The sequence below is a fragment of the Lolium rigidum genome, chromosome 5, assembly GCF_022539505.1.
Source record: "Lolium rigidum isolate FL_2022 chromosome 5, APGP_CSIRO_Lrig_0.1, whole genome shotgun sequence".
Lineage (NCBI taxonomy): Eukaryota > Viridiplantae > Streptophyta > Magnoliopsida > Poales > Poaceae > Lolium > Lolium rigidum.
The window spans coordinates 190,088,132-190,160,220 of record NC_061512.1 but is presented as its reverse complement, the minus strand read 5'-3'; the positions used below and the strand labels follow the sequence as shown (position 1 = coordinate 190,160,220).

Here is a 72,089-nt window from a genome sequence, read left to right as displayed (position 1 = left end):
GGCTCGCAAGGGAGCGCCTCTCGAAATACTCAAGTGGCAGGAAAGCACCGGTCGAGGCTATCCAGGCTCTCGGAAGATGACGCCAGAGATATCACGTCAAACCTGACCAAGTCCTTTATGACTACGGACACCGCATGCATGCCACGACCGAAAACCGTTGCAGGAACAACTGCCAACCTTGCTGCGTACCTCATCAACCAGTGCCCTGAAGGATCCATGGCTCAAGCTCATCGAGGCGCCCTGGAAAGTCTCGCGATACTAGGAAATAATCTAGTTCCGCAAAAGGAGAAGACCACGCTGCAGGTTAATGGCTCAAAGCATCATGCGAGAGACGCTCGGGATGAAATCACCCAGAGCAGGATCGACAAAGCAAGGCGACGACGCGCCGCTAGGAAGGAGAATGACAGTGATTCTTCGGACGAGGATCAGGAGTACGACGGCGAGCTCAGGGGAGCCGACTGTCTAAGTTACAAAATCCGCGAGGCAATGCCGCCTAAAAAGTTCAAGCCCACTCCTACCGATGCTGCCAAATACGATGGGCAGCAGGAGCCAAGATCGTGGATAGACGACTACCTGCAGACCGTGATTCTGCATAAGGGGAACCAGATAGCAGCAATGCAGTGCCTGCAGCTCTACCTCAAAGATTCAGCGCGAGCCTGGCTAAGGGGGCTGCCGAAGGGTTCCATTAAATCGTGGGACGACCTAGTAGACGCCTTCGTTGCCATATTCCAAGCAACATACAAGAGGCCCGTCGGAATTGAAGAGTTACGGAAGGCAGAAGGAGTCGATGCGCTCATACATCGGGAGATTCACCAAACTCCTAAACGCTGCCGAAGATGTATCTGTCGACAGAGCAATCGACGCTTTCAGCGATGGCGTCCGGCGTGAGAGTTACATAGAAGAACTCGGACGAAAAAGCCAAAAACCATAACTAAGTTAATGGAAATCGCCAACAGCTGGGCTGATGGCGAGGACAACGTGCGAAGGCCACGACAGCGCAGCGACGACGAAGACGATGACCAGCCGAAGCACGACTCGGGTGGCCGAAGGGATCGTCACAAGAGAAGAAAGAACCGCAACTATGATGACAACAACCTGGTAGCCGCAGGGTACTCTGATCGGCAGGATGATCGATATGATGACAGAAGAGACGATCGACAGGACGGTAATCGGAACAACTCCGGGAACCGTGGCAATTATAACCCGCGGCAGCAGAGGACTCCCGAACTGCCTTACGCTGAGCAGATCAACGCACCCTGTTACCTGCACTCGTATGTCGATTCTAAGGACGGAAAAACGAAGTCGAGTCACCTGCTCAGGGACTGTCGGCAGTTCATTGACATGCACAAACTCATCCAGCAGGCAGGCCGACAACCGCTACCACCACCACCTCCACCTCCACCGCAGCATCAAGTCCATCAGGCTCAACCTCATCAACCCAACGAGGCGTTTCCACCACCACGGGGGCAGATGAGCATGATCCATAGGACAGGTGTCTCAAGAAGAGAGATGAAGAAGCTCACCCGAGAGATTAACCTGGCAGAAAGCATCATGGCGAACATCCCCGAGTACGTCGAGTGGTCCTCTCAGAACATTACGTTCAGTCGAGCAGATCACCCGATAACCATACCAAAACCAGGACACGCTGCCTTAGTAGTCGAAGCACAAATCGGGGGGTTCAAGATGAGCAAAGTTTTCATGGATGGTGGAAGCGGGCTAAACCTGATATTCGTCGACACAATCAAAAGTATGGGGATTACCATGAGGATGCTAGAAGAAACAGACACTTGCTTCCATGGGATCCTTCCAACTTCACCGGGTTACTCTCTTGGCAAAGTTTACCTGAACGTCGTCTTCGGCAAAACCGACAATTTCAGGAAGGAAAAGATCGAGTTTGAAGTAGTGAACTGGGAGTCACAGTATCACGATATACTCGGGAGACCAGCTTATGCCAAGTTCATGGCTGTGCCGCATTATGCATACCTCAAGCTGAAAATGCTTGGGAACAACGGGACAAACATCACAGTCTATGGAAGTTTTTCACGCTCGGACAATTGTGATCGCGACTTTCAAAGGATTGCTGCGAAGTTTGGGTCACAACGAGAAATTGTCGACCCTCTGCCCAAGCTGTCGATACGTGAAATCAAGGAGGAAAAACATGTCAGGGAAACCAAGAAGAAGCCAGCCGACCTTGCTCTTGAAGCTTCGGCAGCGGAAGCTTCGGTAGCGAAAGCTTCGGCACCAAAAGTTTCGGCAGCTGATGGCATAGAAGGCATAGGAGACAGCAAGATGCTGGCAACCACTGACCAGACCCCTGGTGAAATCAGCAACGCTGCAGCAACCACTAACGTGGTGAAAAAGATAGAAGATGAGAAGAACCCTTTCCTTCCTTAAGCAGTTTATTAGCGTTTAATTTTTTCCCCTTTATATAAACAGGGCCTTCCTTTTTTTCGCCCTCTAGTCTCGTACTTACCTTATTAATGAGAACTTAAGTTTCGATCCTTTGTTAAGCATTGCAGTATTTCAAAAACATCTAAGCCGCATCACTATGCAAACATAGTACGAGGCAGAAGATCGTGCTCCAAAAGAAAAGCCTCTACGAGTTCTAAAAGATACAAAGCAAACAAAGGTGTTAACCTTTCCCTCTGCTATAGATGCCTCTACGAGTGCCGTAAATAGCAAGAGTTCAGAAATACATGAAAATACAACCCACGTTCGATATTTTACTTATGGAAATGTCAAAGGACAACCGGCTCATCGGCAGAATCACTGCACCCGAAATATTCGGGAGTGACTGTTGAAACATACATCGGTTGAAAGCAAAGTTGCGCATACAACAGGTTTAGCAAAACCTGCAACACGAGCTGATCACTCAAATGATTTGCTAACCAACCAGTACACATACATTTAAACGAGCAATTCAGATTTGCTCAGTCAAAATTTGCCAACGGCATTAGCACGGTAAAAGTACATATACATGTATCTACCGAATAAAAGGGCTCCATTACATAATCCAAACACTTGGATGAAGTAGCCAAAATACTTATTTACAAAACGACCTTAATCTATGAAATCACCCTTGCGGAGCTTCTCTTTCCTCAGGTACCTTCGAATACTCCTCAAGCTTGTCGACAATTATATTGGCAGGAAGCAATACCTTCGGATATAAAGTATCGAAGTCACCAACAACGTTGGCGATAGCAAGCAGATTCGCCGAGGGGTAACGTGCAAGCACAAGGGCAAGCGTAAACCTCGGCCCTCGCGAAAACCCGAGCTCGCACCAAGTCTCGAATCTTCTTGGCATTCCCAAACTCAGACATCAAAGTCAGCAGCGTAGGGGGAATCGCGTTTAAAGGGAACATCGTCTTCCAAACTACCTTCATGGCTTTGTAGCACTTGTCGAAGAAGTGGTGGACTTGCTGAACCCGATCCTGAAATTGTGCGACAGCCGAAGCCTTCGAGTGCTCCCGCCAGAAAATCTCTTCGGCTGATGACAACTGGGTCAAAGCATGTACACGCTCGTGAATTCGCTTGTTTTCTTCCGCACGGTTCAAAGCTATGACTGGCAAAGGAAGCGATAAAGGATCAGACAAGGCGTTGCTGACAAAAGGGCGCAGGAATCAAGAAGCTTACAGTTCAAACTCTCGATAGCTTTATGCAGCTCAGTAAGAGCGTACAACTCCACTTCGGCTGCAATCTCGCTCTTCTTACTGACAATAGCAACTAAGGCATAAGTGCTGCGCAGGTCCTTTTCCATCTGAGTGATCCGATCCTTCATACGCTGGATTCGATCACCTTCAGGAAGAGCACCCGAAGAATCGTCAACAAATGAGGGCACCGGGAAAACTCGCGAGAAACAAGCGTTAAAAAGAACGACGGATATGGTCAAACTGAGCATCCGAAGTAACTCCCATCGGGAGAAGTGCAAGAAAAAATATCATAATAAAGGTGTACTAGCAACATTGCCAGCACGGAATTTATTACAAACATAAGTTTTGCAACAGAACAATGTTTCACATCAGCTCGAAGATAAGTTTGTTACAAAAATCAAGGGGCTTGGGTCTGAGTCGATAAACTAGGTCCAGCCGACGACTTCCTTGATGAAACTAGTTCAAGGAGCTGGCGAGCACAAGTAAGGGCAGACGTTTTAAAGGCGCTTAAGTCAACGAATTGCCTATCTTGCGTCTTCGGCAGCTCCTTAGTCATTTCTTCAATGTCGGCCTTAAAGCCGTAACCCATCATAAGTTGGAAGGCAAGAAGGGCACCATAGGTACGCGAAGTACGCTTGAATACCTCGATAACCTCCTTGGTGTCAACCGCGAAGGCATCGATCAACTGCCCCAGAGTTTTGTCCTGCTTGATCTTGGGGAAAATCATCAAGTGCATCCGCGCCGTGGCACCTTTTCCCTTTTCAAGAAGCTCCCGCGTAAGCTGGTGGGAGGCAAGAGCCATCGACACACCATTTGCCGGTGAATTGTTTGGAACTTTGTCCAAGGCAGAGGCAGGGATGTTGGCGGCTTCTGCATGAGAAAGGAAGGAAAAAGATCATTAACAAAAGATCGAATTCGTAAAGAACGATAATCGACAGAAAAGTATAGAAAGGATTACCAAGCAAAGCTAGCGAAGATTGGCGAAGGAGTTCATCCTTTTCAGCTGCCTGACCTTCGGCAGCCAGCCTTGACGCCTCCTCCTCCTTCAACTTTTCCTTCAGCTTGCTCAGTTCCTCCTTCAGGGAGTCGATTTCTTGGTGAGCCTTGGCAGCTATCTTGACTGCGTCGTCCAGCTTCGAGGAAGAGGATTCAACTTCCTTCTGCAGTCGAACCTTGTCTGCCTCCAGAGAAGTAAACTGGGAAGCGAAGGCCTCCAAAGAGGAAATAACACCTCGTAGATCCTTAAGGGATAAAGGATGTTTTACAAAGAATCGTTAGACAAGGCACATTTCAAGAAATTTGCGTTGTATTCGAAAGGGACTTACGGTAAGGAGGAGTCGTGGTAATAGCAGGAACATCTTTCCCCTTGGAAAGGGAAGAAGCGACCGATGCCCGGGCCGCGGGGGCTGCCTTAGGAGCCGAAGCTTCGGAAGCCGCAGCAACTGGCGGAGCAGCGCCAGATTTGGCCTTCTTAGACGGAGGCTCAGTGAAACCTTCGTCACTACAAAAATGAAATCATCGACAGGAGTTATGAAAAGAATGCGAGGAATAAAGGGACAAGCTATGGCATCGGGGAAGAAGGTGCTTACATGTCGAAGAGATCGTCTTCGTCGGCAAAGCCGCCAATTGATCTCTTCGCAGGCGAAGCCCTGGTCGCCTCCACAGCTGCATTCACAAAGGCATCACGATCAGCGTCATCATTACGCATTGATCCCTCTGTGTCGCAAGCGTCGTCGGCTGAAGGAGGAAGATCGGTGTGAACAGTTTCAGAATCTATCAGATCGTCGTGTTCGCTCTCTGGGCCTGCGTGCTCAACAGTGGGAAAATCAACAGGAACTGAGGAGCCTCTTCCCTCAGAAGTATCATTTGGCGAATCATGCAAGTTTCCAGAGACTATGGGGGCCTGTCGAAAAGAAAAACGAATAAGAATAATAGTGATCATATTGGCTAAGTGGAAATAGCATAGTGAGAACATCAAAAGGAAAGTTACCTCTGGTGGCGAATGATCAGCATCAAGAGGAGTGTAAGAAGATATCAATGGGATCGAGTCTTCCTGGCTGAAGGAAGTAAGGCGATGGACTTCATCAAGCAACTCCTTTTCCGACAGTTCGGCAGCATTAATCCTGGTTTCATCCTTTGGACCTGAATACAACCACATCGGGCGAACTCTGGCCATGACTGGTTGGACTCGACATTTCAGGAACACCGCTGCCACCTCTGTGCCGACCATAGTTTGGCCGTCGGCCTCTTTGATTCGAAGACATTTGGCAAATAATTCATCGGCTGCTACTCTTTCGTCGAGTGAGAGGATGTTCTTCCAGGAATTCTTGGGCTTAGCTTCGAAGACGTCGGCAAAGCAAGGAAGCTGGGATTCGGGTGACAGGGAATCCTTGACGTAAAACCATTTCAGTCTCCACCGATACGTCCCAAACGTATCTATAATTTCTTATGTTCCATGCTACTTTTATGATGATACTCACATGTTTTATACACATTATATGTCATTATTATGCATTTTCCGGCACTAACCTATTGACGAGATGCCGAAGAGCCGCTTGTCTGTTTTCTCGCTGTTTTTGGTTTCGTAAATCCTAGTAAGGAAATATTCTCGGAATTGGACGAAATCAACGCCCAGGGTCCTATTTTTCCACGAAGCTTCCAGAAGACCGAAGAGGATACGAAGTGGGGCCACGAGGTGGCCACACACTAGGGCGGCGCGGCCCAAGCCCTGGCCGCGCCGGCCTATCGTGTGGGCCCCTCGTGACGCCCCTTGACCTGCCCTTCCGCCTACTTAAAGCCTTCGTCGCGAAAACCCCAGTACCGAGAGCCACGATACGGAAAACCTTCCGTAGACGCCGCCGCCGCCAATCCTATCTCGGGGGATTCAGGAGATCGCCTCCGGCACCCTCGCCGGAGAGGGGAATCATCTCCCGGAGGTCTCTTCATCGCCATGATCGCCTCCGGATCGATGTGTGAGTAGTCCACCCCTGGACTATGGGTCCATAGCAGTAGCTAGATGGTTGTCTTCTCCTCATTGTGCTATCATGTTAGATCTTGTGAGCTGCATATCATGATCAAGATCATCTATTTGTAATGCTACATGTTGTGTTTGTTGGGATCCGATGAATATTGAATACTATGTCAAGTTGATTATCAATCTATCATATATGTTATTTATGTTCTTGCATGCTCTCCGTTTCTAGTAGAGGCTCTGGCCAAGTTGATACTTGTAACTCCAAGAGGGAGTATTTATGCCCGATAGTGGGTTCATGCCTCCATTAAATCTGGGACAGTGATGTAAAGTTCTAAGGTTGTGGATGTGTCGTTGCTACTAGGGATAAAACATCGATGCTTTGTCTAAGGATATTTGTGTTGATTACATTACGCACCATACTTAATGCAATTGTCTCGTTGTTTACAACTTAATACTTGGAGGGGTTCGGATGATAACTCGAAGGTGGACTTTTTAGGCATAGATGCATGCCGGATAGCGGTCTATGTACTTTGTCGTAATGCCCCGATTAAATCTCATAGTACTCATCGTGATATATGTATGTGCATTGTTATGCCTTCTTTATTTGTCAATTGCCCAACTCGTAATTTGTTCACCCAACATCTCGTTATCTTATGGGAGAGACACCACTAGTGAACTCGTGGACCCCGGTCCTATTCTTTACATCTGAAATACAATCTACTCGCAATTGTTCTTTATCGTTCTTCGCAAACAATCATCATCATCCACACTATACATCTAATCCTTTGTTTACAGAGCAAGCCGGTGAGATTGACAACCTCACCGTTACGTTGGGGCAAAGTATTTTGATTGTGTTGTGCGAGTTCCACGTTGGCGCCGGAATCCCTGGTGTTGCGCCGCACTACACTCCGCCACCATCAACCTTCAACGTGCTTCTTGGCTCCTACTGGTTCGATAACCTTGGTTTCTTACGGAGGGAAAACTTGCTGCTGTGCACATCACACCTTCCTCTTGGGGTTCCCAACAGACGTGTGTCTCACGCGCATCAAGACTGTTTTCTGGCGCCGTTGCCGGGGAACTGAAGAAAAGTTACACCACAAAGATTTCTAACTCCCACGTCAACTACACGCCAGCACCACCCTTGCACAGATTCTCTCATTGGGAAATTGAAGTAATTAACCTCCGAACGAGCTACAAACCCCACCCCTCCAGTGACAAAGGATCCATTACTACTGCTGTATCTCTTCACGTAGAAGATCTTTTTCCACAGCCCAAAATGAGGTTTGATGCCCAGAAATGCCTCGCAAAGGGTGATGAACACAGCAACGTGGAGGATTGAGTTGGGAGTGAGTTGCCATAATTGGATCTCGTAAGTTCGCAAGAGATGGAGGAGGAATTCATGAGCGGGGAGCGAAAGACCCCGATATAGGAACGATAAGAACATCACGGTAAAGCCAGCAGGGGGATTAGGCCGAGAAATCGCACCTGGAAAGATCACATTCCCCTCGTCGGAGGAGATTAATCCCAGGATTCGGGATCTTTTTCGTCACGCTTGGTGACGGTTGACGCTATCCAATCTCCGGGCTTGGCTACCGAACTTGGCGGCGCTGGCGGCGTCGGAGCTGGGGGAGGAGCGTTCGGGGCGCTCCCCTTCAAAAGATTCGAGGAAGATTTGGCGGCGGCGCCTCCGCTAGTAGAACTGGCGGTGGCAGTAAGGCTCTTCTTCTTCACCATTGTGAGATCTGGGGAAGGTTGGAAAAGCAGTGGTGGCGGCGCAGCAGTAGCGAAGGGAGGAAGAAGGAGGAGAACGAGAAGATGCTACGGAAAATGTGGAAGAGGATTAGGGATTTTTCGCCCTTTGGTGATTTTAAGGACAACTTGAGAACTGTGTGGGCACGTGTCATTGCTACCGGTTCATTCAGTGGATCTTTTCTATTAAAGATTGCAGAAATCGAGGAGATGCCTTGGTGACTATGCGAAAAGGGCCAGACAAAGAAAGAATAGGCCCAGCAGGTTACGTCCTGTCGGTCAGAATCAAGATATCAGTAAAGCGTCATCAATGACGTCATGAAAAATGCTCAAAGCATTCGAAGGAATGAAAAGGTATCGGATGGTCAACTTGAGTCTACGCACGGATTGCTAGCATCCGCACCTAGACTCGGGGGCTACTCCCATCGGGAGCGCTGGACGCGCACCCGAAAGAATGAAGACTCGAAGAAAAAAGGCCTTGAAGGAAAGGATAATTACTCGACTCGAGTCTGCACCCGGTTACAAGCACCTGTGCCCAGACTCGGGGGCTACTCCCATCGGGAGCACTGGACGCGCACCCGACAGAACTTTTTTGCACTCCAGGATCATGCCCGGGGACTTGATTCTGTGTAGGGTAACATTGTTTTGCCATCGGCAGTTAACCAGCAAAAGTTGGGCATGTTACTCATTATCCCTTGCATGAGGAAAATATATCGGATGAATTTCGAAGACTTATGAGGAAACTTCGGCATAGCAAAATGTTCGAGTGGTACAACTTGAGTCTACGCACGGATTCCAGCATCCGCACCTAGACTCGGGGGCTACTCCCATTGGGAGCGCTGACGCGCACCCGATAGAAGAATAAGACACGGACAGAAGGAAAGTAGGAGCAATCAAGGAGAAGAACATCCTTAAAAGACATGCTTCAGTCTCTACCCGAACTATGTTCGGCTAGACACTCGGGGGCTACTGACGTGGGTACTACCCTTCGGGTAACCAATGTTGCCCTACCCTACGTGGTCTAGCTGGAGGCCCATGAAGGCACTCGATGGCAAGATGGGCCACTAGGACGGTGCAACGGAAGATTCCTTGAAGTACAAGACACGGGAGGAGTCGAACAAGGAAAGTTTTAGAGATAGATCTGTTGTAAACCTAGTCGTACTCGATCAAACCTCTTGAGACCTGGCCTCCTATATAAAGGCCAGGATAGGGGCTGTCGGGGGACACAATCAATCTTAGCGATCTTAGCCAACAGAAGCTTAAAGCTAGGTCACCTTAGCGCTTAGCCATCTCGACGAGATCTCAGCCGAACTATTCGGCACCCCATTGTAACCCATTATAATCATAATCAAGAACAGACAGGCAGGACGTAAGGGTTTTACCTCATCGAGGGCCCCGAACCTGGGTAAATCGCTCTCCCCGCTTGTCTGTAAACCGATGTCCCGTGTCAGCTTGCAGGATTCCATCAACCCTAAGCCCCTATCGGAGGGCATTGCCGAGGAGCACCCTCGACAAACACGCTCTCGACCAGCCCCTGGACCGCCGCCGCCGGAGACGACGAAGCAGATCCCGTAGACGCCGCCCGCAGACACGGAAGGAATGCGAGAGCTCCAGACGCCGCCCGACCGTGCTGTCGCCACCTCTAGCTTCGCCTGGACGAGAAGAACACTGCTGCACCCTCGCCTAGCCCCAACACCCGCCGGAATCGCCGCGAGCGTGTCGACCTTGCCACTGCCGCGCAGCACACCTGCGTCTCTATAAATAGAGGCTTCCCCTGAGCAATCTGAGCACCACACCTTCCTCTCCTCCCATCCCTGACTCTCCACCACCACTCCACCCATCGAATTGTCGCCGGAGCAAGCTCAATCGAGCGATCGGAGCCGCGGAAGCCCTGGTGCAATCGCCGTCGACTGGAGCCTCCTCGAGCGACGCCACTGCTACAGGCTGCTTCCTCTTCATCAACAACCTCGCCTCGACCACCGCCGCCCCTCGCCGGACCTACGGTTAGCCCCCCGACCCCCTAGGCTCGCCGCGCCAGTAGCCCCTCTCGTCGGAGAAGAAGATGAAACTCGCCCGTTAGATCTAGTTCTAATCCTACGCCCCAGAGTAATCCATACCGATTCGGGTTTTTAACTCGCTGATGAGTGGCCCCCACTCTGTCAGGCGGCCCACTCACACGAGCTGCGTTGCTGGGCCGTTTCTCTCTTTTTCAAACTGATTCGGCCCAGTTTCGTTTCCCGCCGGCCCTTTAATTCAAATTCCGTTTAAATCTTTTCCATTCAATTTCAATACTGGCTCCCACTTTGAAAATCCATAGAATCTGTTTGGCTTGGCCAAATTTAACAAATTTCATATTGTTGTAAAGCTATGGAAAAGTTCTACAGCATGCCACTGGTCTCATCTTGATATCTGTTGTAGAAATAATGTTACAGAAAGAACAAGCCAGGGACTTTTGCACATTCAATTAAATCTTAAAAATCAACCAAAATAGATATTGAGTTAATTCCAACTCCAATAGCTCACATTTGACTTACACTAATTGTTTCTGCAAGAAAATGGTGTGGTCACTTTGCATGATCATGCCCTAGTTTAATTAATGGACAATATGGCTAGTTTATTTAAGTGATATTGTCCAAAACTATTATGCAAATCATATGAAGTATTTTACTTCATTTAAATCTTGTCCCAAGGGAATTCATGTGATGTTTGAACCCCTGGTCAAACACTCTTATATGAAATACTTGGAGATTTAAATCATTTGTTGAATTATTAAATGGTATGAGGTGGTCTACCTCATTTAAATCATTTTCTCAAATGATGATAATGAATGGTTGACTTAGGTCAATATAAATTCATGTATGATTGTTTGAGAAATTAAATCTTAAGAAGATTTCAATGAGAGGAAATTATTTTTCCTCAAGCAACACAACCAATGCACCCTAATTGAATTAATTGTGTGCTTAGAATAGTTTGTGTGAATATATGTGATGTTTAGAATAGCCATTGAGTTAGTGAGTAATTATACTCGTATTCAAATTTAGACGCTAGCACCGGAGAATGCCAGGAAGAGGAAGGTTGCTACCAAGAGGAGGAAGAGGAGAACTTTGAGAACTACCAAGGCAAGCTAATATTCTTGCAAAGTGCAAAGCCCCTTGGGGAAAGGCACCATGATTCTTACCTTTCTTACCACAAGCCTATCCCAAGTTTCTACCTTACAAGTTTTTACTTGTTTATTCAAAGAGTTACTTTTATAGTTAACTTTGGTCACAGTTAAAGAAGGTTACTAGAGTAGTTAATTTAGTCTCAAGCTAGCCAAGCAAGATTAGCACCCCTCATGATTAGTGCTAGTGCTAAATACTAAAACTTGACTACTCTAGATGGGAACATGTGACTTTGAAATGAATTTGAAACCTTGGAATGATGAGTCATTCCATTGAATGATTTTTGAAGGTGAATATGACCAAGAGAAGATGGTGATTTTTGATACAAAAATTGATATTGGTTTGAATGCGATACCTTTTCAATATTGAGTACCCCCACAATACCTGATTATGGGTAGGGCTTAACTGGAAATTTATGCATCTTAGTATGGGTTCCCTCTGAACACACATCATAGGGGTTATGCCGAGGCTGCCTCCGTTGTTGAGAAATGATGTGAATTGAGGTGAATTGTACGGCCAAGCCTCGTGCGGTTCCCGAGTTGACAGATTGGTCTTCACTCTGGGAGGCCAAGCTCATGGGGAGAGGTGCTCATACTAGGATTTGTAAGTGAAAGGTTATGGTTGATGATCCGCGTCATCGTGTTACGATGATTCGGGGTAATCCCGACGGATGAAATCAAATGTTGTGGCACAAGTGTGCAACCTCTGCAGAGTGTAAATCTATTCGAATAGCCGTGTCCACGGTTACGGACGGTTGGAAAGGCCATACGGTTTCCAGTGTCAGAGTCTTGAAAAATGTTGGTGAAATGAAAGGTGAATTTGTGACTTGATTTTTGAATCACAACAATCTTGTGGGAATGACACTAATGTTCCCACTTGAGTTAGTCCGAGCACATGAATAAGGTTTTCTCAAATACTTGTGAACTAAAATTGGCTTTATGCAAATAAACTAGAGCTTAGCACCCTTACTAGAAATGTCTAGCACTTACACTAGTATTAGTTTGCGAGTACTTGAAGTACTCACGGCTTTGTCCCCGGCTATTCAAATGGCCGAGTATGAAGATGAACAGAACTACCAAGGAGATGACCAGCAGGACGCCTACGACAACTAGGAGTCTTCCGACGTCAAGCGTTGGCCTCGTGGACTAGAGAGTCCTTGTATCTTACGCTTCCGCTATGAACTTGTGTTTGTTCGTTGATCAATAGATCAACTATTTGTGTAATATGGATCATGTGATTCAAGTTGTAAGACAATATGGTTTGTAATGAATGATGACTATGATATTCAACTATTATGCCTCGCAACAACAATATTCCCGGGATTGCGATGAATGACATAATAGGCATCTGGACTTAAAAATCCGGGTGTTGACAAGTTGGTATCAGAGCCATTGTTTGACCTTAGAAGACCCTAGTTAGAATGGACGTTCAGAAAAACTTAACTTTGAAATCAAATGAAGTGAATATTTATGAAAAATATACTCATACTCTTGTCTTTGAGACTTTTGCAAAATTGATGAATCATGCTCTTTCTTGTTTGAATCTACTTAAAACTTGGCCACACTTGTTCACTCTCTAATTTACTCATCCATTTCGCTTTCAGATGGAGCCGAATGAACCCATCAACGCCAAGTTTTACCAGCTCGGAAACGGCGGGAGTCTGATCTTCGAGCACGACCTCGACGCCGTCTCGGACTTTCTTGGACGCCCCCACCCCGAGTTCCACGAGATCCAGGTGGACGACCAGGCTGGAGGGGAGTTGCAGTGGATCATCACCGCTGACTTGAGGGGCAAGATGGAGCCTCCCACCTCGGAGAGGATCCTCTTCTCCTTCCGCGAGAGCAACTGGCTCGACGGACTCGCACGTGGCCTTCAGGAGGCACTTGCGCGTCTCTGTGGACAGAACGTGGTGCGCCTACTTGCGTCCCGCTTCGCGCATCTCGTGAGGCGTGATGCTATGGGAGTGTCCATGGAGCTGCAGCCGCACCCTGAGTTGAGGCACCATGCTGAGCATCTGGATTTCATGTTGTACCACACTCAGCAGGATCTGGACAACGCCCGTGCTTACGCCAACCAGACTCACCTTGCATTGGCAACTCATGCCGATGCCATCAAGATGCTTGCCCATGAACGCAAGAATCTCAGCCTGCAGCGTGCCAAGAAGGACGCTACTATTGTGCGTCTTCGCGCCAAGATAGCATCTCTTGAGGCCACTGTCAAGGCCCAGGAGGACCAGCTGAGAGAGATGGAGGAAGACGACGGAGGTATCGACCTTCAGGGAGGAGGAGCCTTCCTGAGTGACGACGACGACTTTGAGGAGGACGAGTTCACCGAGGAGGAGGACTACGATTTCCTGGAGGCAGGACCTGATGAATTCGTCCCCATCGACGTCGATGATGAGAAGTAGTTGCACTTGAGCACTTATGTAGGTGTGAGTTGTATCCCGTCCCTTGTATCGTAGCATGATGAATGGTTCTTAAAACCATGGGAAGTGTTAAGTGTTAGTTTGTAATGTGTGTTGAATGAATGAATGAATGTTGTGTTTGTCATGAAAAGACTTTAAGTTTCAAATTTTATGAACTTACTCAAAATAAACCATAGAAATTTCCCTCTTATCTCATGATCTTCTCTATGTTCAGATGGCCCCTCCCAATCGCAACAACAACGATGCGATGATGCAACTGCTGCAAACCCTGCTTGCCGACAGGGAGACAGAAAGGGCTGAACGCCAAGCCAACATCGCAGCTTTGCAGAACCTTGCCAACCAGGGCCATGGAAATCATGACCACCCCGGTTCGAAGCTCAAAAACTTCCAGAACACCAACCCTCCGGTGTTTAGCAAGACTGAAGAACCCCTCGACGCCGACGACTGGCTCCAGACTATGGAGAACAACTTGGAAGTAGCCGGAGTAGAAGCCAACGAGATGGTCCTGTTTGCAACCCATTATCTCGCTGGACCAGCCCGAGCCTGGTGGACTAGCACCCGTGCCATGAACGGAGGTCAATTCATGACTTGGGCAGATTTCAAGCTCAAGTTCAGCAAGTACCATGTGCCCCCGGGTCTTATCAAGAAGATGAGGGATGAGTTCCGTGAACTGAAGCAAGGTCGCATGACGGTGGTAGAATACCGCGACAGGTTCCTTACACTGTCAAGGTACGCCCCCGACGAGACCGACACCACCGAGAAGAGGCAGGAGAGATTCCTGAACGGACTGCATGATGAGATGCAGACTGTCCTTGTCAACATCCCCTTCGCCGACCTTGAAGCCTTAGTGGATTCTGCCATCCAGATGGAGGGCAAGCTGAACCAAGCCAATGAGAACCGCAAAAGCCGCATGATGCACCAGAGTGGGCCTAGCAATGCCCCGAAGTATCGCCCCAGCTCAAGCGGAGGTTTCACTCCGAGAAACAACAACAAGCCCCCGATGCAGAACTCGCGCCCCGGTTATCAGAACCGGAGTGGAGGAAACTCCCGGCCCGGAGGCCACAACAACAACAACAACTACAACAACAACAACTACTACAACCGCGCTCCGCCCAGAGCCCCCAACAACAACAACAACAACACCAACACCGCCCCCAGAACCGGAAGCAACGCCATCCCCATTGCGACCAAGGACAAGGCCACCATCACTTGTTATGAGTGTGGTGTAGTGGGGCACTACTCCAACGAGTGTCCCAAGAGACTCGCCAAGCTCGCAGGCAACACCGCTGCACCTGCTCAGCAGCAACGCCGTGTCTCCACCGGCAAGAAGTTCGCCCCCAACAACCCCAATAACCGCAATGGCCGTCTCTACCACATGAACGCCGAAGAAGCCCAGGAAGCACCAGATGTTGTACTGGGTATGTTTTCTGTCAACCACACCCCTCCCAGAGTGTTGTTTGATTCCGGAGCATCTCATTCTTTTGTCACCGAAGACTTTGCATCAACATGTAAAATTCAACCTATCAGTTTGAAGCATGTTATGATAGTTCAAATTCCCGGATCAACCACCAAAGCCAGAAAATTTTGCAAAAATGTACCCATCAGAATTCATGAAGTAGATTTCTATGCCAATCTCATCATTCTGGGAACCAAAGGTTTGGAAGTCGTACTAGGAATGGACTGGATGTCAAAACACCATGGATTGATAGACCGTGCCAAGAAAGCCATCACCATGACTAGCAAGCACCGGTATCCTAGTAGAACATGTCTACGAAAGACTACCCGAAAAATTCACCCGCAACCAAAGTGTAGCCAAGCCAACTCTGGATCAAATCAGGGTCGTTTGTCGATACCCTGATGTGTTTCTGAATGATCTACCCGGTATGCCCCCGGATCGGGATATCGAGTTCATCATCGAGTTAATCCCCGGAACTGGACCTATAGCCCAGAGAGCCTATAGCATGAACCCAACAGAGCTTGTGGAGCTGAAGAAACAGATAGATGATATGTTAGCCAAAGGTCTGATTCGACCTAGTGCATCCCCCTGGAGATCACCTGTTTTGTTTGTGGACAAGAAGGATGGTGCCACTCGTTTATGTACGGACTACCGTAAGCTTAACGATGTCACCATCAAGAACAAATACCCCTACCCAAGATAGAAGACTTGTTTGATCAGTTAACCGGAGCCAAAGTTTTCTCCAAGATAGATCTTAGAACTGGTTATCATCAGCTGAAGATTCGCGCCACCGATATTCCCAAGACTGCCTTTACCACCAGATATGGGTTGTATGAGTACAACGTCATGTCGTTTGGATTAACCAATGCCCCAGCTTATTTCATGAACCTCATGAATAAGATCTTCATGAACTTTTTGGACAAGTTCATCGTTGTCTTCATCGACGACATTCTTATCTACTCCAAGTCCGAAGAGGAACATGAACAACATTTGGAAACTGTCCTAGAAACCCTTAGGCACCACCAGTTGTATGCCAAGTTCAGCAAATGTGAGTTTTGGTTGGAGGAAGTAGGATTCCTGGGACACATCTTGTCTGCAGGAGAAATTGCCGTAGATCCCGCCAAGATCAAAACTGTTATGGAATGGAAAGCCCCAACCACCCAAACCGAGGTCCGCGCTTTTCTTGGATTAGCCGGATATTACCGCAGATTTGTAGAAGGCTTTTCAAGCATCGCTCGACCAATGACCCAACTGTTGAAGAAGGACAAGAAGTTTGAGTGGACTGACAAATGTGAAGAGAGCTTCCAACAGCTCAAGAGTATACTGACCTCAGCCCCAATCCTGATCATGCCGAACATCACTAAGCCCTTTGACGTATATTGCGACGCTTCCAAGATTGGTCTTGGATGTGTGCTTATGCAAGAAGGCAAAGTCATATCCTACCTCTCAAGACAGTTGAAGCAACATGAGCAGAATTATCCAACCCATGACCTCGAACTTGCAGCCGTTGTTCTAGCCTTGAAGGTTTGGCGTCATTACCTCATGGGTAATCGATGCGAGATCTACTCCGACCACAAGAGCCTGAAATATATCTTCACCCAGAAGGAGCTGAACATGAGGCAACGCCGATGGATAGAATTGATCAAGGATTATGACATGGAGATTCACTACCACCCCGGCAAGGCCAATGTGGTAGCGGATGCTTTGAGTCGACTGCCGTGTCAGTTGAACTCCATGATCGCAATCGAGCAACCCAGCCTGTTTCAAGAGTTTGAACAGTTTAGACTTGAACTTGTTAGTGAAGGATTCCTAGCCAGCATAGAACTTCAACCCACCTTGATCAGCCAGATTAAGGAAGCCCATAAAGGAAACGCCATCATCGACGAAATCAAGAAACAGATGGCTGCAGGGAAAGCACCAGGATTCACCGTAGATGAAGCCGGAGTTCTTTGGTACAAAGAACGCCTATGTGTGCCAGCAGATTCTGAACTGAAGCAAGTCATCCTGCAAGAAGCCCATGACACCCTTTACTCAATCCACCCCGGAGGTACCAAGATGTATCAAGACCTGAAGGAGCAATTCTGGTGGCATGGAATGAAGAGAGAAATCGGCAGCTACATCGCCAAATGTGACATCTGTCAACGAGTAAAGGCGGAACATCAGCGACCTGCAGGACTACTACAGCCTCTGCAGATTCTAGAATGGAAGTGGGACTCCGTAGGAATGGACTTCATCACAGGTTTGCCCAAATCCAGCAAAGGCAATTATTCGATATGGGTAGTTGTCGATAGACTGACCAAGGTAGCTCATTTCATCGCCGTCAAGACCACATACCAAGGCCCAAGGTTAGCTGAACTGTACATCTCCAGAATAGTCGCCCTGCACGGAACCCCGAAGTCGATAGTGTCAGATAGAGGATCACAATTCACCTCAAGATTCTGGCAGAAAGTGCACGAAGGACTAGGAACCCGTCTGAATTTCAGCACCGCCTATCACCCGCAGACCGATGGACAGACGGAAAGAGTCAACCAGATACTGGAGGACATGTTGAGAGCATGTGTTTGGAATATGGATCCAAATGGGAAGACTGCTTGCCTTACGCAGAATTCTCTTACAACAACAGCTATCAAGCCAGCTTACAGATGGCCCCCTTTGAAGCCTTGTACGGAAGGAAATGCCGTACCCCTCTGAATTGGTCGGAAGTCGGAGAAAGCCAAGTCTTTGGCCCAGATGTTCTTCGTGAAGCCGAAGAGAAAGTACACAAGATCCGCGAGTACCTCAAGACGGCGCAATCAAGACAGAAGAGCTACGCCGACAAGAGATGTCGGGATATGACCTTCGAGATCGGAGACTTCGTCTATCTCAAGGTATCCCCCTTGAAAGTAATGCAGAGATTTCAGCTGAAAGGAAAGCTTGCACCCCGATATGTCGGACCCTTCAAAGTTCTGAGTCACCGAGGCGAAGTATCTTATCAGCTGGAGCTACCCGAAGAAATGGCGGCTGTGCACGACGTGTTTCACATCTCACTCCTCCGGAAGTGCCTTGAAGTCCCTGAGAAGACCGAAGTGTTCAAGAACATCGATCACCGATCGGTGGATATCAACAAGGACCTGACGTACCGCGAAGTGCCGATTCGCATCCTGGAGGAAGCTTACAGAACCACCCGCACCCGAAGCATCAAGTTTCTGAAGATACAGTGGAGCAATCACACTGAAGATGAAGCCACTTGGGAACGCGAAGACTTCATGAAGAAGGAGTACCCAGATCTCTTTTGTACCTAACTTTCTTTTAAATCTCGGGACGGGATCTTTTGTAAGGGGGAAGGGTTTGTAACATCCCAAATTTCAATAAAAAGAAAGTTAGAAGAATTCCAGAGAGCAAAATTTCACACCAACAAAAACTTTTAATTTGCATCTAGTGCCATGCATAGGACTTGTGCATTTGAGTGATATGCAATGATGATTGTTATTATGTGTATGTGCTGAAACCTAAAACCCTAATGTGATCATGTGAAGATCACCAACCAAATAAATCAAAAAGAGAAAGAAATCAAATAAGAGAAAAACCCTAAAAACCCTCACATATGGTTTATGCCATTTTTGCAAATCTTTACCCTAGACCATTTTGGTCTTCACCATTAGTTGTTTTATGTTACTAAACACTTATTACAACTTTTGGAATCAAAGAAACACAAATCAAATCAAATTCAAACTCAATTAGTGATCACATGTGATTATGGTCAATTCTGCCAATTACATTCTGGTCACTACTTTGAGCCTCTGCAATTCAAGTTTTTCAAACTAAACTTTCCCAATTCTTTGCATGTCATCCAAGATCACATCAAGGTGAACAACTTAGGTAAAGACCACCATGCCAAATTCACTTTAGATCAAATGCTATGCTCATGCCAAGTTGGAACTTTTTAATATGAGCAACAATCTCCAACTTAGCAATTTTTGCAATTCTTTGAATTGGACAATTCCACCACCACCTCTCTTTCTCTCTGGTCATTTACAACTCAACCAAATACAACTTTTCCAACTCTTGCCACCTTTTGAACTCATTTGAATTTGAACAAAATTTGCAAAATTCAAATAGGGAACAATCCAACACTATTCCAAATAGTGATCTACACCACCCTAACCTGCCCCCTCTCACTCTAACCTGTCCCCTGGCTCCCTCTCTCACTCAATTCTGCATAGTAACCCTAAGAGGAGAGGCTAGATAGCAGATGCATGGCCATGCCGGCCATGTCACCACCATGCCGAGCCTCCCCTCTCTCCCTTCATCGCCAGACCTGGCCACCGTGCCCCAGCGCGAAACCTCGCATCCCTATGCCTCCCTAGCCACGCCAATGTCGAGCTTGACGACGACCAACGCCGGAGGACGCGCGCCCAAAACGCGCCAGGATGCCGCTCGCGTCGCGAGTGTGCATGCCGTGGGCATCACTGGACACACGCCACCCCACCATCTCCCTCTCGCCCTGGCCCCCCAAGCAACAAGTTGAGCACCGCCGTGACACCTCAACCCCGCCAGACAGGCTCTCGACCAGCCCCTGGACCGCCGCCGCCGGAGACGACGAAGCAGATCCCGTAGACGCCGCCCGCAGACACGGAAGGAATGCGAGAGCTCCAGACGCCGCCTGACCGTGCTGTCGCCACCTCTAGCTTCGCCTGGACGAGGAGAACACTGCTGCACCCTCGCCTAGCCCCAACACCCGCCGGAATCGCTGCGAGCGTGTCGACCTTGCCACTGCCCCGCAGCACACCTGCGTCTCTATAAATAGAGGCTTCCCCTGAGCAATCTGAGCACCACACCTTCCTCTCCTCCCATCCCTGACTCTCCACCACCACTCCACCCATCGAATCATCGCCGGAGCAAGCTCAATCGAGCGATCGGAGCCGCGGAAGCCCTGGTGCAATCGCCGTCGACTGGAGCCTCCTCGAGCGACGCCACTGCTACAGGCTGCTTCCTCTTCATCAACAACCTCGCCTCGACCACCGCCGCCCCTCGCCGGACCTACGGTTAGCCCCCCGACCCCCTAGGCTCGCCGCGCCAGTAGCCCCTCTCGTCGGAGAAGAAGATGAACCTCGCCCGTTAGATCTAGTTCTAATCCTATGCCCCAGAGTAATCCATACCGATTCGGGTTTTTAACTCGCTGACGAGTGGCCCCCACTCTATCAGGCAGCCCACTCGCACGAGCTGCGTTGCTGGGCCGTTTCTCTCTTTTTCAAACTGATTCGGCCTAGTTTCGTTTCCCGCCGGCCCTTTAATTCAAATTCCGTTTAAATCTTTTCCATTCAATTTCAATACTAGCTCCCACTTTGAAAATCCATAGAATCTGTTTGGCTTGGCCAAATTTAACAAATTTCATATTGTTGGAAAGCTATGGAAAAGTTCTACAACATGCCACTGGTCGCACATTGAGATCTGTTGTAGAAATAATGTGACAAAAAGAACAAGCCAGGGACTTTTGCACATTCAATTAAATCTTAAAAATCAACCAAAATAGATATTGAGTTAATTCCAACTCCAATAGCTCACATTTGACTTACACTAATTGTTTCTGCAAGAAAATGGTGTGGTCACTTTGCATGATGATGCCCTAGTTTAATTAATGGACAATATGGCTATTTTATTTAAGTGATATTGTCCAAAACTATTATGCAAATCATATGAAGTATTTTACTTAATTTAAATCTTGTCACAAGGGAATTCATGTGATGTTTGAACCCCTGGTCAAACACTCTTATATGAAATACTTGGAGATTTAAATCATTTGTTGAATTATTAAATGGTATGAGGTGGTCTACCTCATTTAAATCATTTTCTCAAATGATGATAATGAATGGTTGACTTAGGTCAATATAAATTCATGTATGATTGTTTGAGAAATTAAATCTTAAGAAGATTTCAATGAGAGGAAATTATTTTTCCTCAAACAACACAACCAATGCACCCTAATTGAATTAATTGTGTGCTTAGAATAGTTTGTGTGAATATATGTGATATTTAGAATAGCCATTGAGTTAGTGAGTAATTATACTCGTATTCAAATTTAGACGCTAGCACCGGAGAATACCAGGAAGAGGAAGGTTGCTACCAAGAGGAGGAAGAGGGGAACTTTGAGAACTACCAAGGCAAGCTAATATTCTTGCAAAGTGCAAAGCCCCTTGGGGCAAGGCACCATGATTCTTACCTTTCTTACCACAAGCCTATCCCAAGTTTCTACCTTACAAGTTTTTACTTGTTTATTCAAAGAGTTACTTTTATAGTTAACTTTGGTCACAGTTAAAGAAGGTTACTAGAGTAGTTAATTTAGTCTCAAGCTAGCCAAGCAAGATTAGCACCCCTCATGATTAGTGCTAGTGCTAAATACTAAAACTTGACTACTCTAGATGGGAACATGTGACTTTGAAATGAATTTGAAACCTTGGAATGATGAGTCATTCCATTGAATGATTTTTGAAGGTGAATATGACCAAGAGAAGATGGTGATTTTTGATACAAAAATTGATATTGGTTTGAATGTGATACCTTTCCAATATTGAGTACCCCCACAATACCTGATTATGGGTAGGGCTTAACTAAAAAATTATGCATCTTAGTATGGGTTCCCTCTGAACACACATCATAGGGGTTATGCCGAGGCTGCCTCCGTTGTTGAGAAATGATGTGAATTGAGGTGAATTGTACGGCCAAGCCTCGTGCAGTTCCCGGGTTGACGAGTTGGTCTTCACTGGGAGGCCAAGCTCATGGGGAGAGGTGCTCATACTAGGATTTGTAAGCGAAAGGTTATGGTTGATGATCCGCGTACTTGTGTTACGATGATTCGGGGTAATCCCGACGGATGAAATCAAATGTTGTGGCACAAGTGTGCAACCTCTGCGAGTGTAAATCTATTCGAATAGCCGTGTCCACTGTTACGGACGGTTGGAAAGGCCATACGGTTTCCAGTGTCAGAGTCTTGAAAAATGTTGGTGAAATGAAAGGTGAATTTGTGACTTGATTTTTGAATCACAACAATCTTGTGGGAATGACACTAATGTTCCCACTTGAGTTAGTCCAGCACATGAATAAGGTTTTCTCAAATACTTGTGAACTAAAATTGGCTTTATGCAAATAAACTAGAGCTTAGCACCCTTACTAGAAATGTCTAGCACTTACACTAGTATTAGTTTGCGAGTACTTGAAGTACTCACGGCTTTGTCCCTGGCTATTCAAATGGCCAGAGTATGAAGATGAACAGAACTACCAAGGAGATGACCAGCAGGACGCCTACGACAACTAGGAGTCTTCCGACGTCAAGCGTTGGCCTGTGAACTAGAGAGTCCTTGTATCTTACGCTTCCGCTATGAACTTGTGTTTGTTCGTTGATCAATAGATCAACTATTTGTGTAATATGGATCATGTGATTCAAGTTGTAAGACAATATGGTTTGTAATGAATGATGACTATGATATTCAACTATCATGCCTCGCAACAACAATATTCCTGGGATTGTGATGAATGACATAATAGGCATCTGGACTTAAAAATCCGGGTGTTGATAACCCCGGTCCATTCTCTTACATCTGAAATACAACCTACTGCAATCATTGTTCTCTGTTGTTCTTTGCAAGCAAACATCATTCTCCACACCATACGTTTAATCCTTTCTTTACAGCAAGCCGGTGAGATTGACAACCTCACTGTTAAGTTGGGGCAAAGTATTTTGATTGTGTTGTGCAGGTTCCACGTTGGCGCCGGAATCTCTGGTGTTGCGCCGCACTACACTCCTTCACCAACAACCTTCACGTGGCCTTCATCTCCTATTGGTTCGATAAACCTTGGTTTCTTACTGAGGGAAAACTTGCTGCTGTACGCATCACACCTTCCTCTTGGGGTTCCCAACGGACGTGTGCTTCACGCGTCATCAATGCTCTGAGACCGGGGTGCTTGGTTTGCCCCGGCCGCAACCAGCAGGTCTACCGAAGCATACCTGAAGGTCGGCAAGCGCGCACGAGGCCGGGATTCTTCGGGCGCGGATGTAGGAGCCGCTGTAGCGGAAGGAGCGAAGGCTGGACGACGCCTCAATGGTAGAGAAGTCTCTGACCCCTCTGCACTCCGCGATGGTGAGGCTCGTCAGTTGCGCCCCAGCGGCCTCGAGGCTGACGAATTCGAGGCCATCGCAGTGGCACAACACAACTCGAGGGTGCGGAGCAGAGGGGACGCGGCGACCAGGTATTCGACGGTGCGATCTGGGAGCGTGACGCCAGATAGATGAACGGCCTCGAGGACAGAGAAGGCGTGGGCTTGGTGAGACCGGCGCGAATGTCCCTGAGGTTGAGACGCGTGAGGTAGGTGTCGCCCCGCGGGAGGCAGAGCTTCAAAGTACTAAAGGCGAAGGCATAGTAGATGCTGTCCACGTGGAGTTCGGCGACGGAGCAGGCGGCGGCGTAATCCAGGACGTGGTGGAAGCTGTCGGGATGGAGCTCCTCGGTGTCGATCTGAAACGAGAAAGAGAACCGGTCGATGCGCCGCCGGCACCGCCACTCAAGTGAGTCGAGGATCGCCGGCAGGGGGTGTGGGTGTCTAGGCGAAGGTCTAGCAACGAGGGCGCTGACCAGCGGTGCGTCCAGAGCGCGCCCGTACGGATGGCGGATTTGAACGGGAGGAGAGCGCGCCCGTGCGGATGTGCAGCCGTAGCGCCTCCAGCAGCTCCGAGATGCGGTCCTCCTCCACCGGCTCCGTGTCGCCCAGCCCTTCTCCCCCTTCCTCATCCATCCGCCGCCTCTTTGAGCTGCCATCGGAATCGAACGCCGCCGCCATTCTAATTTCTTCTTCTGCCGTGGGGGGCGGCGTATCAGTCTCACAAGCTACAGTTTTGGGCCGGGCTTGCGCACTTTTAGTTCTCTTGTCTATCTGACAGATCAATCGGTCCAAAACGTCAACCTCAAAATAAAAGGTCCAAAACGTCAACCTAAAAGAAAGCGGTCCAAAACGTCATCCGTGGGGAGATGTTTTTTTCTTTTATTTTCCTTTTTTAACAAGGGTAGGTGTCAGAGGCGCCAATTTTTTTTATTCAGCTCATAGACAGTTTACCGCTTGTAGTACAATTCCCCGTAAAAAAGATTTTGGAGGGAAGAACCTACAGGATAACTGTCTAACATTTTGTGAGCTGAATTTGAGCAACTGAAGATAGCCAAAGTCTGGTATGTCTAATTGCCTCTTGAGGACAATCATGAGCTACACCATTAAGATTTCTTTTGATGTCATAAGTTTTTGGATGCAACTCTTCATAAGCTTTCTTATAATATGCTACCTGGTGTCTTAACTCCTAGGGAAACTATGTATCTATTATTTTTGGAGATGAAGCAGCTCTTGCAAGAGTCAAGTTATCCGTAAGAGAAGTAATTCCTTGGGCTTGGACTTGTTCAGCAATTCGAGCTACAAGAAGTGTTAAAGCTTCTTCTAGTAGAGGCGAAGGGGCTTTTGACGCTGAAGCTTGGATCATGATCTTCTCTTCTCCTCCGAATTATGTCAGGGAAGTTGACGGTACACTCCTAAACCTGCTGTCACTCTTCCTTGTGCGCATGGGGCTTTTCTAGTTTTCTATGTTGCATCAGAAAATATTTTGCTTCCCTGCATGGCAAGATCGGTCTTGATTGTGTCACCCTGCCTGATGTTTTCCTCTTACATTACACAGTTTGCTTGGAACCTGTTCATCGACACCTGCATTACATCAACATTTCCAAGTTTTGATTGGTAGTGTTATCGTAGATTATCCCTGTTTTCAATAGAGCCATACATATGATTTGTACTTACCGTTGACATCATCCACCTCTCAAAAGTGCATTTTATATTCTTGTTGTTTCAATAAAAAGCTCTAGCAGAGTGATCTTACTTGCCTCTCAAAGAGAGACCTTCTTTTACTTTTATATTGAGTCTCCACTTTCTAGTTTATGCACCACTTATGAGAGCATAGTTGTCATTCTTAGTTTTATGTGCATGGTCCCAAGATTTTATTGATTGATTCATAATTATGGTATTGCTTGTTCAAACTTTTTGTTTCTAGTCATCCTTATAATCTTTTAAAGGTGTCCAAACATTTATGTTTTGCTTCCACTTATGGGACAAGCTGAGTACCACTTTATTATGTATCTATGCTATGCTCTTGACAATCACTTTGCTTTCCATGCACGTTATACATTTTCTTTTGTTTGATTACTATTCATGTTTTAGCATGGTTATTAAGTTTCATTGTTTGATTATATCTATCATGCTGATGTTAGGATTCTATGATTCCAGCTATGTTTGCTTTTACACTTAGATTGATCAAAGTAAATGTTTCGCCAGTGTGCAAATAGATATTTGGTTAGCATGCGGATGTTTCATATTAAGAATACTGATGAGTATTTGAGCAAGAGAGTCAGAACAGGTAGCAATTTGATTAATTTTTATTTACCATGGTTCCATAAACCAAGCTGCTCTTACATAACCATAAGGATAGAGGAGGTGATGATCGGATGCTTCTAAGCCACATCTGCAACACAATTTGCTTATGTGTTTTTTTGTACTTACCTGCTCGAGCTCCCGTAGGAATCACTCTCCTTAACAGTCCCCACTCAAAAGTTTGAATCCTGGTAATACTATTTTTCAAAAGTTTGAATCCTGGTAATACTATTTTTCAAAAGTTTGAATCCTGGGAATACTATTTTTGTTTTTCCAGATTTTCTTCAGTAGTTGGATTGTAAAAGTACTAACTTGTCTTGGTATTGGTTCTCCATTCGTTTGGTTCTCCGCCCAAAGTTGTTTTTAACTTCTAACTAGAAAACTGTGAAGTGTTGAAAGTAAAACTAGTGCAGAAAAGTATAGGCAAGTAAAGTAAATAGAATGAAACTCAAGAGGAGCAAGTTTTTAGGAATTTTTTTAACTTCATTTGTTTGGTTGCCACAATTAGTGGAGTTCATAATTTTATACCATCAAGATGCATGAGTAATAAATACCATAAAGCATAGCCTAACCTAATGGTGTTAATTAAGGTCATGTGTCTAGTATCAATTTTAAGCCTAAGACTACCATAATGAAAGTATCATAGGTAGTATCATGCATCTCATGCATGCAAAAAATCTGATGTGGCAGTTCAATTAAAGATGAGAGAGATAGGATTGTAATATCATAGGTAGATACCGTATCATAGCACGTAGTACTAGAAAATTTAATGTCAAATACATCTTGTATACATAGATCCATTGAGATTCTACAAATCAATTAATATAAGAAGATTATGATACTAGTACATGATACCATGCATTGTGGACATAGTAACATGTAGTAGTATCATACACATGATATTTTTATACGATATTATACATTGTGATTAGTCTAACCACCACAGCATCAGATGTATCTTGAATAAAAAAAATCTTTAGTTTTTCCTAGGGAGGAGCCATAAATAGGTGTGCCCAAATCCATGCGCAGTTACACCGCTAGTGATTGATCCTAAGTCCGTTATATGCACAAACATAGGAGTTAATAAGACATAAAGTGCACCACCGCATAAATTTCTAAGGTCCCCATTAGCTTATGCCCCCGTTGAATAACAATGAATTAATACACCATGCATCTTTAAGACTTAGGATCCGGTTCTGGCACTCCTCCATCCCTCCTCTTATCAACATGCAACAGTGACAACCTTAGGCATCCCCCAACATATGTGTGCACTCATAAGTACATACGACCATCATAGAAGATAACAAACTTGTATACAACCATAGACGAACTATCTCACGATTGCCATAAACAACTCCCTACTCAAAACTATACATAGAGACACAATAGATCATGTGAAAACGATATATTGCATCACACATCATGTTTTCCAAGAGATTACAATACGAAATGGAGGAGGTTGATGTAGGTGCCGATGAAGGTGTTGATGATGACCACACCGGAGCGAGATGGAGCCAACCGGAGGTGATCCCGACAGTGTTTCCCCCCTCTGGGTTCCTTCCGGTGGCACCCTTCTATCTCTCTATTTCGTGCTTTCGATCTATGCCCCACGCGGTCCCGAGAATGCCACATGGACCCTTTTAATAGAAGGTTTTAGGTCAAAACAAAGAGATTGGCGGCGGAACCGATGGTATCCAAGTTTCGACGCTCCAGATGGACGGTCCCACCTTCTGACCACGCCATCAGGGCCCTTCTGGGCCTCGTGAGGTCGAATTAGTCCAGGTGCTTCTCTCGACGAAAAACTTCTCCAGAAATTTTTTAAGTCCTTTTGAGTTCGCGAGGTAGGGATGGTGGGAGCTCGCGCACGTCCGTGAAAAAATTGCGGGAGGAATTCGGTCACCTCCTCACGCCGCCTATTTACAGCGCTCCGTCTCACCGCCAAATCTCGTGCCAACATTTTCCCTCGTTCGAGCCCTCCGTTCAGGGTAGCTTCTTCACCGACTAGCAGGTAAGCGACACCATCTTCTCCGACCGGTGTAGATACATCACTGACGTGGGAGTACAACAACAATTTCCATGAGTTATGAACTTGGGTTTTAGGGAAGAGGATGCGTGTATGGATTTGTCGACGTACAAACAACATAACATGGGAGACACAATTACCTAGATTCATGCTCCTGGAGGAAAAACCCTATGTGCTTCTTGTTTGTTTTTGATGGATGATAATTAGGGTTACAATGTTACTGTGATGACTATGGTGTTCTCTAGATCGCGAGTAAATGCGAGAATAGGCTGGCTCGCTAGATTCAGCTACTTAGCGTGCGATGCAGGGATCTTCTACATGTGGGCTACCAAACGAATGGTTTTCTTCTTCTCCAAATGCTAGAAATGGCTTCGGAGACTATGCTGTGAAAGGTTTCGGGGTGGAGGAGCGAGAGAAACTGATGCACATTTCTAATTGAACCGACCGTTCTTGTGTTAAGTTTTCTTTTTTCAAAGCAAGCACGTATTTCATTAATATAAAATCAAGTTACATTAGTAAACTAACGCGGAAACTAACAGACATACCAGGAAAAAATAGTTCTCCCGCAAACTTTGCAGACAAAATCCTAAGAGATTGACAAATACAAAACTATACCTAGATTTCCTACACTCGCCGAAACCAATGGCCGCTAAACTCTAACGCCGCCTAGACGCACGCTGGAAGAGACGTCGAGCCTGCACTTTTGCCGGATCCGCGAGAGCACCATCGCTAACGAGGCTTTGTGACGCGATGAATAGGCCTGCTGCAAGCAGCGAGACACATGTCGTTGTGGCACGTCAACCAGGAAATTCCCCGTGCTATCTTGGATCAAGATCCACCACATCACATCGACAAAGTCAGAGAAAAACGTCAGATCCGCCACCTCCAGAACAAAATCCTTGCTCTAGAGCATCCAGCTCGTCCCAGCCCCAGTGCCACTGTGGATAACAACGAATGATAGCGACACGTCAAGAAAAAGATCTCGCCAGATCTAAAGACATTGCGAGAAGACCACGATGTCCGTCCGAAGGATTCACAAGGACACATGGCCATAAAATCCGACCGTTCTTATGTTCAGGGCATCTCCAGCGGCCTAATGAAAACAGACGCGAAGCAAACGTTTGCGTCTACCCGGTTAAAAATGGGTCTGCACCCAAGCCTAACGCCCCGATGCAAAATGTCCAGCCTGTCCGCGAGGAGGCAAACGTGGCCCAATATTGGGGTCGAAATGCGCCGACGCGGACTCTATGCGGATGCAACGCGTGACCTTGTAGTCCTAGGAGGCCCCGCATGTCAGGGGCAACGAAACACACCCTCTTGAATTCTGTGGAATGGCAACCGCAACGATTGAGGCGCCCTCCCAAGCACAGAAACCGTTGTGTAAGAGCAACCGCCGCCCTCTTCGATTTCTGCAGCGCCTTCTCGTCTTCCTGCCGCGACGATATAGAAGCCGTACGTCTGAGCAAGAAGATATCCCACCGGCCGCTGACATCATCTCTGTGATGAACGACGACAGGCCGATGCCATGAGAACCTTTCATTGCCATCCGACTTTGATAGCGAGGGGAAGTCACCATGATGTCGACATTAGTTGGAAAGGGCTCAAACGCCCTGTAGCTCAAGCTCCCTACCGAGCGACGCCGTCGACGACGACCCGAATGCGCATGACATCATAGCCGACGACCAGGAGGAGGAGGGAGACGCCATCGCCAACGGCCAGGAGGAGGAGGAAGATGAGGCGGGAGAGGAGGTGGCAGAGGAGGCGGAAGAGGAGGTTGCGGTGGCGAAGAAGAATGCGAGGGCTCGAGCAAAGGTGGATGCACAAAGGGCGTACACCGACAAGGGGGAGGAGGAGGAAGACTGGAAGGACGACTCGTCGGAGGGGGAGACATGCTCGTCGGAGGTTGACCGATCGTCTGAAGAGGTGACAAGCAGGGAGCGTCACCGTGACGATGGCGTGACACGGCCCTCCAAGAAAAAGTAGATTACTGTTTCGATGCTTCAAATTGCTCCACTACATTTTGTGATTATTTCAACGATTTGGTTAATGTCATAAATTAGTTCTATGATTACTTACTTGTTGTTTCAAATTTATACTGACAGAAAACCTAAATAATAAAGTATTTTAAACCTCTATTTTCGCAGCTTATATGGCTATTGTTTTAAATATTGCACTATTTTATTAGTGAAAAAAATGCGTCGGATCGCTGAAAGAACCTAGACGTAAACGACCAAGGCTAACCTGAAGATTAATTAATTTTAGGGCGACGGCCCGACACAAATGGACACACATTTATCGTCGGAAATATGATCGGGCCAGTGCAGAGCAACTCTCGGTTGATCGAACGGCTGATGGCACGAGTAAAAATGTGTCATTCTCTCTGGCGTTGGGGCCTCGTGGACCCGTCCGTGTTCTTGGCCGCAGTGCCCGAGACGAGACCCGACGAAACCGCGTCCAATCCGGTGCCCCGCCTTCCGCTCCGGTCAATACACCCAGCCCACCGAGCCTCCTCCTCCGCCACCTGGTGCACCGGCCTCCTCCTCCTCCACCCACCCATCTGATTCTCCGCCGCGCCCAAATCAATCTACGAGGCCAACTGGTGGAACAGCGGCTCCAAAGTCCAAGCCCGGAGGCCGGAGGAGAAGCAGCAGAGCGCGCCGCGATCCCCCGATTCCTCCATCTCGCCGTCCCTACCCGTGGCCGCAGGTAAGCCGCCGCTCGTCCCCAAATCTACCACCCCTTGCGCGGATCCCGGCCCCGCTCTCGCTCGTCGCTTCCCCAATCGCGCTCGTCTCGTCTCGACATCGGTTGGGGGATGCAATTCGGTTGCTGACATCGGCGCGTGTGCTCGGTTGGCTCGAAATGTTTAGGAGCTGTTCTAGCGCATCCGATTCTGTTTGTGTTTCGCTTTATTTTCTGTGAGGAAGGGGGGATACGATTTCTCAGTACCGTATAGCTCATTCATTCGGGTGGTTGTGTAGGCGTTTTGCACTCCGGAATTGTTGGGTAGGTGGTGCCGTAGTTTCTGACACAATGTACCTCCATATTTCTCAAAGGAAAGGCATAATGTACCTCCATCATGCCTCCATGGCTCCATCACATGGTGTGTGTGGGTTGATCGGCACGGAGTATTGCTGGTTGAAACTTTGCATGGCTGGTGTCCGTGTGAATTTATTGTTGTGGGGAAGGGCATTTTGTTTGAGAATGTTTTAGCTCCACCCTGCTGCCTGATGCGATTTTACGGTGCCGTGCGTTGCTGGTTTGTCATTGTGTGATGTGTCCCTGCAATAGCCAATAATACGTGCTCGGATGGCCTTATGATGCTTGCTGTAGGTCTGCATTTTTTTTTTGCGAAAGCAGCTCATGATTTATATTGCACTCGGTACATTAGGTTGTTTGTGCATTCCCTTTTTACTCCTACTCGAGTAAGGATGAAATATTCATCCTACATAAATTTCTACTGCAGATTAGGGGTCCGGTGTTATTCCCATGTCCTCAGCTGGGATGGCCATTGCATTCAAAGCAAGCACGAGTGCTTGTACCGCACAGCAACTGCGGGGGCACTCAACCAGGGATCACTGTCAGTATGGTTTCACTCACTTAAATGAACCAAGGAGCAGGAAAGGCTCCGCAGCACTGCATGTGAGAGCTACTTCTGGGAAGTTAGACTTGGACTTCAGTGACCCTTCTTGGAGGCAAAAGTATCAGGAAGACTGGGATAGCCGTTTTAACTTGCCACACATAACAGATATATTTGATTTGAAGCCAAGGCTAACTACATTTTCGCTCAAGAAAAACAGGTTCCTTCCTCTTCTTCGCGTCTATAACTGCTTTGTATTCTGAAAATATAAAGCTGTCAATATCTCCCTTATTTTACTGTGAGCATCTGTTACTGACAGAACTCCCCTGGGCGATACCGACAGTTCATCACCTGACATGTGGAATGGCTATGTAAATAAGGATGACCGGGCACTTCTGAAGGTCAGTATCATGAACATATGATGTGAACTTAATGTTTTCTCAGGATATATTAACTAGTACACAAAATAAGGCTAGTCTCAAGATGTACCTCAGGAAAATTAATCCTGATTGTAGCATGTGTAAGTGAATTATTACGGTGTTACTTGGCCGCATAATCTTCATTTATGTGCATGTGCTGACTTTGTTGAGAACTATTTGTTATCTTTTTAAACTGTTGCACGTAACTTTGGATAACATCAATTGTACCATATTAGTAGGTGCTTCAGCTAAAATGTGAACCTGTAACAAAAGAAGCTTTACGTTTCCCGCACGGGTTTTATTTTACACTCACATAGTATGTTTTGTTTCTCTAGGTGATCAAGTATGCCTCTCCTACTTCTGCTGGAGCTGAGTGCATTGATCCTGATTGTAGCTGGATGGAACATTGGTACGCTCTGATGTACTTAGTTTTTTATTGGAGTACTTTTTCTCATGGCATGATATGAAAAATATGCTAGCTTGTGTCAGTTTTTCCTTTATTATTAGATGAATATTACCTTTGAAGGAACAATTCAGATTTGAATGTCGTCATCAATTGCTATATTCTTGTATTTTTTTATCTTCTAAGAACAGAACATTGATGATCAGCGGCATTTGCTTCCTATAGGGTGCATCGTGCAGGGCCTCGTAAGGAAATATACTATGAACCTGAGGAAGTAAAAGCAGCCATTGTTACTTGTGGAGGGCTCTGCCCTGGTTTGAACGATGTCATTAGGCAGGTATTGTTCTTTCAATATTATTCAAGGATTTGGTTTCTTCACGGTATCGCTGATTTGAGTTTCTACTCAGATATCCAGGCATGTATGGTGCATTTATGCTTGTGAAGTTTGATGTGTTTAACCATTCAAGGGGTAGGAGCAATGCTTAGAGTTGTGCTTTAAATAACCAGTCAGTTAGACACCAAAGAAGGGGTTGACATAGTATAGTTTGTTGCATTTTGTGTGGATATTCTTCACCTGGTGATCAGGAAACTTCTGAAGCTACATCTAAGATGATTTCGTATCCTTGAACCAGAATTGATCTGTGTCTCAGTAGGCATATAAAAAACGCATCTGGCAAACGAGCTTCATTTCATGCTTTTAAGTTTAAATTGGTGTCATGCCTTATTAAGTTATTTTTCTGTGTGTACATCTGGCTTTCACTTCAGTTGTTGACACATTTACCAACGTAAATTGTATTTTCCAGATAGTATTTACCCTGGAGATCTATGGGGTTAAGAATATTGTCGGAATTCAGTTTGGTTATCGCGGATTCTTTGAAAAAGGCTTAAAAGAAATGCCGGTAAGGATGGTAGTTTGGTACTCATCTATCTTCAGGTTGTGTAAAGGAGTGGATGCTCATTATGTTGTGGAATCTAATTTCGGTGACAACTTTCAGCTTTCACGTGATTTGGTGGAAAACATAAATCTTTCTGGAGGAAGTTTCCTAGGTGTCTCTCGTGGAGGAGCTAAAACTAGTGAGATTGTAGATAGTATACAGGTAAACAGTGCGTATGAAAGATTTAAATGTATGATATTGATACTCCATTGTTATTTTTCATGATCATCCTGTGTTTGTAGGCCAGAAGAATTGATATGCTCTTTGTAATTGGTGGAAATGGTAGCCATGCAGGAGCTAATGCTATCCATGAGGAGGTTAATACATCAACTTCCTTTTTTATTCCTTAAATGTGTTATCCATATACTGTTAGGCATGCTTTGATATGGTGCATTTAGCTCTATTACATCAACAGCGTAATGTACTAATCCGACTCTTACAACATAATTGTATACCAAGGTCATGTCATGTTTATTACCTGAGTCTACAAAGCCTTTTTTTGGAGCAAAAACAAAACAGTATTAAGAAAAGTCAGAAAACATAACAATGTTTTTTTCTCTAATCTGCACAGCTTACTGCCTTGCTTACCTCTGCCCAAATTACACCAGTGATCAGGATTTTTAATGATAAACTTTTTTCTTAGAACTAAATAATCTGACAGTTCTGTGCTTTACATTTTCTAGATCTTTTCTACTGGCGAACACATTCTACTTGTTTCATGGTATGATTTGTTGATGTTTGCAGTGTCGTAAGAGAAAACTGAAAGTTTCAGTTGTAGCTGTTCCAAAAACAATTGATAATGATATACTTTTCATGGACAAGACTTTTGGTTTTGATACAGCTGTTGAAGAAGCTCAACGTGCAATCAATTCTGCCTATATAGAGGTTGGTTAATGTTGCTCATTTCTTAGCGTTTTTTGGCTTGGAAAATCCAAGTGAAGTGAATTTGATATATGATTCACTCTTGCTTTAGTTAATTCCTATATTGATTATGTTTAGGCACGCAGTGCATATCATGGAATTGGGTTGGTCAAATTAATGGGAAGAAGCACTGGGTTCATAGCCATGCATGCTTCTCTTTCTAGTGGACAGATTGATGTCTGCTTAATACCTGAGGTGTGTAACTGCAAGCACTAAGCCGATGGATCTTTAAATTTGTCTTCAATTCACTTTTACTGATAGAAGCGTACTATCTGAGTGAAGGTATCTTTTACACTTGATGGAGAACGTGGTGTTTTGGCACACCTTGAGCACTTACTGAAAACCAAGGGATTTTGTGTAGTTTGTGTTGCTGAAGGTGCTGGACAGGTATGATGTGTATGTGTCTTGAGGTTATACCTACTTGAATTGATTGTTCTGATAGCTCTTGCAACTTTAATTAAATATAGTTGAAATTGAGATTGATTCTTGGGTTTGTTCTTGCAGGATTTGTTGCAAAAATCTAATGCGACAGATGCATCAGGAAATGTGATACTTAGTGACTTTGGTGTTCACATGCAACAAAAGGTATATGTTCGTATTAAACCCCATATGCAAATGTATTTTGTAGTTACCATCTGAGATGTGATAAGTGCTTAAAATCGTTGGTAACTTCTCTGCTGAAGCTGGTACCTGCTTTACCTTGTATTGCTTTTGTGAGGGATGGTGCCTGCTATACTTGCTAGAATCGAGGGCCTTTCTTTGCGCTTATTTATGAATTATTTATGGTAGCCACCACCATTGTTTCATCTTATGACAAAACATATATCCTCCTACAAAAGAACTGTTTGCATTCCAATTCGCAATCTACTGGGAAGTTGGAAAACTTTGAGACGGTTGTCAGTTCTAATCATGTTTCCGTTAAAAGAGATGAAGAACTTTTGGTCAGTGTTTGCTGACCTGCATGCCTGAACTTATTTGCAGCAGTGCTCTGGCACAAATGGAACTGGTTAGTGTTAGTCATCCTAGTTTGGATTGGTCTGACATCAGTCTGCAAACCATAGTCAGGATTCCACAAGTTATTTTCCGCTGCCAGTGCATAATTTATGAGCCTCTTTTTGTTTACATTAGCAACAGTTTGTCACTAACTTTGCTTAAAGTTTACCTGCTTTGACCCAGCGAACACACATTAAGATTACCACATTGTCTTTCGTATGTGCATCTCTTTACTGCTCATATTTCTAGTATGCTTTGTAATGTTGGATTTAAAATTTTACTGATTAGCATTAGTATTACTCAGTTCTTTTTTATATATTTTTTTGGACAATTTTTACATATCATTCAATGTGTTGATGGCACTGGTACCACTTCCCAGATTAAGAAGCATTTCAAGGACATTGGTGTTCCAGCTGATATTAAGTACATTGATCCAACATATATGGTCCGTGCCTGTCGTGCAAATGCATCTGATGCTATCTTGTGCACTGTGCTTGGACAAAATGCTGTAAGTTAATGTCCTTTTCTTATGTGTTCCTATTTCACATATGTGTTGGTAGCATGTATCCATGTTATTTGTTTTGCACATAACAAATGAGTAACTTCTGTAGGTCCATGGAGCATTCGCCGGGTTCAGTGGCATCACCTCAGGTATTTGCAACACACATTACGCTTTCCTCCCGATCACGGAAGTCATTACAGCACCGAAGCATGTGAACCCAAATAGCAGGATGTGGCACCGCTGTCTCACGTCTACCGGCCAACCAGACTTCCACTGACCCGATTCGCGATGCACCTCTCTGCACAGGTTGAACTCGAAATGGATTAACATTCTTTTTTTTCTTACCTACAGACTAGTGAGAGCGCAAGCTACCAATACGTTATACGTTAACAATAATGTAATGCTGACAATGAACTCGACCCCAGTTTTTGTCTGTGGACAATGGAGCAATGGAGCTGTACATGCTCGTATTACGTCGTCCCGAATAATCCAAACTGTAATACACTGCCCTTTTTTAGGGAGTAATACACTGTCCATTGATCATCCTAATGCTAAAAGGAAATATCGGCCCTTTATTTGATGCTGAAGCAAAATATTCTGCTTTGTTCTGTAGATCACTGATTGTTTAGTCAGACTTCCAGAAGTTGCACCATGGGCAAAAGGGGGATAACGATGGATGCTTTATGTTAATTGTGTTGAATTGCTTGGCGGGGATTAACAGCTTGGTGCCGTGTTAGGTTGTGATGTTGTGGCGATCAAACTCAAAGAGAACAGCAGCAGCTGGGCGGTTCTATCATGCCCTGAATCATACGTTGTGGTCAGATAGTAGATTGGGATGCTACCCCACCCGGCGCGCACCAGAAACAGATGCCTGGCCGACGAAATTGCAGGTGCTATATTATGTGTCTAATTATTTCAGGCCAAATGACGAGCGTGCGACAAATACCTGAATTTCGTGGATGGTCAAGATTCAACCCCTTCTGGGTTAGGTCTTAGTAAAACATTTAGCCGTGTTTGATTGTCTGCATGACTTTCCCAGCCCTAGGACATGGTCGGCTTGTCTTGGCTAGGACAGACCCGTGAAGGATATTTGAGCATGTTATTTGGCTGTATGCGTTGAATGAGGTATCGATCCTCACCCGTGTTTGTTGCCTGCATTTCAGAAATTTTGGTTCGATAAATGACACCATATTTGATTGCTTGCATTGTCTATTTGTGGTCAACTGTTCTCAAAAGTGGTGACCTTACTAACATATATTACCACCCTAAGATAGTATAAGATGTAACACAAAAGCAACCTGTGACGAAATCAATTTCTTACACTGATATCATTACATTTCAACTACTTAACAGATAGCAGTACTTACTCCATCAATCAGGAAAACAATCGACATAAGAATGATATTGTCGTCGCGATCATCATTATCATTAATTTGTTGTATTATTTCTTTTTTCCCACATTGCCTCCAGCCGTTTTGCCTGCCCAAGCAACATTATCATTTGGTGCCACCGTATGCTTTGTCCAGTGGTGTCTGCGGATACATCCTCCTCTTTTTGGCACACATTCATGAAGATCATACCTTACTACCTTAGTATCTAGCTGTCAAGAATGCAACATGCAAAAGCAAGCTTAACCTAAGTGGGGTAAGTGTAGGGAATGACTTCTGATTTATGAATTTTCTTCCGTATAGCAAATTCCCCCTCATCTATGACCCTAAGGCTCAATTGTTGGAAATTGAATAGATCATGTGGATAGTTCCTCGAAAAGTACTCATTTCGATGGTACCTAGTGCTTGTGGATAGTGGAAGAAAGCTACACTGACATGCATATCTAGCACCTACCGATTGAACTTTCATACGAATTAAACATGTGCAGCTACATTACAAGCAATAGTCTTACCTCTATAGAAGATATCATGAAAAAAACATTACCTTGACAAACACTCATCCCTTGATAAACACTTACCCCTCTAGGTCTAGTGATATTGCCATTGAGAATGTTTGCATCTTGGGTTGATCCTTCTCAACATTACTTTTTAACAAGCCCAATGTGGATAATGTAGTACTTTCTATCCCAAGTGGTGCATCTTGTGATCTTGGTACTCTAGGAGTCACATGTGTACCATCAATTACACAAATACAAATCTATGACAACATGGAAAGTTATGTTGCTAACATTTACATACTATGAGATATCTGTAGAGTATTGCTTACCTTGAATTGTGGATATCACCTATAGGGAGAACCAACATGTGGTTGGATGGTTAGAAGGTCAGTGGCACATCCAACTCACTAGAGTTTAAAATCCAGGTTTGACACTTTAGTGTCTCATAAAAAGGTGAAATATTCTTTTAGTAGGAGACGATGTTCCCGCCAACAACGAGGCGCGTGTGGTGACTTCGTCAATCCCAAGACCCGTTAAATCAGTTTCTTGGACTCAGTATCTCGAAGGTGCTCATAGGGGTAGGGTGTGTATGAGTACATAGGGATGAGTATATGTACGTATTTGTGAGCGTCTACGTCTCTACTGTGTTTCGCAAACAAAAAAAAAAGATACCACCTATAGGGCTCCCTCTTATCTTTGGTGGTGTGTCACCGGTCGGTGGCTTGGCCATCTCTCATCTCTAAGATCACCAAGTGAATACATGACTGGTTTGAAATATCTAAGATTACTGTAAACCTATCTAAGACATGAGGAGACATTTAGAGTTGCTCTTCCCCAAATGTGTAGATGCTATCTGCTAGCAAACCACTCTCCCAAATCATCTTACAAAAGTGGGAAAAGGGGTCTCTTGTCATCCAAAGCTTGTTTATAGCTCTACACCATTACTTCGAGAGAGTTCATGACTATAGAGACATGGTCTTGTGGGAAAAAGTTCCTTTGGCACAACCCTTAATAATATGTCTCGGTCGATACACAACTTGGCGTGCTTAGTTTATCGTTTTTCTAGGCACACCTCCTTCATCTAAGATTGAGCACTTTGAGAGATGGAGCTTATGTCAGGCGCACAAAACCCGTATATGTTATACACTCTTGGTCACGTCCCGTACTGTATAGTGAAGATCGCCACACCACGCTCGTAGTCTTTGTACTTCCTCCATTCCATAGTAAGTGTTGCACATTTGTTTAGGTACGCATGTATCTAGAAGCGTTTTAGTGTAATAGCTACATGTGAATTTGCGACATTTATTATGGAACAGAGGTTGTACCACTATGTATACACATGCCTATGTTTCCCTCGTGGACAACTTATTCAAGCGTTCGAGGCCATATGCTATACATCCTATACGATGAGTGTCACTTCAACCATTAACTAGAGTAGGGCTGCGAGCAGGAGCCGGCATAAACCTGCATGTAGTTGTTCTAAAAGTCAACCTAGTGAAATTTTTAATTATTTGAGATTAATGCATGTTTGATTTTTGATATATATATACCTACATGTCGGCTCTGCAACCCTAATCAGAGACAGGGTCCGTGCGCATATCTCGTTGCTATATGATCTTCACTTGTGAATGTTGCTCTCATAAGCAGGGGCGCTATCCCCACCGCCGGGTCCCCATCCGTCCTCGAGCGGCATGATATCCGGCATGACGTTCTTCCAGAACCTGTGCTTGCTCCAGAGCAGCACCATCTCCTCGATGGGCACGCCTTTGGTCTCCGGCAGGAAGACGTGGACGAAGGCCGTCATGACGGCGATCCAGCACGCGAAGAAGATGAAGATGGCGAACTTGAACGCGCAGAGCAACGACAGGAATGCCTGCGCGATGACGAAGGTGAAGAACAGGTTCACGGCCACCGTGATGCTCTGCCCCGCCGACCGCGTCTCCAGCGCGAAGATCTCGCTCGGCACCGTCCACCCCAGCGGCCCCCACGACCATCCGAACGCGAGCATGAAGAGGCAGATCACCATCACCACCGCGATCGAGCAGCTCCGCGACAGCTGCTTGTCCGCGCTGAACTTCACAGCCAGTATCGCCGCCACGATCACCTGGCACACGATCATCTGGATGCCGCCGCTGATGAGGAGCTTCCTCCTGCCCAGCCGGTCAACGGTGGCGATGGAGATGAGCGTGGAGAACAGGAGGACGGCGCCTGTGAGCATGGACGAGTAGAGCGCCGCGCTCGCGCCGAACCCCATGCTCTGGAACAGCACCGGCGCGTAGAACAGTATGGAGTTGATCCCCGTCAGGATCTGGAACGCCGGCATGCACACTGCCATCACGAGCTGCGGCCGGTTGCGCCGCTCCAGGATGCTCCGGAACGGGTGCTTGATGGTTTTGGCCAGCTCGCTGGCCTCCGTCATGTCGGTGAACTCCGCGTCGACTTCCGCGGTGCCGCGGATGAGCTCCAGCACTCGCCGGCCTTCCTCGACGTGCCCGCGCTCGATGAGACTGTTGGGCGTCTCCGGGAGGAGGATCCCACCGATGGTCATCAGCAGCGCCGGCGCCGCCGCGAGGCCCAGCGAGAGGCGCCACCCCCACGGCTTGATCTTCTGCGTGCCGAAGTTGATCATGTTGGCCGTGAAGATGCCCAGCGTGGTCGCGAGCTGGAACATCATGTTCAGCCCGCCCCGAAGGTGCGCCGGCGCCATCTCTGACAGGTACAGCGGCACAGCCTACGAGGACAACAAGAGCATCATAATTAAGGAGCAAATTAAACAAGCACATGCAATCACTCTACGTGAAGAACTTAGCGTACCTGATTGCCGAAACCGATGCCGACGCCAAGCATGATGCGGCCGATGATAAGAATCGTGAGGCTCCCGGCCGCGGCGTTGAGGGCGGCGCCAATGAGGAAGCTGATGCCGCCGCAGATGATGCTGGCGCGGCGGCCGTAGTTCCTTGTCACCGGCGCGGCGGCGAGGGTAGAGACTTGGCCCGCAAGGTAGAGCGAGGAGGTGAAGGCGGAGAGGGCCTGATTATCGTACTTGCAGTAGTTGTTCCTGGTGGGAGAGTTCTTTCGCCGGAACACCACCGGGAAAAACTTCTCGAGGAACGGGTCCATGGTGTTCACTCCTGCAGCAACCGGTGCAATTGGTCAGACACTGAGCTGCAAGAACTCAGCTGGGATTTTAATTTTCAGGGTATAGTTCATGCTAAAACTAACGGTTTTGCTAGTTCTCATTATACTGGGAACTTAACTAGGGCTCAATAGAATCCATCAATCCAACATCATTGAATCGCGCCAAGATTCGTGCTACTCTACTTCTACCTTGCACCAAGGAAAAAAATAGCGCGCTATAACAAAATAGCGTGGGTCTAAAAATACGATATTAGCATGTTATAGCGTGCTATTAACGCGAATAGCGCGCTATAGCGCCGAAATAGCGTAGCGTCGGCTCTCCAGATATGCTATAGCGTGCTATTAGTGTTGGAATAGCGTAGCGTCGGCTCTCCAGATATGTATCTAGATAAACCTATCAAATATTTTTTAGAGGGTATCAGCATTTACAAACGGGTGAAATGGGCAAAGCACCTCTATTTTGTGTCAAAAAGAAAAGGTAACCGTTAGGTCATGGTTGGGCTAGACATGAGTACAAAATTGGCGCAATGGATACCCGTTGGATATCCCTTTGACGGTTGAGATCCACGTGGCAGTGACTCGCACAATTTTTTGTCTTAGCACCTAGTTCCCAAAGCACAAGACTCTAAGGCTACCCCTAACGCTCAATTTTAATTGTGACTATGTTCCAATCAGTCAACTTAGAAATGTTCTCAGTGAACCATCGAGAACCGTTAAATCTATACTTATACCTTTTGCACTTGCACAAATTCAAATTTCTGTTAGGATGGTTCCCAACATGACTTAGAAATAGTTGTTATCTCATAAATACAAAGTCATTTTTATAATGATGAAAGCTATCCATATGTGATGCGTGCAGCGAACCATTATTTACATAGTTATTACAACAACAAAAATGTAGGACTAAAGTTTAACAAGGTATACAAAATTGACAAGTGATGTGGCTTGAATTGCATTGTCTTGTTGTTGGTACACGCCCCACTTTAGTGATCGGTGCACCAGAGATTTTCCGTGGTGCCCTAGGAGAATCAGATGCATTTGTACATGTAGAATTGATATACGATATGCATCACCCAATTTTCTCTTTTATTCTAGTTATTTTTCTACATTTGGATCAGACCATCCTTCCCGCTCCCCATAGAAACCATAAGTGTCTAGGGACACACACCCACATTCTCATCTCTCTCGCCACCCATGTTCGCCTACACACCCTTTCGTTGCCCCGCACTCAGCATTCTTCCATCATGTCTCTGTCGTCCTTCCGTCCTGGTTTTAAGCCTTCCCTCATGGTTATACTAATAACCCCTCCAACCCATATTACTTGTCACTGGAATGAGTGAACAAACACACTAAAACATCTCTTGGTACAATTTAATCAACAATAAGTAATATGAATCGGAGAGAGTAAGTGATTTTGGTACGAACTATCTTTTGATCATGGAATTACGGACTGGATTAATAATAGTTAAATTTTGTAAACATTTGAGAAAGGTTAGGTGAAATATTTCTCTAACATTTTGAAATATCAGATGTTCCTGTGAGGACTTTCTGCTGCTATGTATGTAACCAATTAGCTATGACCAAAAAGCCAGTGGCCAAAACAGAAATAATTGTGTGATGTGGATGTGGCAACTATTTTCAAAGTGCAAGAGATTAAGGATCGAAAAGCGTTGGGAGCGCATGGTTGTTGGGATCATACGAGGCACCAAAGGCTTGATCATTCAACATATATAAATTAGGAAATCTTTATCGAAAAAATAAAAAAAATTAGGAAATGGGCGAACCTGCTATCTCAAGACTTTTCCCGATAGACTCGGCGTACAAGTAGTATATAGATACATTTGAATTTAGATAAAATTTTGACATCCTTTCCGAAACAGAGGGAGTAATGACATATGTCATCCGGTGCGTACCGGAGATCCCGATGTCATAGCCGAAGATGGAACCGCCGATGGCGGCGACGATGCACGCCATGGCCACCGCGAACGTCATGTGGCCCTTGTACTCCGCCGCCCTCTCCTTGGTCACCCCCCGCGGGGCCATGCTGCCCGCCATCTCGCAGGAGTTCCGGCCTCCCACTTGCACTAGTAAGCTAGAGTGAAAAACCCCAAATGAACAAGAGCTCTCGAGCTAGCTAGCTGCCACCAGTTCACCGGACACGAAGAAGCAATATATATAAGCCAACTTTCGCACCCTGCCAGCCTCCACATATATTTGGAAGCGACATCAGTGGCAGTGGTAAGCGCCGTCGCGATCGCATCACGTGTTGGCGACACACACGACGCCTACCCGACCTCCTCGACCCATCAATGATCAAGGCACTGAAGGGAAGCGTGTGAACGCCAAAAGCACCAGGTGGCGCCGCTGTCTCGCCTCACGTCGGCGTAATACTGTGGCCAGCGCGGATGTCCACAGCCCTGTGCTAGGCACTACACTTAGAGCATTTTCAGCAGGTCAATCTATTTTAAACACGGAGTGTGTTCGTTTTGGCTCGTTTGGGTATGCCCGTGGATATATATACATGCGGCTGTATCCATCCCCTGAGTGAAAGTCGGATAAACCCAGCAAACCAACGCATATTTTATAGATTAAAAAGATAATTTACGAAGGATGAAAAAGGATTAATACAAATGATTAATAAAACTAAGACCCTAGCTAAACTAGGGTTTGTGCCGATGTCGCCTACACGTTCTCATCGTCGTCGATCTAGATGACGACTGGCGATGGCCACAACCATGGTGGTGCAGTAGCCCGAGGAGAGTACATGAGGTGATGTGGAGCATGAGGTGCACGTGCATGGCCTACCACCCAACAGTGGCGGAGCCAGCAGGGTGGAAGGGTGGGGCGGGCCCCACCCTAAGATTTGGCCTAGCCCATATATCTTCTATAGAAAATGAGAAAAAATAAAAAAAAAGCCCATCCCAGTTAGTCCTGCCCCACCCTAGAGAAATGGGCTGGATTCGCCACTGCCACCCAAGCGAATGCGCAGGTGTAGGACACGTCACCATTGCTACATCTGGTGTGGTAGAGTCGGCAGCGTCGTGGCAGTCCGTCCCAGCGCCACCATGGAGTTCCGCAGTGCCATGGCGAGGCCACCCTAATTAGCTAGGCCCTCTAGTTCGGACTGCTGGATGGTCATCTGAGGGCTTCGTCGTCATCGAGCTCGGCGGCTATAGGGGGCTCCTAGTGGGTCTCCTCGCCACACACGTCGTCGCCGCCCACCTACGGCTCCTTGTCCAAGCCACCCTCGCCCTGCTCCCACTCGTAGTCTCCTAGCAAGGCGGTGCGACATTGCGGGTCGTGTTCCCGCTCGTGGAACGTGTCCCACACCTCGAGTTCGTGGCGTAGGCGGGATCCTGCGGCAGATGCGGTGGGAGGAGAGCTCTCAGTCGTGGCATCGTGACGCCCCTTCCGATGGAACGGACGGCGCCGAGCTCCTCTGTGCATTCAGGTGCCAGCCGTTGGAGAGGTGGACATCGGGCCATACCACTGGCCTCCTCGTATCTCAGAGCGCTCTGGCCACCTGCACGGGTATATAGACACGTTCACGTAGACGCGATGGCGAGCCACGATGGCCGCGGCCCGTCGAGGATCCGACCTCGTGGTCATTGCGGACGTCATTCCTCCACGGCCGCAATCCCTTGCCGATGGCTGAATCAATGGGTCGGTCCGCAACACTCGGTCAGTTTGGGCTGCACCGTCCGGCTCCGTTTTTGGCGTCCTCTGTTTGGGTGGACCAAAACAGACTGCAACGATTCTTTTAGGTCGGTCTACTGGAGATGTCCTTTACTCGGCAGATTCTGTGTCATCCGATAAGATTGAGGTTCCTCCAAAAGAGAAATGATAGGGTTGAGGTCTGAGACACATTGTTTCGGCCGGTCGCCGTCGCTCACGGTACGGCTGACAATAATGCGATGCTGACAAACAAAACGTCTCGTCCTGGTCACATCGATCGATCCCATGGTACGTGCGGCTCCCAGCGTGCGCTGGCCTCGATCCATCAGGGTTCAGCTGCATTATGCGAATGGTGAGGCGAGGTGCCGTTGTTCATTTCTCCCAGAGATCGAGCGGTACGAAAGGTGGTGGTGGACGAACCCTGTCGTGTCTTTCTTTTTCTTTCCGGAGAGTGGAGAGATACTGTTTCGGGGAAGCAAAGCATGCAGTTCCTTTTGAACCTTCAACGGGACAGGCAAGTGCGCCGTGTGTGTCACCACGTTTGTCGAGCTTACCCCGCACGACGGCGACGAGCGAGGCAACAGGCCGGTATCGATCTAGTCCGGTGACCGGTGATGGATCTGGGACATTCGTGGACACGCTTCGGGCCCCGGAAATGATGACGGATGGTTCCGCTATTTCGTAGCTAAATTAATGCAGAGACGCCAGCAGATTGTGGAAAATTACATGATCCTAGCATTTGTTTGTTTTCGTATTGATCTAAACGCTCGTGAGGTGAGGAGAGTGTTATGCTCGGGAGGGTAAGAAGCTATGACATGCCTTACAAGATGATATCAGAAATCCGGCCTTGTCTATATATCTGAAGTTTAATGTCGGTGCATCTAACTCACGAAACTGCATCTAACTCACGAAACTGATAAGTTTGTCCGGAAGTTAACAGAATCGGGTTTGTTTTTAGTTAAATCTATGTACTTGGATCTTATGAACGGCCATACTAGATTTTTGCATAAGTATCTTTGGAAGATCAAAAAAATTAAGATAAAGATTTTTATGTGGTTTTCTAATAATAAGGTGTTGCGGACAATTTGATAAAGAGAAAGTGGACATGTTGTCAAAAATGTTGTTTTTTGTGATGATAATGAGACGATTGATCACTTGTTTCTTTCTTCTCCGTTTGCAAAAGTAATTTGGAGGATGGTATTCTTTTCCTATAACATTTCTCCTCCATCTAATATTACTAATATGTTCGGTAATTGATTGAATAGGGTGAATAAGAAAGATAAAGAGCATATTCGTATTGGTATTTCTGCGATTTGTTGGTCGATATGGACAAACATAAATGATATTGTGTTTAATAAACAGAAGGGAACCAATTTTTTGCAGGTTATTCTTCGTGCGGCGCATTGGATACAGCTTTGGGAATACCTTCTTCCGGAGGATCAGCGGGATACTATGGCTACTGGATGCAACCATCTATTGACGGTCACATGGGATTGCTATTTCTAGGCTACTGGATGGCAGCACATTAAAATAATTGAAGATGAATATTTTTGTATATGACGTGGGCACAACCCTTCGGGTACTCGACATTGCCATACCCGGTGCAGATTATCAAGATGGACCAGCACAAGGACTAGACAAGCTGGACCTGCAAGCGTTAACAACTTGGACTACAAGGAAAGAAGACTCCAATATGAATCCTACTAGGACTCTTGTAAACCCTAGCTTGGCTGATATATAAAGCCAGGCAGGGGCACCCCTTAGGGACACGCATAATCAGAAACATAATCATAGAGGCGACACGCCTGGATATCACAACCCACAGATTAGACTAGACTAGATCCAACAACTCCGCCTATGGCGGCCCCCTGTACACATATATTCATATAATGGATTGTTAGCAGGACGTAGCAACGACGTGGGCTTAGCCCAGTGGTTGGGGTCGCAGTGGCGCACCCCAACGACCGGAGTTCGATTCCTGTCAGGAACGAATTTTGGAATTGTCACGCCAAGTCCCGCTTCTACTATATCAAAAAAGTGTCTAGTTCCTCCTAGACACGGTTTCATTTTTTTTTTTGTTAGCAGGACGTAGCGATCCTCCACCGTGGAGACGTGAATCTGGGTACGTCGTGTACCGCCTCGCTCCCGGAACTTCCGTCGTCGCCTTTCTCTAAAACCCAAGCCTCTCATGGTGGGCATTGCCGAGAAACCGCCTTGTCAGTATACTTTTCATCTTTGTTTGGTTGGTTCTTGTCAGAGTCTTAAATTCCGCATGATTGTAATAAGTATACACTTTGGACATTTTTTTAAATAAAGGACATAGCTGTGTGCATCTATTGATGCTGAGGCTGGAGCTATGCTCCCATATTGAAAAATCTGAAGCACCGTACACATAACATTAGACCTCAGTTGTAGCGGGAGAGCGGGAGTGAAACGGACGTTTGAGACTAAATTTGATGATCTTGCATTTTCACCGTCTTCTTCGCTTCGTAATCATCAACTTCGTTTCTGATGGTCCGACACCTAAAGCAGCGACTGTGTTCGGTGCGCCTTTCATATCTCTCTTTTCTTCCCGCACTCACAACGCGTTGACACTGTTAACTGGAGTTGTTAACGATGAGTAGCTGTAGGTGTTATCCTCGTTGGCGAGGCAGTCTTACCAATACTGGTTGTCTAGCCAACGACCGTGTTCTAGAGCGGCGTCACTGAGAGGCCCATGGACTAGTTTATCTCTAATAAGTTACCACACGTATTCTAATACAGATCTCGTATATGTTCCAGAGGAAATTAGTTAATGATTCGTGGGTGGACTAATGTGTGAGGTTGGACTAGATCATACCGGACTCTCAGGAATCATTGAATTTGTTATCGTGTGGGTCATTGTCCAGTGATAATACGATCGACCATCATAACGCTAAAAGGGATCGTAGACCTCCTCTTCGATTTGGTTCGTTCTGCAAGAAAAAGGGGCGAGCATTAAGTTGTTAAGATGCATGCACTTCGCAGCTGCCTCGGTTTTACGAGTGAGACGTTTCCTTTTGATGATAAAGCAAAATATGTTAGAGCTCGTTTGGAAGCCAGGCTTTCATTTCGTTTGTAGCATTTTAAAATGAATACATGTATTCATTTCATTTACATTGTAATTTCAGAAATATACACTTGTTTGGTTGCCACAGGAATTGCAAATGACAGCAGAATTCAATATTGAATGTGTAGAGGCTTCCATAAAGAATTGCAAATGACAGGTTTCAGCTTGGAATCATGTTTACCCATGGAGTCATTTTGCTGGAATTCCTAAATGAAATGACAGCACAATTATGTGGCAACCAAACAGCCCACCTATAGAATTCCAAAATAAATTCTAGGATTCCAGGCCCAAATGATGGATACCAAACGACCTCTTACAGATCTTAGCGCTTGTCACTTCAGCAAGTGAGTTGTAACCATCCACCGATCCACGCGTGATGCTGCGAGCATTTCCAGCGTTTAACTGGAAGAGCCCTGTTCTCGGTCATCTCGTGTGGAGACGCTTTGGCCTTTCTAGTATTTTCAGCGTTTAACCGACATACTGTTCATCATGCGGAGACCCGCTTGACCTGTTAGAAAATTAGGCAATTTTCGTGTGAGTTTAATTACTGAAATAATATTATAGATGCATAAGCATACTTAACCACGCACATTAGACTAAGCACATGCATCAGATCTGAACATGGAACAAATACCAGTGCAAGGTAGGAGAAAAAAAGCACGTACATCGCGATCGAGAAGGTCGCACCAGTAGCATCCATGGGAATCGTTGATGTCGCCCATGGTGTAGTCGGAGACGTCGAGGAAGCTGTTGAACTGGCGAAGAAGAGGACGAACAACAGCGAGCAATCGCGCCGAGACGCTCCCCAAAAATCTTATCGCCTACTTCCCGGTGCAGGATCTTGACGAACGCAATGTTAGAGATTGTTTTGTATACGAATAAGACTCTTGATGTAACCGACCTAAACCCTGTAATCCTCCTATATATACACGTGAATACAGAGCTCGGACTATCCGAGTAGATTCTACCTGATCACAATATTACGTTTTACATGGTATCAGGCCGCCTCTTCCGCCGATAACCGATCAAACCCTAGATCGCAAGCTCCACGACGCAGCCGTCGTCATCGACCATGGCGTTCTCCTCTTCTTCCGCGCTGCCGATCAATCTCGGCCAGCCTCCGCGCACGCAGCTCACGCGTGACAACTATCCAATCTGGCGGTCCCAGGTGTTGCCCGCCATCCGCGGTGCCCAGCAGCTCGGTCTCCTGACCGGCGTCGAGTCCGCTCCACCGTCTCAGGTGGTTGACGTGCCAGCAGACAAAGACATTGGCGCTCCCGCCAAGATGAAAGCTAATCCAGAGTACGCGGACTGGCTCTCCCGCGATCAACTCGTGCTCTCCTATCTTCTGCAGTCCCTGTCCTTGGAAGTTCTTCCTCACGTACATCGCATCGAATCGGCTCATGGTGTTTGCGCTGCTGTTGAAGAGATGTTTGCTGCACAATCTGAAGCCAAAGTTGATAATCTCCTTGTTGCTCTTGCCAATACAAAAAAGCTGCAGATGACCACCTCCGAGTTTTTAGCCAAGATGCAGGATTTCGCCGACGAACTGGTTGCGGCTGGTCACCCTCTTCAAGACAGGCAATCGGTATCCTACATCCTTGCCGGCCTAGGCAAGGACTACAATGCTCTCGTTGCTACCCTTGGCGTGGCAACAGGTCCCATCACCCTCAGCCGCCTCTACTCGCAGCTTCATGCCTATGATCAGCGACAGATCCTCCTGGCTGAACACCCTCCTCCTGAGTTTGAGTCCTCAGCCAATGCTGTTTCTCGTCAGTGGCGCTCCCGTAACGACGGCAATGGAAACTACAACAACAACAATGGCCGGTTCCGTGGGGATCGCCAAGACAACCGCCGTGACTCGCGGCGTGATGATCGTCCCTTCCAACATGGGCGTGGTGGAGGCCGTGGACCACCCGGAGGAGGGCGCGGCCGAGGGCGTGGACGGCGCAGGACTACCCCCTGGGTTGATGCCACGTGCCAAATATGCAACAAGGAGGGGCACTATGCAAAGGATTGCTGGTCTCGCTATGCCAATGATGATGATTATAGTGATAAAGAAGTTCATGCTGCCTATGGTGTGGACACCAACTGGTACCAGGACTCTGGAGCTACTCACCACATCACAGGAGAGCTCAACAATTTGACTCTCCGGGACGCCTACAAAGGACATGACAAGGTCAACACTGCCAATGGGCAAGGTATGAATATTTCCCACATTGGTCATTCAGTAGTTCGTAACCCTACTCATGATTTTCATCTTCGTAATATACTTCATGTTCCCAATGCTTCCAAAAATTTGCTCTCTGTCCATCGCTTCACATATGATAATCATGTCTTCATAGAATTTCACCCATTCTTCTTTTTGATAAAGGATCTGGCTACCAGGAAAATAATTCATAGAGGAAGATGTGTTGGAGGCCTCTATCCCCTCATTGCATCTTTGGCGTCCTCAAGTTCTTCAAAACATGCCTTTGTTGCTGTCAAGCCCTCTCAGTCTCAGTGGTATAGTCGACTAGGTCATCCTTCTTTAGCTGTTGTTAGTCAGATTATTAGCAAAAATAAACTTCCGTGTATTAGAGATTCTAGTGTTGGGTCGATTTGTGATCCTTGTCAACAAGCTAAAAGTCATCAGCTTCCCTATCCTATCTCCACCAGTGTATCTACAACCCCTTTACAGTTAGTATTTTCTGATGTATGGGGTCCTGCACCTACTTCTGTTGGGCGTCATGATTACTATGTAAGCTTTATTGATGACTATAGTAAATTTACTTGGATCTATTTACTCAAACGCAAGTCTGATGCCTTAGCTGCTTTTGTTAACTTTCAAACTCTTGTTGAACGCAAGCTTGGCAAGAAAATCATCACAGTTCAATCTGACTGGGGTGGTGAATACATCAAACTGAACTCTCTTTTTCAGACACAAGGGATCACACATCTAGTCTCCTGTCCCCACGCTCATCAGCAAAATGGTGCTGCTGAAAGAAAACATCGTCACATTGTGGAAGTTGGGCTAGCCCTTCTTGCTCATCCTGGTATGCCTCTAAAATTTTGGGATGAAGCCTTTCTCACAGCCACATATCTCATTAACATGCTCCCTAGCAAAGTCATCAATAATGATACACCTGTCCATCGTCTCCTTGGTACTCGTCCCAACTACTCATCCCTACGCGTCTTTGGTTGTGCTTGTTGGCCTAATTTGCGTCCCTATAACAAGCGCAAGCTCGCTTTTCGATCCAAACAATGTGTCTTCCTTGGATATAGCCCTCGTCACAAAGGGGTTAAGTGTCTTGAAGTAACCACGGGTCGAGTCTACGTCTCGAGGGATGTTGTGTTTGACGAGTCAGTTTTTCCTTTCAAATCTTTGCACCCTAATGCTGGTGCCCTTCTTCGAAAACAAATACTTCTTCTTGACCCTTCTCTTCGAAATTCTGAGTTAGGGAGCGATACTACTGATGATTTCAATATGGAAAATACTCATGCTACTAATCCCATTGTTAGTGTTGTTCCTCCTGTGCAGGGTGCAGCATCTCAAAATAATGCAGGTGGCGAAAATTTGGGTCAAAACAGTGCTTCAACCCGGTCATATGGCCCTTTTCAATTTTCTGGACAAAATGACAACAGCACAGATTCCCATGCTGATTCTCTGGACAGATCCTCATTGGGATCGGTGCAGAGCGCCTCGGATCGCGCTCCGTCCCCGTCTGCGGCTGGGCAGACAGATTCTGCGGGCTCCACCGAGCGTGTGCCCGACACACGCGCGCGTCACCACGCGCCATCTCCCGCCCCGGCCCCCTCGCGCGGATCTTCTGTGGCGACCTCGCCCGCCCGCTCCACCCCAGCATCCTCGGCTGCAGACTCTCCTGCCGCATCGGATCCGGTCGACAGCGACCCGGCGGAGACAGGATCTCCCGCCCGTCACAGTCCACGGGACAGTGGATCTTCTGTGGCTTCCCGCCCTGTTCAGCAGCCTGCGGCGACTCGCCCTGTCACTCGCGCTGCTACAGGTATTCACCGACCCAAAGAATATAAGGACGGCACTGTTCGATGGCTCTTGTCTTGTACGTCCGGGGAACCCAAAGACTTATCGTCTGCTGTTGCTGACCCAAACTGGAAAGGCGCAATGAATGAAGAATTCGAGGCTCTCATGAAAAACAGAACTTGGCACTTAGTACCACCTCGTCATGGCAAGAATATTATTGACTGCCGCTGGATCTACAAGGTCAAACACAAGTCTGATGGCTCTATTGACAGATATAAGGCGAGGTTGGTTGCCAAAGGATTCAAGCAACGATATGGGATTGACTATGAAGATACATTCAGTCCAGTTGTTAAAATAGCCACGGTACGTCTTGTTCTTGCAATTGCTGTCTCCAAGGGATGGAGCTTGCGACAGCTTGATGTTAAGAACGCGTTTCTTCATGGCGTTCTGGAAGAGGAAGTCTATATGCGACAACCTCCTGGGTATGAGGATCCAAGTAAACCAGATTACATTTGCAAGCTTGATAAAGCGTTATATGGGCTCAAACAAGCTCCTCGTGCATGGTATTCTCGATTGAGTGCCAAACTTCTCTCCATTGGTTTTGTTGCTTCCAAATCAGATATGTCATTGTTCATATACCGGCGGGCCACTATCAGCATCTTTATGCTTATCTATGTGGATGATATTATTGTGGCCAGTTCCTCTCCAGCTGCCACTGCTGTCCTGTTAAAAGACTTGAGTCATGAATTTGCTTTGAAGGATCTAGGTGATCTCCATTATTTCTTGGATGTTGAGGTCACTCGAGTTGCTGAAGGCCTTGTTCTCAATCAAGCCAAATATGCTCAAGATCTCCTAGCCCGAGTTGGTATGGTTAATTGTCAAGGTATGCCCACGCCTTTGTCATCCTCGGAAAAGATTTCTGCTCATCACGGAGACTTGCTCGGGTCCAGGATGATAGCACTAAGTACGAAGCATAGTTGGTGCTCTTCGGTATCTTACACTTACGAGACCTGATATTTCCTATGCGGTCAATAAAGTTTGTCGGTATCTTCATGCTCCTACTACGAGTACATCTGGACTGCTGCTAAGCGTATTCTGCGCTATGTTAAGCATACTCTCACGGTTGGGCTGACATTTCAGAAATCCCAGTCTGTTCTTGTCGGTGCCTTTTCGATGCGAGCCGGGCTGGCGGTGTTGATGACCGTCGGTCCACGGGGGATTTGTTGTGTTTTTTGGACCGAACTTGATTTCTTGGAGTGCCAAGAAGCGAGAATACGGTGTCCGGATCGAGTACTGAGGCAGAATACAAAGCTGTAGCTAATGCCACCGCTGAGATGATTTGGGTTCGGTCGCTACTTGCTGAACTTGGAATTCGGCTGACACGAAGCCCTGTTTATGGTGTGACAATCTTGGAGCAACTTACTTGTCTGCAAATCCAGTATTTCATGCCCGAGCAAAACACATTGAGATTGACTTTCACTTCGTCAGAGAACGAGTGTTGAGAAGACAGTTGGAGATTCGGTTTATTCCGTCAAGATATCAAGTGGCAAATGGGTTTACTAAACCACTTCCGTATCCAGCGTTTGAAGTCTTTAAGCATAATCTCAACTTGTCGAAGTTGTGATTAAGGGATGGTGTTAGAGATTGTTTTGTATACGAATAAGACTCTTGATGTAACCGACCTAAACCCTGTAATCCTCCTATATATACACGTGAATACAGAGCTCGGACTATCCGAGTAGATTCTACCTGATCACAATATTACGTTTTACACGCAACAGAAGGAACTTTTTCGTGAGAGAGGCAGACTAGAGAGTTCTGAGAGCTATAGACTCCAGATTTGTCTTCTTGTATAGCCTGGGAGGAGAGGATTTCTTGAGTGTGCCTCGAACTCGAGTCACGAAACGAAACGCGACATGCGTGCGTGACGAGGCGAGGCGGGTGGAGGAGGAGGAGTGCGCGAGGGCTCCTTCTATTCTCACTCACTTGGAAGGACTAGAACAACAGCCCTTATATACCACTCTAACTCTCTCCCAACTAGCAATGTGGGACTAAACTTCATCCCCAAGGCTGTCCCAAGCTGGGCCTTGAGATCTCGGAAACTATAGGCTATATGGGCTGCCTTACTGGACTGCAGCCCATCTACATCCAACATAACCTTCCTAATACATCCATCGTTTATCTGGATGCCTTGTTTCTCGGTCATCATAGGAGACGCTTGGCATTGCCCTTCAAAGTTTGCCCCGGTAGATTTTATTTTCTGAAAAGGAGGATAAACCTCTCTTCTGTGGTTGATGCACACAACGATGTGTTACTTATTATTAAGAACAATTCCTAGCATTGATCCTATACAAATCGAATTGCAAAACAGAAAATCCCATGACCATCCACATAGGAGATGCCTCATGCATCTCCAAAAACCTAGTACAAATCTCATATTGCCGTGAACCAATACACTAGCGGAACGACATAATACTGCTGAACACAAAATTCAGACGGCTCAAAATCCGTATGATCTGCAATGCTTTTTCTTGTGAAGAAGTTAATATTGTAATATACCTTTATTAGAATTTTTTACAACATATGTGCATTGGACTTGATAGATAGGTGGAGGTAATAAAGCTCTTATTATTATTTTTTAACTTGACAGGTTAGATTCATGATATCTAGCCGCGTTATTCCTTTTTTACCACAAACAAAGTTACCGTATGATCTACAATGGTTTTTGTTGTGAACAAGTTAATATATGTGTATTGGACTTTTTTTACAACACAATCTTGCATTGGACTTGATAGATTGGTGGAGGTAATAAAGTTCTTAATACATTCGATTTGATAGGTTAGATTCATGATATCTACTTAGCATCACACCCACGGGATTCTTTTTTACCACAAACAAAGTAACCTGATCATATCAGCTGCTGCCACACGTTAAAGAATATGTTATGCGCAAACTGATTGCCAATATTTTAAGCTGAGCAATGCTATCATTTGACACACTCATAGATTGTGGTTTGGGTGCTTTGGACATCTAAATATTTCATAGGATGCAGTCCTCCAACAGAAGTGAAAATAGACATACGTTCTTCTTCTTAGCTCTATCAAAACCGAAAACTTCCCTTTTATTAAAATTAATTTTTGATCAAAACAAGCCAGCAAGCATAGGAAAACTTTCAAGTTTTTTGCACTTTTTGAATCATCCTAAAAAAATCATATCAGCGACATATTAAATCTGAAACTTGGGCCATTCTCTTGGGGTCTATGTACCAAAATTACCAAAGCATCAACAAGAATATTGAAGATTATGTGAGACGGAATATTCCCTTACGTGAGCCCCTCAATTTTAAAATAAGAACCAATTATATCATTGACCATAATAACTAATCTACCATTACTCAGTGTGTAAGGACTCAATCTTCAAACTTGACTGGAAAGCCTTTCATTCTAAGAAGATTTACTGGAAAATCCGAATTAATTTATCATAAGATTTTTTTAAATCAACTTTAAAGATTACGAAACTTCCTATTTTTGATTTCGCACTATGCAAAGTTCAATGTAATAATAAAACTCCATCTAGATATTTCTTCCTTTAGTGAATATAGTTTGCGAACGAGATATTACTCTATCAGCTATAGTCGCCCTATCACTAATCACCTTAGTAAAAATCTCAAACAAAACCATCAAAAGGCAAATAGGTCTATAGTTTGATTTTTTGTGTGCACAGTACATTTAATCAACATATGCAACCAACCATGATGCTACGAGAGGTTCAGTACTTCCAGCGCTTAACTGGGCGAGCCATTTCTCTGTCATTGTGTGGAGATGAATTCTTTGGCCTTTCTTGTATTAATAGTGTTTAACTCGACGCACTGTTCATCATATAGAGACGCTTAACCTTTCTAGTACATCCAGCGTTCTGGTAGATTTTATTTTTCCGAAAAGGAGGATAAACCTCTCGTCAGCGGTTGATGCACACAGTGATGTACTTTTTATTAAGATAAATGCCTAGCATTAATCCTATGCAAATCAGATTAGAAAAAAAAGAAAGAACCGGGAGCATCCACATAGGACATGCCTCATGCTAGGGTCCCCGGAAACCTAGTACAAATCATATGGCCGTGAACCAAAAAAATATTCCTTAGCAACCTGGGTAAAGTGTGTTCAGACTGAAAAATATGGGTATGAAATGTCTGGAAATCACATGGCCGTTTGTGACAGCATAATATCGCTGACCATTAAAACCAAAAGGCTAAAAATTCGTATGATCTACAATGGTTTTTCTTGTGAACAAGTTAATATTGTAATATATGTGTATTGGACTTTTTTTACAACATAATATTGCATTGGACTTGATAGATTGGTGGCGGTAATAAAGCTCTTAATATATTCGACTTGATAGGTTAGATTCATGATATCTACTGAGCATCACACCCACGGGATTATTATTTACCACAAACAAAGTAACCGGCCTGATCATATCAGCTGCTGCCACACGTTAAAGAATATGTTATGCGCAAACTGATTGCCAATATTTTAAACTGAGTAATGCTATCATTTGACACACTCATAAATTGTTGTCACGTGGTGCCTTGTACACCTAAATGTTTCAGAGGATGCAGTCCTTCTACAGAAGTGAAAATACACATATGCTCTACATTCTTCTCCTTAGCTCTATAAAAAATATCAATTTTATTAAAGTTACTTTTTCATCTGAACAAGCAGCAAGCATAGCAAATTTTTCAAGTTTCTTGCACTTTATGAATCATCCTCGGCAAGAAAAATCAAATCTTCGACATATTAAATATGACATTTGGGCCTTTCTCTTTGGGTCTATCTAGCAAAACTACCAAATCAGCAACAAAAATATTGAAAATTATGTGAGACAGAAGATCCCCTTGCCCGAGTCCCTTTCTTTTAAAATAAGAACCAATTTTATCATCGACCATCATACTTTGAACCTTGCAATAAAAAAGGATGTGCGCATCAATTGACGTAGAGGATAGGGCTTAGTTCCCATTTCAAACAAAAAAAACATAAATACTTCACCATTATTCAGAGTGTTAAGGACCAATCAACAAACTTGACTAGAAAGCCTTCCATTCTAAGATTTATTGGAAAATATCTATTAATTTTATTGTAAGCTTTTCCGAAATAAACTTTAAAGATTACAACACTTCTTTTTTGTTCTCGCACTGTGCGAAGTTTCATGCAAAGATATAACTCCATCTAGATATTTCTTCCTTTAGTGAATGTAGTTTGGAGTGGAGATATTACCTTATCAGCTACTACAATCGCCCTATTACTGACCACCTTAGTAAAAAAAAATTGAACACACATTCAAAAGGAAAATAGGTCTATACATTTCAGTTTTGTGTGCCCTAGGACATTTAGACAAAGGAGTCCAGTAACTGAATATCGAATGATCTATCCTACCGATGTAGAAGTCACTGGACAAGGACCATAAATAATTCTAAATAAATGCCAATAATAATGATGAACTATAGAAAAGCTATCATGGCCAGGATATTTGTTGGGCTTCATTTAAAATAAATTCTTTTATATGTTCCATACTGAATTCTTGCTCTAACATCAGTCTATGACCAGCATCCAACACTAAATCCAAAGGAATTTCAAGAGCAATATGAACTCCATACTGGGCCAAAATATTTTCACAGTAATTACAGAATTAGTGGCATAATTTAAAATATCATCATCTCCCGGCCTGCATCGATCTCTTTTTCTGAATCAGTATGAGATTTCATTTCTTCTCTTGGAACCATTTATGATTGTCTTCTCTATGAACACAAAAGCCAATATGGTAGGACCTGATAGGTCGGTGCAGTTTCTTAATATATTCGACTTGATAGGCCACGTTCACAATATCTATTAAGCATCACACTCGCGTAATTCTTTTCACCATACAAAGTAAGCAAATCATATCAGCTCCCGCCACGAGGCAAATAAATTGTTATGCACGAACTGATTGCCAGTATTTTAATCTGAGCAAGGGGCATCGTTTGACTTGGACACGCTCGCAGATCGTAGTTACATGGTGCGGTGTACACAAACGAAAAACTACCAGAAGAGCAGGTCGGCAAGCTTTTGCAAGTTCTGCCAGCGAGAGAAACATTAATTTATTAGCATGTGCGATCAATCTACGATTAGATCATGAAAAGACAGAAATTAAGGTTACACCTAACATGGATAAAGACACAAAACAAAATGAGCACACCCACCAGATCAGCAAAACACTACTAAATGTTTCGCCAGTGTGCAAATAGATATTTGGTTAGCCTGTAGTTGATAACTTGACATGGTGAAACGGTACCAAATGTGCTACTGCTAATTGGAACACCAAGCTAGTGCAAAGTCTGTACATCTATGTACATCATAACAAATGCTAATGCCATGTCCATAGAGTCTGAGTTTTTTTTTTTTGGAGTAGCCGGCAGAAGCCCTGACTTTTCATTTAGCAAGAGGGAAAGACAACCAAACTACATAGGGAGGGCATATTTAGATTAAGGTGGGAATATGCCTGAAACTACCGTAAGCAAACCAGAAAAAAAATGCCTAATCTGGCTCAGTCGGGATGGCTGGGCCGAAGCCGTTAAAAGCACGATCGTGTTGAAGGATGTCTTCGCTTGCGATGTCTGCCACTTCGAGATAAGTAAGATGGCATCTGGTGAAAATGTGGCGGTTGCGTTCCTTCCATGCATTCTAGAGAACCTATCGCCGCCTCCCCCTCCCCTAACCTAGTGCCGCCTCCCCCTCACCCGCATCGCCACCGCCGGAGGGGGCGCCGGCGAAGCCGCGCGTGCCTCAAGGATGGTGGCGGCGGGGCGGTTTCTTCTCCGCCTCCAAGATCTTCCCCTCGCGTTTTCCCGGCGCAGAAGCGCTGCAGGCGGCAGCGGCGCCCACGGGCGGGCGCGCGCGCGGCGGCCTTGCTGGCTTGACCCGGCGGAGCGGCCTCGGGGGGCCGCGGCGGCTGTCGGCGCCGGGGCGGGTCCTGCCCTGCGCCTGTCGACTTGCAGGCCGTGGCCGCTGTTTGGCGCTAGGCGGCGCGCCGTCTTGGTGCAGGGGCGCGTGGGGCTGGCCATGGTGTTGGATGCCGGCGGTTGGACGATGGTGGCACGGCGAACTGGCGGCGGCACGGGTCCAATCTGGGTCCGATCTGGGCCTACAGGGCCTGGTCGCTGCTTTGCCTACTATGGCCTGCTGCAAGGATGGCCTTGGCCGTTTCGTTCGGGCGACCATGGGTAGAGCCTTCGAATTCCTGGCCGGGGTACGCAACTGCTGCCGAGTCTTCTTCTCTGCGGCCGCCTTGGGCTTGGCGGCGACGACTTAGCGAGGCGATGATCTGTTTTCTGAACTTCCTTCGTCGTCATCGGGCGGCGGATGACGGCGTGGGGGCCGCTTCGTCCGCGTCGAAGAATAAAGGTGGTGGTTCTAGGATTCTTCTAGCACCAAGTTTGAAGATCGTTTGGATGCTTGTTCCCACCGGTCTGGGTGGATTGTCGGGTTCCGGAAGGCCCTGCCGGCTAAATTCATTGAGCGATAAATGCCTGAAGATTGCTGGATTGGGTGGTTTTGGTCGTGCGCACCCATGTTTTTTATCTGACCGTTTGGTTTTAGAGGGAGCGCTTCGAAGCTCTACTGGCTGTTAATATCATGGAGTTCGTTTTCTTTCCATGGTGCTAGCGGAGAAGGTCATCAAGTCAAGATCGGTGGAATAGCTATGAGGGTCGGATCTTGGTGGTGAGGTGGAATTGGCTTGGTGCTTCGTGACTTGAAACAACAACTGGTATGTGGGGGCGACTGCACAGGAGAAGTTCAGAGTCTTATCTTTCCAGGTGAAAGTCCAAGATCTGACCTTAATTGGTTGTGTCTGGCAATGTTCTTGTTGAAGGCATTGTTTTGAGAGAGATGACTTTCTTCAGGATGAAAACCTAATATCTATGATCGGCGACGACAGCGTTTGTGCACTGTTTCCTTCTTAGAGGCGTCGCTTATGGCGAAGCTGATCTTCTGGTGTTGTCTTGATGGTGTCAATGTTGCTGTTTCAAGTGATGGATCTCTGTAGCGGGGCCTTTTTTTTGTTAGTTATTTTCTCTTTTTTGGCTGTGTGCATCCTTTATGTCATTAAGGTATGATATTGTTGCAGAGGCTGGGTGTAATTGGTATCTCCGTGATATTAATATATACTCTTTATTGACAATTCTAGAGAACATATAGGAAGCAACCACTGGTACGTCTTTGGCTCTGTTTAGGCTCATATAGGAAGAGTCTGAGATTAGGCAAGAGCTGTCACCACCCAATGAAACAAACTCATGGAGAATTAAGCTGAGTGCGTACACAGAACAAACATCGTAGCCTCTGGGAAGCATGCTATCAAAGGAACTGCTGCTCTGCGGTAAAGCTATTTGAGATACTCCCTCCGTCCATAAATAAATGCCAAAGATTTATTTAAATTCGGATGTATCTATACACTAAATCGTGTCCAGATACATTCAAATTTAGACAAACATTTGACATCTATTTATGGAGAGCTAGTATAATTTATGCATCCGATAAGTAAAAAATGGTAGTAGGTTAATTTTAGCAGGAATTCCCTCAACATTTGGTCTCGCTTGCTGTCTCTTGTCTAAAGCAATGGATGGTAATGAAGCCACCATTATCTTCAAAATACCCCTTCCTTCTGGAATCACAAAGAAAGTAACATTGTCTGCCATCCGATCGCTGAAATCCCAAGCTAATCCAGTAAAAAGATGAACCTAAAGCATAAAGCATAGGCACTCAGGCAGCATATCAATCTGCATTTTATTTCCGGATTTTGCACGAAAACATACATCACTACTTTTTACTAGTATGCAACATCCATAACTGAATTTCTTCTGGGCCATACACCAAACATTTAACATGCACCGATCCTAACTGGGCAGGAACACCAGGAGGTCGAGGTTGCATTTTGGCTCATAGGTGCATATGCACCTATTATATAAAATAACTAAAAAACAAATTTAGAAATGTCAAAAAACTCTGAAATTAAATTTCTTGTTCGTACACAAGTTTTCATGAAAAACAATATTTTATGTGGCATGTACAAAAAGGACAAAAAAAATGTCCTATACGGAGTCGTGTTGGAGCATCAAAATTTATCTTTGTACACCAGACACGGAAAATATTCTTTTTTCCTGAAAACTTGTGTACAAACATAACATGTTTAGATATACATGCAAAAAAATATTTTAGAATTTTTTGACACTTTAAAATGTATTTTCACACAACGAGTTCATATGAGCCCAATTGGATTTCCCCAAGAGGTCCTCCTATTCACACTCCAGTAAGCTCCTCACAGGGGAAAAAAATCAAGTCATATGCCTTCCTGGGTAGAAAACATTGAGGTCCTTCAAGCACAACAGAGTAGAGCTACAGAATAAGTGATCGCACATGACTAAAAGCACAACAAAGTAGATTTACACAAGTTGCATCATGAATAAAATTACTGGAACTCAATGCAATAAATTTCCATGATAATATATCTTCAATTAAGTTCATACTGCGTGACAAATGTTACCAAATTCAAAAAATTGTTACAACAATATACTGTAGCCGATCGACAGCAAGGAAGAAACTTTGGTTCTTCATTGCTAACCCGGAGAAGCGTTGGCCATTCCCCTTGTCACCCAATGACTTCCTATCTTGATTCCTGGATGCCAGTTTGAAGGGTGGATCCCAGATTTCCGCATGTTAGGATATGTTCGCATTCATGCTGAGGCCGTCTGGTTTCCACCAACCCAATACTGCTTCACAGCATACAAGACCTTCTCGCGCACTAGGGGTCCATCTTCATGGTCAACTAACTTCGTGTTCCATCTCATGCCCCGGGCAAGCTTGTCCACCTTCGCCAAGACATCGACATCGTCCCGCATTATAACAGCGCCTTCAGGCCTCAAGATGCGGTCCATCTCAAGGAGGATGTCCTCCATGCTGCACCTGTTATTAGTTGTAACATAAAGAATGAATCAGCATTGGTAAATGGTAAATGGCAAATGGCAATCGATCAACGGAACTGATGTCATGAGAAGGGAGCAGCTTACTTGTTTTTATACAAGGTGAAAAGGCCGCTAGCATGGATAAGATCGTAGGTTCTTGGATAAGTAGAGAAAGCTTCACACCTGACATGGAATTGTGACACATATCAGTAAGCTTCTGACAACAACTTACTGAGCTGAGATTCAGACATAACAAACCATACCAGTCATGGTAAATTCCAATCAATCCTCGCTCGTAAACAGCCCCTAGGGTTGCAATCTTTCCAATGGTTGGCACCACATTCATCACCCAAGATTTTTGGGAATCGATCGCTGCAGCAAACCCCCCAAAACCTGCGTTCATGTCCATGATGTTTCTGTACCTACCAGTAAGGAGAAACTTGTTCACGTTGATATAAGCCTTCACATGTTTCTTCCACATTTTGTTGTCTTTTTCATAGGCCTGAGATGAAACCCCTGGAATTAACCCATTAGCAATTCTTGGAGGAATTGCATTGAGCCTGCTTGGGAAGGGCTTGATTGCTCCTCCGGCAACTTCACTTGGATTTTCCACACCAGGAAGAGGCGTAACACATGCCTTCATCTTCTTGTACCTGGTGTTACAGGAGTTAGTAAACAAATAGTGTATATAAATTATACTGTTTTTTTTTCTTGATTCATCAAGACATGTAAGCAGGCAAAGCTAAAAAATGCATTAACTTACTGAACACTATACCTATTGATGTTAGGCTATCATAATATATATACTCTGAATCTTGCTAAAGGGAATTAAGCAGAAGTTAGTAACTCTGGTCAACAGCTTGTTTGACACAAAATACAGTACAAACATACCAGACATCATCTGCATTTGTTGATTCACACATCTGCACAGTGGATTCTTCATGCCTAGAAGGACAGGAGTCGGTATTTTCTCTTTTCCTCCATATCGCCGTCTCACCCTTCTCCGAGACTTTTTCCCAACATAACAACTCAGCAATCTCTTCTATCTTGTTCTGCTCTGCCTCAAGATCTTTCTTTGTACGCTGCCAACCCTTGTAGTTCACCTTCCAATTAATTGGAGGGCCTGACAGCACCCAGTATCCACCAGGTCTTAGAACCCTATCAACTTCCATCATGTAGAGTCCATCTGAATATCAGAAAACATGAAAACAATTATCAGAAAAAGAAATGGAGATGCACAAAATTGCCACAAGAGTACTGTAAGTAGTAACAAAAATGTACCAAAACACTTAGATTCAATAAACAGTATAGAAGACAGATGATTAGGCTCACCATTTACTCCCCACGGAATCAAACACCTCGAACAATGGGCCATATCAAAGGCTCTTGATGGATAAGGGAGCTTAATTGTGCCGAGAACACCAATAACAGCTGGGACACCTCTCTCCAGAGCAAACTGTACCTGAGCTTCATGTGAATCTCTTGGCGCAAATGACATGGCCAAAACGTTTCTCTTTAACAAGTAAGCTCCCCAGCTAGCCACCTGAAATATTTCAGAATCTAAATACATGAGCAACATCCTGACTCTTAAAAAGGTGAGAAGAAGCTCAGAGTAGAAGTAATCCATGTAAAGTTTGATATGTTTCCTTACCCCGCAGCCAGTGTCCAATGCAGTCCTGACGGTTCCATTGGCGATTGGAATAACTGATGCCAGTTGATCGATGTATTTATCAGCACCTTGAGGGAATTGTGTCCCTCCACCGGGGAATCTGAAGACATTGCCCTCGAACTGCACCCAGTTCTGTATGGCTTTCTCGACCGTCAAGCTCTTATAGGGACAATTCGCAAAAGGAACATAGTCCCGACTCTTGGGCCACGGGAACGGCGCAACATATCCCTTCGGCGGTGGCACCAGGCAGTGCAGCTTCTCTTTCTGCGGCGGGCAGTGCCGCTCCCTGTAGTTCATGCTCTCGCGAGGAAACTTCATCGCCCTGTTCTGATCTTGGCAAGGGGTGTAATCCGTGAAGCGGTCCGGGCACGGCTTGAACTTCTTCACGGGCGAAACGAGCTCACCGGAGCTGCCCTGCTCCGAAAGGTGCGTGTCGAAGCTGAGGTTGGGCAAGAGGGTGCAGTCGGTGCGCTTGGTGATCTCCAGCGCGATGCTGTCCCCCTTCCCGAAGCCGCTCTTCTGCCACGCCCCGAGGGTGTAGAAGAAGACGCACATGCCAATCACTATGCATATGGCCACGGTGCTCCTCGTCCTGCTGTCCGCCGGACCCCCTTTCACGGCCATGGTCGATCCTGAGAAGTGCAAACTGAAGAAGATGATGTCTTTTGTATACTTCTTTAGACGGAAGGCTCGATCAGAGACCTGCTTTTACAACTTATTAATAAAATAAAGCAAACTACGACCCAAGTTGAGAGAACATGTGTGTTGTTTAGTATGGTCAAAACAGCAAATGCCACTACTACATTTGTTTTCCTAAATCTTCCCTCAAACAATTATTTTCCTAAATCTGATGCAACCGCAGTTTCACCTGAAGCAATCATAGATGGATAATACTAAACAAAAAGGAAAGCACGTGGCTTGGCTTTCGCCCATCACATCAGTGTTGCTTAACCAGCAGACTTTGCCAAAATTGTAACAACACCAGATCTCTAAAAATGTCGGACTATCTTGCCAACAGGAGAACTGAAGCTCGACGCTCACAGGCGCGGATCTAGATTTCAGTGGGATTTGGCTAATGACTGACTGAAAAGAAGCTCGTACCTCAGAACCCAATGGCCAGAGATTGCGGCCGGAGACAGCAGCGACGCGACGGGGAAGAACGGCGACGCGCGCGAGAGAGAGCCCGCTGTGTTGGGTGGCGGCGGCAGCTCACGGGAGGAGGGAATGGCTCGCCGGGTGGATCCCGAACTCCTCCGAACAGACGCCGGCCGCTGCAACGTCTGAGAGATTGGAGCCAGAATCCACGGGGTTTTACAGCTGCGTTCCCCGATTTTTAGTGGGGATTGGCCCAACCCTCTCTCTCTCAGTTCAGTTCAGCTCCCACTCCCACTCCACCACCACCGACGCGACGAAACCAACGCGGCAACCGAGGGAAAATGTTTTCCGGGTTGGGTTTCTGGCGAGAATAAAGCGGAAAGGCGATTTAGTAGGAAGTTTGGGCTTTGGGACGGTCGCTTTCGTGGATACAGATCTGTCTGCCCTCCGGGCGAGCGGATCGGATGTGCTCGCGTTGCCCCGTCTACCCGGTTGGAAGGTTGTTGTTTAAATACTTTTTTTTAACTGTTTGTTGTTTAAAATACTTAGTTAGTCTTGAGACTACAAAATAACCCAGCCGTTCTGTTCATATTTTTTAGCATAGGTGTGGGATCGCATGGGATCATTTTTTGCATCGGGATATTAGGTTTACCTGATACATATCGACATACAATTAAGATACTACGTGATTAAGATATCATCATGATACGTATCGATTGACCATAGTAGCATCGTAAAATCGTAACATACTACGATACATATTGGGTACTAAGACACTACGACACGTAAAATTGAGGTCGACAATGTTGGTGTCCATGGCTAGGGAGTGTAGAATTGCATGCTATAGCCAGTTCAACCAAAAGACCGATCTGATGGAGGAGGGCTAGATAATTATATTTAACATAATGCATGATGCCACGATCAGTAGGACCAATAATCCAAACTTACCGACAGGATGTGGACAGTTCACGTATATTTTGACAGTTCAGATTAGGGCATGTACAATGGTAGGGAAGACATAACTTCTCTTAGTAGTCCAAGTCATCTAGAGAAGACGATAAATATTAGAGGTACAATGCATTATCACTTATTGTTATCCCTTACAGTAATGAGAATTAATTATTTTTAGTAGGAAATTATGTAGCTAAGGGAAGAAAAGTCGTACAATGGGAAAAAAGTTTTCTTTTATTTCATAAGAGATCATCCCTTAGCTAAAATAGACAACCTTCTCTTTCTACTTTCTCTCTCCTCCAACTAATCAAAAATCCTAAGTGGCAGGGCCTAAGAGAAGGCTGATATCAGCCCATTGTACATGCCCTTAGAATTATATACATGCATGACATGTGCTATATGTGTTGGACGGCTCGACATGTATAGGTCCTTTGCTGGGTTTCATCATTTTTACCACAGGTGTTGGTAGCTTACTTTTTTTTTGAAACGGGTAAAAAAGCTTTTGCCTTATATTGATATAGGAGAAGCAAACAGGTACATGGCAAGAGCCATAAAAAGGGAAAGAAAAGGGCGGGGGACTCCGCCCCAGAGCAACTCAGCTAATCAGATCTGCAAGGATCCAGTCTTTTCCTTCTCCCCGGATCTTGTGCATAATGCTGGCGTGCAGTTGACGTGGGAGTTAGAAATCTTTGTGGTGTAACTTTTCTTCGTCCCCGGCAACGGCGCCAGAAAATAGTCTTGATAACCCACAAGTATAGGGGATCGCAACAGTCTTCGAGGGAAGTAAAACCCAAATTTATTGATTCGACACAAGGGGAGGTAAAGAATACTTATAAGCCTTAACAACTGAGTTGTCAATTCAATTGCACCTGGAAAAGCACTAGTAACAGGGGTGATGTGAAAGCAGCGATGATATGAGAGCAATAGTAACGATGAATGAAGCAGCGATAACATGTAACATAGAGGCAATGGCACCGGAAAATAGTTGATACTACTTCCAATGACCTATAGAACGAGTATATGATGATGAGAGATGGACCGGGGTTCCCAGCTATCTTCACTAGTGGCAACTCTCCAATAACAAGTGTTGGGTGAACAAATTACAGTTGGGCAATTGATAGGATTGAAATAGCATTAAGACAGAACATCAAGTCTATTAATCATGTAGGCATGTTTTCCATATATAGTCATACGTGCTCGCAATGAGAAACTTGTACAACATCTTTTGTCCTACCAAGCCGGTGGCAGCCAGGGCCTCAAGGGAATCTATCGGCTATTAAGGTACTCCTTTTAATAGAGCACCGGAGCAAAGCATTAACACTTGGTGAAAACATGTGATCCTCATATCACAGCCTTCCCCTCCGGTTGTCCCAATTTCTATCACTTTGGGGCCACGGGTTCCGGACAACAATATGTGCAAACAACTTGTAGATACAATCTAAGCAATAAGTATAGAGCTTAAATCTAAGATCATGCCACTCGTGCACTAGTGACAAGCATTAAACACAACAAGATTGCAGCAACAATAACTTCACAAACTTTATAGATAGACTAATCATAATGTAACAATCCATCGGATCCCAACAAACACAACACCGATTACATCGAGATGAATCTCAATCATGTAAGGCAGCTCATGAGATCATTGTATTGAAGTACATGGGAGAGAAAGTACCAACTAGCTACAGCTAGAACCCGTAGTCCATGGGGGAACTACTCACGGAGCATGATGGAGGCGGTGGCGTCGATGGAGATGGCTTCCGGGGGCACTTCCCCGTCCCGACGGCGTGCCGGAACAGAGACTTCTGTCCCCCGAAACGGAGTTTCGCGATGGAGGCGGCGCCCCTGGAGTCTTTCTGGAGTTTCGTCAATTGGTCTCGAGGTTTTAGGTCGCGAGGGGTCTTATAGGCGAAGAGGCGGCGCAAGGAGGCGCCTGGGGGGGCCCACCCCATAGGGCGGCGCGCCCCCCTCCAGGCCGCGCTGGCCTATGGTCTGGGGGGCCCAGGCCTCCCCTCCGACTCTCCTTTGGTGTCCTGGTCTGTCTCGGTGAATTATGATGTTTGGTCTTCGTTTCGTCGAATTCTGAGAATATTGCCCGAACAGCCTTTCTGGAACCAAAAATAACAGAAAACAGGAACTGGCACTTCGGCATCTTGTTAATAGGTTAGTTCCGGAAAATGCATGAAAACATTATAAAGTGCGAGCAAAACATGTAGGTATTGTCATAAAACAAGCATGGAACATCAGAAATTATAGATACGTTGGAGACGTATCACATAACAACCGATGGCAGCGAGGAATTGTTGTTGAAGACGCGTTCTTTCCTCTCCTTCCATATCTCCCAAGTGATGAGAATGACCGCAAACCTTTGGGAGAAGAGGTAGTGGTTGACGTGATGGCCTGCCAGTAATCAACGACCTTTGCTCTACCTTCTCCAAGGCTGCCAATAAGATCCGAGCAGGAGAGCTAGGAGTCCGCCGCGGCCCAAATGCGCTTGGAGAAACGACATTCGAAGAGGATGTGTCGAGCCGTCTCGGGGGAGCATCTCCAGAGCTAACAGGTGGGGTGATGTGGCCATCCCCGCTTTGCCAGGCGATCAGCGGTCCACAGGCGATTTTGGATGGCGAGCCACGCAAAGAAGCGGCACTTTGGAGGGGCCCAGGTCTTCCAAACACATTTTGGAGGGGCCCAGGTCTTCCAAACACAATATGGGTTCAGGCCGAAAGGGGCCCAGAACGGAGCCCGACGCATTTTTCGGCCGGCGAACGCAAACGGCCGCTCACCGTCCATTTGCGTCGCCCCGTTGGAGATGCCCGAATGCGCGTCCACTACGAGGACGATCCGGACGCGGATGAGCTCGCCATGACGGAAGCACTCAAGGCGGAGGAGACCGATGCCTACGCCCTCTAGGACGCGGTGGAGTTCGCTGCGAGGGACGCATTTTAGGCGGCGACCGACGCCTACACCGGCAAGGACGTGGCAGAGGAGGCAGCCGACGCCAAGGAGAGCAACTTGCCCTTCATGGAGTCGCTGCTCCGGCAGGCGGCGGCGATGTCGACGATGATGGCCAATGCCTTCGTGCTCAGGGTGCAGGCCGAGGCGGGCGCCCATGCCAGGTTCGCCACGGCGCGGTGCTCCTACGGTCGTCGCAGGAGGTCCTGCACACCGTGGGGACCGCGGGAGAGCTCCATGTTGAATATAAATACACTGCCTAGTCTCTTTCCATCAGTTCAGACTTTTAGTTCAATTTGCTAGTGCATCAATATTTCATGGTATCAGAGTCAAGAGGTCTCAAGTTCAAGACCCTGCTCACACAGTTTTAAAAATAAAAGAAAAAAGATTCTGCGGCACGCACCGAACCCACACTAAGAACTAAAATAGTCTATATGTGAGGGGGAGTGTTGAATATAAATACACTGTCTAGTCTCTTTCCATGAGATCGGTATTTTGGTTGAACTGGCTAGCGCAACAATCATATATGGTATTATAGCCAAGAGGTCTCAAGTTCAAGTCCCTGCTCACGTAGTTTTAAACACAAAAGAAAAAAGATTATGCGGTCCGCATCGAACCCACGGTAAAAACTAAAATAGTCTAGACGTAAGGAGGAGTGTTGAATATAAATACACTGCCTAGTCTTTTTCCATCGGTTCGAACTTTTCGTTTAATTGGCTTATGTTGTAAATTTGTAATCTTTCACATTAAACTTGACATGGTATCCGAGTATATGTTTGAGATTCAACTCCTGGCTTTCGTATTTTTGAAAAAGTAGATATCTTTCCCTATTTCTAGCACGCATATGCCTCAATGAGCCACACGCTGAGAGCGGTGTTGAAGTATATGTGGATTTTCCATCTTATCACCGTTATTTCAGACTTTTTGTTCTCTTGCTTGGTGCATGAAACTTGATGCAAAGCATTACTGGCCCTTCTTTCAGTTTTGTTCAAGGCCTTCCTGTCAGTGTTGTTGATAGTTTGGCTTAGTTGTTTCGAGCAGACGCCCTAAAATTATTATTTTCAGCAAATAGGCATAAATTTGGTTCTACTTTTCCTAGCTTTATCCTATGTTTAAGTTTTTTTGCGAAAATTCCACCAATCTATTAATAATCATCAACAGTATTACAATCAGCCTCTAAAAAAATAGATCTTTGGGCCATCTAGCGACGACTACAAACACCAGCGCAAGCCAAGGGGTGCCGCCGTCCTCCTCCCTCCATCACCAGAGCCGAGAAAAGCTTGTTGTAGTAGACATACATGAAGTCGTCTAACTAAGGCCCCAATGAAGAGCATCAACCGTCGCCAATGATGACAACCCTCAATCGAAAGAGACTGACCTGAAATGACACCAACAAACACGAAGACCGATCGGATTCCAGGAGATCCGTCGGGCAGATGACTCGACGCGCCCTTCACCGACTCTAGATGCACCACCGGCGCAAGGATAAGGCAGGAGGACTTTATTCTGACTTCGGGATATAGCCACCGCCTCACCATCACGAAAAAGACACTAAAAAGTAACCTAAACAAATGACGAAAACCCTCCCGCCGATGAGGAGTCGTGGCGTGCCACACCTCCAAGGCCGCAAGGCCCTAGAAAAAATATAAAATCCTAGAATCAACAGAACGTCAATTCTAGGATTTTCTGTTTGTTCTGTTGATTGTTACCACTTCTATTTACTTATACTTAAATAGACTATCATATATTCGAGAAACCTCTACCATGTTTAGAGGTATCTCATGATATTTAAGGAAAATTAAATACACATGAAGATAAAACATATATTTGTAGTTCATTTGAGTGGCAAGAATTTGTGAATTTTCCCTTTTAATGTATGCTTCAGATTTAATGAAAATGCAATATCCACGGTTGAAAGTTTAAATTATAAAACAACAACGATTGTATCTTCATTTTTATTTGTGTACTATTCCATGCATAACTTTCTAGATATAAGAGAAAAATGATGGTTAAATCATGTCTAGCAAATGGGATGTAACTGAATAGTTAAAAAAGTTCAGTATAAACAAATTTAACTCTCCATGGGGACGAAGCTAGAGCAAACATGATAAAGAGTTTCTACTCGGGAAATTGTTGCCACTAATGACGGGGGCCTTAGGATGGTGGATACAAGTATGATAAATATTAATAGCTATATAGATGTATTTTCTGTATTAAGCGCAACACATAACCCTAACTTGTATTGATTAGTTTTTTCAACAATCAGAGTGAACCTAGTCAAATGTAGGAGGGGTGAACATTTCATGTGCTAAAATAACATAAGACATATATGCGCCACACGGATCACAACCTATGGCCTACCATGGTGCACACACACTATCATATATGGGCTGATTGCATCTATTTTTTTTTTTTCGGTGGTGCATCTGGATCTTTGTGGGCTTGAGTGGCTCCACCCCTACACACAAGTAAATAAAATGTCTTACATCACACTCTTTCACTCTACATTTTCTATCCCGTGTTTATGTAACTTTTTCTTTGCATCGGCTTGTATAAATTATGTGCCTAGCCGTTGCATCATATACTATCAGTTTCACATAATTGCACCGTACAAAGCATATACAACTAGTTTTCCTATCATCGTCCATACAATGTATGTGCTTGATATCATATAAATCACATCTACTTCACTTATTTGGCACACACAAATGTGTAATCGTTCCTTCTCGTCAAGATTGGCATATTGTGCTTAGCATGCTATTATGGTTGGCATATTGAGCGCTCATTCTATCGCGCACCATACATGTTTTAGAGCAATAGAACTCACTAGCTTGTTGATTGTTAGACGAGTATTGAAATGAGATGTGAGGAGTCTTCCATTTTGTTGGTAAAGACACCAACACATCGATTATGTATATATGGCCTCACTGCAACAAAATATCCTAGTGAAGCAAGTATATTTTGTTCACAATGTTAAGGAAGTGATTAACATTTCAAAGTTTTTTTTGACTAGTCCACGACACAAAAAATAACTTGATTTTGTGTTATCAAAAGGAAAAATATATGAACTTGAACTATAACCACCCAACTAGTTAATTTCTCTAGAGGTCCGGGTTTCAAAACATTTGAGCATTTTAGGATTTGTCTAACCCGTACAAATTCTTATATTGATATTGTTTCAATAGAGGCTTAGCTCGAGAAAAAAGAAGATGCATGGCAACCATATTGCTGGAAAGCAAAATATGGTGTTGCCACCCGGTGGTACTGCCCCCCCTTTCACTACCGTCCGATGTAGCATATGGATTCGCACCTAGTTAGCTAGGCAAAGATTAATCAACTGGCACAACTGCAAATTAACTGATACAGCCAGTGGTCCCCATTATGCATCTTTTATCCAGGAGCTGCAATTTTTGCAGGTGACTCACCAACAAATCATGTGTCGAAGTGAATGGCAACCTACCCCTCTGATTTAGCAACTTAACAATTTAATGTATTCTATGTTATGGTTCACTTCAACATGCATGCATCCATAGATATCAACAACATTTGGTTGCTGCCACATGGACGAGTTCAGCGAGGTCGGGCATTGACTCCAGGACGGACACGGCTTGCGCCCCTGGCTGCTCGCGAATGGGCACCGCGTCCTCGTTGTAGCCGACGCTCGGGAGCTCGCGACCGCTTGTACCAAGTCGGCCTCGCTGTTGCACCGCCGGCGTCGGCAGCAAATTCTCCGGGGGTCACTGGTGAGAGCGGTCTCGCGCCGGCAGAGGCCGATGGCTTCAGCGGGGCCTCAATTTTCTGCCGCTGTAGCTCACTAGCTCGCGCAAAAACTTTTCGCTGAGAAACGCATACTGTACGTATGTACAGTACATGCACCAAATTGATCGAAGGACAAGGAGCTACCTAGTTGATTAATCTAGTATCCACTATCCAGTGTATTGATTCCTAGCTGATTCGCATCAAGCACATGTCAAGAGAAAGAAAGAAAGACTCGCATTAATCAAGCAAGCTAGAGTGTGTTAGCAATAAGCCATGTCC

The 72,089-nt window shown here is 45.7% G+C and overlaps 3 protein-coding genes across 3 annotated transcripts; 1 reads left to right on the top strand and 2 right to left on the bottom strand.

The window, feature by feature from the left end:
- The first annotated feature begins 30,484 nt into the window (after positions 1-30,484).
- Positions 30,485-35,902, top strand: LOC124652977 (ATP-dependent 6-phosphofructokinase 5, chloroplastic-like). Its single transcript, XM_047192029.1, has 14 exons — positions 30,485-30,578; positions 31,339-31,672; positions 31,772-31,853; positions 32,207-32,280; positions 32,500-32,611; positions 33,078-33,173; positions 33,270-33,371; positions 33,452-33,526; positions 33,954-34,094; positions 34,209-34,325; positions 34,413-34,517; positions 34,635-34,715; positions 35,503-35,631; positions 35,735-35,902. Exons 2-14 carry the CDS (start codon positions 31,362-31,364, stop codon positions 35,900-35,902), a joined length of 1,593 nt encoding a protein of 530 aa, XP_047047985.1. The 5' UTR covers positions 30,485-30,578; positions 31,339-31,361.
- A 3,200-nt stretch (positions 35,903-39,102) lies between these two features.
- On the bottom strand, positions 39,103-42,704 carry LOC124655131 (sugar transport protein 7-like). The gene is made up of 3 exons (XM_047194088.1): positions 42,562-42,704; positions 40,325-40,641; positions 39,103-40,241 (listed from the first exon to the last, which is right to left on the bottom strand). The coding sequence occupies exons 1-3, from the start codon at positions 42,701-42,703 to the stop codon at positions 39,129-39,131; spliced, it is 1,572 nt and encodes a 523-aa protein (XP_047050044.1). The 5' UTR covers position 42,704; the 3' UTR covers positions 39,103-39,128.
- Positions 42,705-60,905: 18,201 nt separating this feature from the next.
- On the bottom strand, positions 60,906-64,218 carry LOC124653805 (probable methyltransferase PMT2). The gene is made up of 7 exons (XM_047192872.1): positions 64,155-64,218; positions 63,036-63,685; positions 62,717-62,927; positions 62,276-62,570; positions 61,648-62,037; positions 61,490-61,567; positions 60,906-61,385 (listed from the first exon to the last, which is right to left on the bottom strand). Exons 2-7 carry the CDS (start codon positions 63,675-63,677, stop codon positions 61,157-61,159), a joined length of 1,845 nt encoding a protein of 614 aa, XP_047048828.1. The 5' UTR covers positions 63,678-63,685; positions 64,155-64,218; the 3' UTR covers positions 60,906-61,156.
- Positions 64,219-72,089: the final 7,871 nt, after the last annotated feature.

Coding starts and splice junctions, on each gene's coding strand:
- LOC124655131 (XM_047194088.1), bottom strand. CDS start 42,703: ATGGCGGGCAGCATGGCCCCGCGGGGGGTGACCAAGGAGAGGGCGGCG. Junction 40,642..42,561: donor CTATGACATCGGGATCTCCG/GTACGCACCGGA, acceptor CGGTTGCTGCAG/GAGTGAACACCATGGACCCG. Junction 40,242..40,324: donor GCATCGGTTTCGGCAATCAG/GTACGCTAAGTT, acceptor TTGTCCTCGTAG/GCTGTGCCGCTGTACCTGTC.
- LOC124652977 (XM_047192029.1), top strand. CDS start 31,362: ATGTCCTCAGCTGGGATGGCCATTGCATTCAAAGCAAGCACGAGTGCT. Junction 33,174..33,269: donor AAGGCTTAAAAGAAATGCCG/GTAAGGATGGTA, acceptor GACAACTTTCAG/CTTTCACGTGATTTGGTGGA. Junction 34,095..34,208: donor TCAATTCTGCCTATATAGAG/GTTGGTTAATGT, acceptor GATTATGTTTAG/GCACGCAGTGCATATCATGG.
- LOC124653805 (XM_047192872.1), bottom strand. CDS start 63,677: ATGGCCGTGAAAGGGGGTCCGGCGGACAGCAGGACGAGGAGCACCGTG. Junction 61,568..61,647: donor ATTGGAATTTACCATGACTG/GTATGGTTTGTT, acceptor ATTCCATGTCAG/GTGTGAAGCTTTCTCTACTT. Junction 61,386..61,489: donor TTCACCTTGTATAAAAACAA/GTAAGCTGCTCC, acceptor AACTAATAACAG/GTGCAGCATGGAGGACATCC.